Source organism: Perognathus longimembris, chromosome 10 (assembly GCF_023159225.1).
Source record: "Perognathus longimembris pacificus isolate PPM17 chromosome 10, ASM2315922v1, whole genome shotgun sequence".
Classification (NCBI taxonomy): Eukaryota; Metazoa; Chordata; class Mammalia; order Rodentia; family Heteromyidae; genus Perognathus; species Perognathus longimembris.
In genome coordinates this window covers 57,265,948-57,317,312 of record NC_063170.1, presented here as the reverse complement: position 1 = coordinate 57,317,312, position 51,365 = coordinate 57,265,948, and the positions used below count along the sequence as shown (strand labels likewise).

General features: G+C 38.6%; 2 protein-coding genes across 4 annotated transcripts; both read left to right on the top strand.

Annotated features, from left to right (window-relative positions):
• Window positions 1-1,159: 1,159 nt before the first annotated feature.
• Uba3 (ubiquitin like modifier activating enzyme 3) lies at window positions 1,160-18,713 on the top strand. Of its 3 annotated transcripts, XM_048356133.1 has the most exons (18): window positions 1,160-1,246; window positions 1,425-1,466; window positions 3,329-3,449; window positions 5,664-5,744; window positions 7,937-8,019; window positions 10,011-10,091; window positions 10,870-10,913; window positions 12,338-12,402; window positions 12,679-12,834; window positions 14,468-14,570; window positions 14,719-14,832; window positions 15,627-15,680; window positions 16,413-16,449; window positions 16,530-16,611; window positions 16,960-17,060; window positions 17,157-17,220; window positions 17,530-17,584; window positions 17,845-18,713. In XM_048356133.1, exons 1-18 carry the CDS (start codon window positions 1,227-1,229, stop codon window positions 17,931-17,933), a joined length of 1,392 nt encoding a protein of 463 aa, XP_048212090.1. In that variant the 5' UTR covers window positions 1,160-1,226; the 3' UTR covers window positions 17,934-18,713. The 3 variants fall into 3 exon arrangements, with proteins under 3 accessions (XP_048212090.1, XP_048212091.1, XP_048212088.1); XM_048356134.1 differs by lacking the exon at window positions 1,425-1,466 and having other exon boundaries at window positions 1,166-1,246; XM_048356131.1 differs by lacking the exons at window positions 1,160-1,246; window positions 1,425-1,466 and adding an exon at window positions 1,819-2,129.
• A 1,546-nt stretch (window positions 18,714-20,259) lies between these two features.
• Window positions 20,260-45,144, top strand: Tmf1 (TATA element modulatory factor 1). Its single transcript, XM_048356127.1, has 17 exons — window positions 20,260-20,667; window positions 23,318-24,549; window positions 26,124-26,227; window positions 29,016-29,142; window positions 30,548-30,653; window positions 31,579-31,721; window positions 32,202-32,368; window positions 32,610-32,766; window positions 33,988-34,080; window positions 35,302-35,458; window positions 37,828-38,020; window positions 39,067-39,136; window positions 39,365-39,457; window positions 40,130-40,231; window positions 40,389-40,541; window positions 42,847-42,972; window positions 43,844-45,144. The coding sequence occupies exons 1-17, from the start codon at window positions 20,526-20,528 to the stop codon at window positions 43,985-43,987; spliced, it is 3,309 nt and encodes a 1,102-aa protein (XP_048212084.1). The 5' UTR covers window positions 20,260-20,525; the 3' UTR covers window positions 43,988-45,144.
• The last annotated feature ends 6,221 nt before the right edge of the window (window positions 45,145-51,365 follow it).

Below are 51,365 nucleotides of genomic sequence, written 5' to 3'. Positions count from 1 at the left end.
CAAACTATCAAAAAAGCTGGAAGTAGATTTGTGACTCAAATGGTGGAGCGTTAACCCTGAGCAAAAGAAGCTCAGGGACAATGTCTAGGCCCTGAGTTCAAGCCTCAAGACTGAAACACAGACATATGCATGTGCACCCCCACCCCAGAGAAAACAAGCTATAAGAGCTATGTGTGTAGCATATGCACATAATCATAATGATGTTTGTCTATCTAGTTATCCAGACTCACTGATGTGTATACTGTATATAACCCTGGAAGAAAATAGTTGAATTTTTTTTTGGTCATTCTTGGGGCTTGAACTCTGGGCCTGTGTGCTAGTGCTCTATCACTTGAGCCACAGTGCCTCTTCCAGTTTTCTGGTGGTTAATTGGAGGTAAGAGTCTCACGGAGTTTCCTTCCCAGGCTGACTTTGATCTGCCATCCTCAGATCTCAGCCTCCTGAATAGCCAGGATTACAGGCATGAGCCACTGGTGCCTGGCTAGTTGAAAATTTTATCACCATCATCTTCAGGTGATGAGATTTTGGATGCTCTAACATTTTTTAAAATTTTATGCTTCATTACTCTGTGTTTATCGTCTACCAATCATCTGTTCTTATCCCAGAACAAATCTGGTGACAGAAACGTATGACACTAAAACATTAAGGATAATTTTTACCAAAAGAATTTCTCCTCTGTTGACTGGTTTAAAGTTATAAAGTTTTAAAGTTAATAAAGGCAGACTTTTGAAACCCTGACGAAAAATAGAAAGCAGACAGGCTCCTCAACCTTTTATCCCAGGCAAAAGCCCTGGTGTTTTTGTGGGGGGAGGTCCTTCCAACATTTTATGAAATTATTTATTAACCATGTAATTGTATAAACACCCATATTAACATTTTCTTGAGGCATAACAACAGCGTAGGCCCTGCCACAGTTACTTATAATCACAGCGAAATGTTTCAAAAGTCATGGGACTCTGCCCCTCTCCACAGTCCCGCCCCGTGTCTCTCGCTCCCTCCGAGGCCACGCCCCTCCTCGAAAGCCCCGCCCTCCCATGTAGCTAACCCTGGGCCCTGCCCCTCAAAGGCCCCGCCCCGCCTGCAAGCGAAACCCTTGGAGGCCTGGTCTCTTCTCACAAGGCCCCGCCCCTCCACCAAGGCCCCGCCCCAGGCAATCTTACTTCCCCGCCGAGGCCACGCCCCTCCCCGCCTTTCGCGAAGGCACCTGGGAAGAGGCGGAGAACAATATGGCGGATGGCGAGGAGCCGTAAGTACCGGGACTCGGGCCGTGCGCAGGGTGGGGCTGGTTTGTGAGAGAGCGCGGCGGTGGGCGGTCGCCGCCGCCACCCGGGGACCCCCCGCCCCGTCCCCTCGCCCCCCATCCCCTCGCGGCGCCCAGTGTATAGCGCGATGCTGACCCTTCTTTTATTCTCTCTTTCTTTTAGGGAGAAGAAAAGAAGGAGAATAGAGGAGCTGCTGGCTGAGAAGTTAGTGCCACAGGGAGGCCGGGGGTCTTCTCTGGAGACCCCCGGCTTCCCCCCAACCCCAGGCCTAGGGCACCAGCCGCAGCGGGCCCGGGGAGGGGGGGGGCTGGGAGGGGGGGCCCCCGCAGCGCAGGCCGCGCGGCCTCATCCCGACCCCGACCCCCGACCCCCGACCCCCGACCCCCAGCCCCGGCGCGGGCCGAGCGCTCCCGGCCTCAGCCCCGGGTGGGCTTTGGGGCCGGGGTGCACTGCGAGGGCCTCCCTTGTGCTCTCACCCCTGCCGTCCCACATCTTCAGAGCCAGTGTGACCTTGTGACAGGAGAGTCTGATTTAAACCCAGGAAACAGACCCCGGGCTGCCTGGGCCTTTTCCTAAGCACGGAGATGACAGTACCGATTGCAAACTTGTGTTTTTAATTGTGCGCTCTGTCTACATCAGGTATTGTACTAAGAAGCACTTCCATCACGTTTGCAAAAAATAATCGGGTCTTAAAGTGGTTGTCTCCGATTGCTCACCTCCTCCTCTTTCCCATTAACAAACAATCTGTATTTCATTAAGTGCATAGTTGGATATTTTGATGGTGGCGCCACAGATTGGAAACTTCTCACCTGGCCAACCCTTACATAATTTGTCCTCCTTAAATGGAAGGGGAAAAATACTCTTGGGGTGTATATGTGTGTGTGTGTGTGTGTGTGTGTGTGTGTGTGTGTGGAGTTCCTAATTTCTGTATCCCACTAGTGCAGTGGTCTTCAGGTGTTCCCTTCAAATGAATTTTAACCACGGGAGGACTGGAATGACAAGCTTAATCTCACATTCCTTCCACCTTTTAGTTCTCTGTCACTTTCATACACACACAAAAATGACAGTTAAAGTTTGAATGTTTAGTTTGCATCACAATCATCTGTAATTATTTCTTTATCCTCATGCCCCTAAGAAATAACTATAACCAGTAGAGGAGGTTTATAGCAGTTAAGTAACTAATCTGCTCAAGCTACTGAGCCAGATTGGTCATGGAATCGAACCCAGTTTGACACCCGAACTTGGTTTTTATCACTAGGCAATAGTGGTAAAGACTATAACCACAGTCTCTGAATTTCAGTCCCCTAATAGCTGGGATTACAGCCATAAGCCACCCTATCCTGCCTTAAAATATTTTGTGTGGGTGTGTGTAGTGACAGCAAATACCACCTCACAGTGCCAAGACTGGTTTTTGGAAACTGGGAGAAACATGCATGAAAGTTACTCATTAAAGAAGGTCTTGAAATCACCTTTTCAAAACATAAATAGTATTAGATTTGAAGCATCACAATTCTGCATGGATGGCTCCCTTACCCTCCATATGTCTCGCAATTCCTTTCCCAAGTGTGTCGAAAGAACAAACTGGAAGTTAGCAGTCATTTTTTTTTTTGAATATAAAGTATTTCCCAGGGGCTGGGAATTTGGCAGAGTGCTTGCCTAGCATGCATGAATCCCTGGGTTGGATTCCTCAGTGGTGCTGAGGCTCAAGTGGTAGAGTGATAGCCTTGAGCAAAAAGAAGCCAGGGACAGTGCTCAGGTGCTGATTTCAAGCTCCAGGACTGGCAAAAAAAAAAAAAAAAAAAAGTATTTCCCAGTGATAGTACTAAATTTGATCTTTGGTGTACTGATTTGTTGCCTCAAATGGATGAAATACAAATAGAAGACTTCTAATTTTAAGGAGCCTTTTAATAGACAAGAAATCATTGGAAAGTGTAAACAAACCATAGTTCTTTTTCCCTTTTTATCTGATTAGCTCTGGTGTGGTTACCTTTTCTTGTGGGGAGATAGTTGTAGTTGTGGCTTGTTCGTATTGATCTTTGCAGCTGGATTTACTGTGTTCTGTGCAGAATGGCTGTTGATGGTGGGTGTGGGGACACTGGAGACTGGGAAGGTCGCTGGAACCATGTAAAGAAGTTCCTCGAGCGATCTGGACCCTTCACTCACCCTGATTTCGAACCAAGCACTGAAGTGAGAAACATTTATTTTTCAATAACTGCTCTAATAGTTTCATATCTAAAAATAATAAGATGCCTTCTTTTAATTTGCTCTTATAATGCAAATACTAATAAGATTGCATTGTGAAACTAAGTTATTGTGAAGTATTAAATTGAGTATTTACAATTTGATTTTATTTGAATGACTAATATTAGTCATTTTAACATTTTTTGTATAATATATTTTAAATGTTTCACAAGGAAAATAACTTCATAACTTTTAAATTCTATTATGCTTAAAATGCAAGTTGAAAGTGATTTCCTAAGCAGTCCCCTTTGCTATGAGAAAATTACTTTGATAGGAATATAGATGTGCTTGCTTAAATTTTGAAATTCAATTGGAATGAGCATCTTTACTTAGCATTGGATATTGGCTAATTGCATGTTAAAGATATGCATGCTATGTCATAGAACTTTGGACTGTCTGATTAGAAATGCATAATTGGGTACAACTTGCTTTTTATTGCAAATTAGGAAAAAAGTATACTTTTTTTCTCCTTTTGTGTTTACAAAGAGGTATTATTAGCATTGTTTTTATTGCTCTGTGTGTGTGCGTGTGTATGTGTATGTGCGCACATGTGCCAGTACTGTGGCTTTAATTTATGGCATCATACTTTTGCTTCTTTTTTTTCTCAAGGCTCTAACACTTGAGCCACACCTCCACTTCTGGCTTTTTGTGGGCTAGTTGGAGATAAAAGTCATGGACTTTTCTGCCTGGACTGGCTCTGAAGTATGATCCTCAGGTCTCAACCTCCTGAGTAGTAGGATTATGGGTGTGAAACACCAATGCCTAGCTAAGAGATATTATTTTGAAACAAATATTATGCTATTCCTAAACTTGCCCCAATATCTCCTGTGAATAACCTTCCTTCATAAATGTTAGAATTGGTAATATTAATTCTTTCTTTGATATACATTGTATTTTTTGCACTATAATTTAAGATAATCACTTGTTAAATGATAGTCCTAAATTGTATTTGTGGATAGTTTTTTAAAGAGTTTCTTCTGTTTATTTGATTTTCCTGTCATCTCATGTTTTTTTGTTTTGTTTTGTTTTGTTTTTGGCCAGTCCTGGGGCTTGGACTCAGGGTCTGAGCACTGTCCCTGGCTTCTTTTTGCTCAAGGCTAGCACTCTGCCACTTGAGCCACAGCGCCACTTCTGGCCATTTTCTGTATATGTGGTGCTGGGGAATTGAACCCAGGGCCTCATGTATACGAGGCGAGCTCTCTTGCCACGAGGCCATATCCCCAGCCTGGTGTTTTTTGTTTTGCCAGTCCTGGGGCTTGAACTCAGGACCTGAACACTGGCCCTGACTTCATTTTGCTCAGAGCTAGCACTCGGCCACTTGAGCTACAGCGCCACTTCCAGCTTTTTCTGTTTATGTGGTGCTGAGGAAATCGAACCCAGGGTTTCATGTATGGGATGCAAGCACTCTACCACTAGGCCATATTCCCAGCCCCCTGTCATCTCCTGTTTTACAAGGTTCCATTTGCCCTATTCCAAGCAACTGTTACTGTTCTTAATTTTTTTAGACCTTCAAACATTTTAATGCAGGGTTCTCTGTTTATAAGATTTTTAAACTTCTCTTTTTTAGGAAGCTTGTTAGATGACTGAATTTGATGCTTTCCCTATCCTCTCAAACATCAAAGAAAAACAATCATAAAGAATGGGAGAAATAAAATTACAAAGTAAATGATAAAATAACACTTGAAAGGGCTGGGAATATGGCCTAGTGGCAAGAGTGCTTGCTTCGTATACATGAAGCCCTGGGTTCGATTCCCCAGCACCACATATGTAGAAAACGGCCAGAGGTGGTGCTGTGGCTCAAGTGGCAGAGTGCTAGCCTTGAGCAAAGAGAAGCCAGGGACAGTGCTCAGGCCCTGAGTCCAAGGCCCAGGACTGGCCAAAAAAAACATTTGAAAGAAAAAAAAGAAACTTTTTTTTGTGAGAAATAGCTTAATTTCTCACAGTAAGAGTCAGTTTACAAAATCTAAAATTGTAACTGAAATCAGTAGGATTTTAGAAATTCTGGTTCTTTATAAATTGGATGTAACTAATATGCAAAGTGCATTCTTTATCCTCGTGTTTTTCACGGGTACATTAGAAACTATTTTATGGTTTGTTGCTTTACTAATAGTATTTATAGTAATTACTTAGATTTTTAATATTCCTTTCCATTCTTTACAGTCTCTCCAGTTTTTGTTAGATACATGTAAAGTTCTAGTCATTGGAGCTGGCGGCTTAGGATGTGAGCTCCTGAAAAACCTGGTAATATATATGTAAAATAATATTCTCCTTTATGATAAATCATTTTGCTTTTCTATTATACTAGGAAACATTCTTATGATTATTAGCTTTTTCTCCTGTGCTTTTGTAAGCTTAAGTTAAGTTCTAGATGGTGATTAAAATAATGTGACAGCTTTTGAACGTTTTAAAGTCTAATGTCTGTAACTGTCGTTCATAACTATGACATCATTGGTAGCTTTCTCCTGGTCTTCTATTCTTTTTTTGGAGTGAGGGCTGCGGGCCTTGGGATAGAGATCAAACACAGGCCTTGTGCAATCTGCTACTGAGCTATCCTTAGCCTTCTTTACTGCTCTTCAATTGTTGTATTTCTTGCACAGAGCTGACTTTATTTCACTGAAGTTAATAAAAAGTGGTTCATATTTTAATGTGTAATTGCAAATAGCTCACTATTTTGTCTTTCTAATTAACCCAGCTGATGGGTGGGGCATTGAATCACTTGATATAGAGGGAAAATCATCAAGGTTTTGAGAAATTAAATGACCTTCCCTAACTTTTTTGGATTATATGTTGTACATGGAATCTAATCCTGGGCATCAATTCTGAGTCATGTGTTTTTGTCTATTGAAGCATTAGATCATGAAGTTATATAATAAGATAGAAGCTCTTGATGACTGGTGGTTGGCCCATAAAATTTGGGACAGCTAAGCCTTTAGAGAGGCTACTTCCGTACTGGTTAGAAGTTCATAATTGTAATACAATTAATTGGTTTTATTGGTCTCTTATACAATGGCTCTTCCATAGATTAGTGTATATAACAAAAATGAGTAAGGAGAGAATTACTTTAGAAGTATATGTCAGGCTTTTCACTATTGTGTAGAAAAGTTGAAATGCTTTTTAAAAGATGGAGGTTACACCCAGATGGAGGGAGAACCTCCATAGTCCCCCAAGGCAGTTACTGTTTAAGAACACAGCTGCATGCATTTAACTAGCAAATACTAGTGTCACTCCTAGAGAAACTGCAGAAATTTAATTTTGCTGTGGGAATTGTATGTGACCCTGATCTCTGAAGTGAAATTTTGTTGGGAGACAGATTTCACAAAGTAAGTGGTCTATAAGATCTATTCAGTGGTAGAGATAAAAAAAATGTCAGTACCTTATCTCTAAAAGAAAAGAACGTATAGAGCTAAGGCAGTAAGACATTATGTATGTGCAAATCCTTTAAAGCTCAACGGTCCATTTTGAAAGGCATATTATTTGCTAATGTATATATATATATACATATATATATATACTTATATATATATACTTATATATATATACTTATATATATATATATATATAAGTATTTGTTCTTTGGATAGGGTATTGCTGTGCAGCTGAGGCTGGCTTTAAACTAGTAATCCTCCCTCATCCTCCCAAGTGCTGGAATTACAGGTGTAAACCACCACACCAGGCAATGCTAATTTAAATTGTGAAGTAATTGAAGATTAGATCTGGGAATTAGTCACCAGACAGATTTAAGGAGTGGTCTTGTTACTTATTTACTGAATTATGATAACCTTTGTGACTTTGCTTATTAAATCTAGGCACATAAGAGATGCATGTATTTTTTTTTCACTTTTAGTAACTGTAAGTCCTCTAAAGGCTTATTCTGAAACAACAATATATTAATATTGCTGATTGAAAAAACATTTATTACACCTATCAAAAAAGCCAAGTATCATAAGATGTTAAGCTTCAAAATGGAACAGTATAGACAGATATTTGTGTTTGTGGGACTTACATTTTAGTTGTAGAAAAAAGGTAAACTATGCAGTCTGTGAGATGGTAGTACATGCTGTGGGGAGGGAGAGGATATGGGCCAGCGGCCTGGTGGGGAGGGAGAAAGAGCTCTTTGAGTAACAGGGTAAGCAATGTGCCTATCTAGAGGAAAAACGTTCTGGTTCAAGGGAATAGCATGTGTTAATGCAAACAAGCTGAATTTTGTTCCCCAGTGGTTACAGACTATTTTAAACCAAGTACTTACACGGTTTTGACTTTCACAAGAATCACAAGTTTTCTGTACCTTGTAAGACCTTTTTTTATATGAAATACAATTGTATGAAATTTATTACTGAGAGTTTGTGGATGTAGGACTACCTTGAAAACAAAGTTTAAATTGAAAAATTGTATAAGGAAACTTTTGCTTACCTAGATTATTTTTATTTCCACAGGCATTGTCTGGTTTTAGACAGATTCATGTTATAGACATGGACACTATAGATGTTTCCAATCTAAATAGACAGTTTTTATTTAGGTAAGTTTCTGTAAACTCTGATACTTGAACTTACATTGCACTTTCATAACTACTGGCTAACACTGTTTTGTTTTTTTTTTTCTTGAGAACTGCTAGTCAATTTCAGATAAAATTTTGAAAGAAAATTCTGGGCATTTGGGTAACACTAGTTAAGTGTTTCTTTTTGTGTGTGGGTCCTTTCCAGTCTGACGTGTCTTTGGTGTTAATACTCTGAAAAAGGCCACTGAAATGATTGGTTATTGGTACTAGGCTATTCCTTTTAATTTTAATTTGTAGCTAAAATAGTGGAAAATAATAAGAGTTAATATTTATTGTTCATGATGTGTTAGGGTGTTTCTAAACTTCTTAGGGTATATTACCATATTTACTGTCAGAAATCTCAAGGTAGTTACTTGCTTTCATAGGTAAATAATTTTGGCACTATATGTGTGAAATAGGTCACTGTTTTTAAGTGCGCTATTCAGAAATCCCTCCCCCCAGTATCTCCATGGAAACTGGGTGGGAATGTGGTTTGAGATCCTCAGTGAAAGCACATAAAACATATGATTTAGAAAACTCTGGGAAGTCTCCTATTTCCTCTTTACATACATAAAGAACTCCTGTGTATAGAGCAGTTGAATGCAATACTCAAATCAAGGTCTCCAGTTTATAGCAGTCATTTATATGCAACTAAGGCCAAAGTGAGAATAAACTTGATATCAGAATTAGATAAAAAAGAGCACTTCTGTCTTGAAGAAAAGGAAATATTAACCCATCTAAAATGTTTTTTTAATTCCAGTTTTAAATAGAGTATAATTTTTAATGAGCACATTTGTTGTTTTTACTTACCAACTTATTTGTAGTAGGTATGAGGAATACAAAAAGAATATAATTACTTTCTCCAGAGCTTAGTAATTTAAGTCTAGGTATATAGAAAATACATTGTGGAAAAAGTAATAATTAGGCACTTATTGTAAGTACACGGGAAAATGATTTCTGTGGGGAAAAAATCAGGAGGAGGTGTTAAAAATAATGTATGACTGGAAGAGAATTTGTGCGGTTTTTGTTTTTCTTATTTATACCTGATTGTCAAGGATTGACATTTTGAGGATTTATATTAGCTTCTTTTTTTTTTTTTTTTTGGCCAGTCCTGGGCCTTGAACTCAGGGCCTGAGCACTGTCCCTGGCTTCCTTTTGCTCAAGGCTAGCACTCTGCCACTTGAGCCACAGCGCCACTTCTGGCCATTTTCTGTATATGTGGTGCTGGGGAATTGAACCCAGGGCCTCATGTATACGAGGCAAGCTCTCTTGCCACTAGGCCATATCCCCAGCCCCTATATTAGCTTCTTGAAAAGGTTGATACATCTGCATTTGTAGAAAATGCTTTTGAAATTTCCTTCTTTAAAAGCATGGTTCAAGTACCTGTAATTCTAGCACTTTGGAGTTTGGGACCTTGTCTCAAACAAAACAAATAAATCATCTTAAAAAAACAGCATGGTTGTAGAGACCTAAAATTACTACATCATTCAATGCACAGAAAGAAGTGACGACAAAAGGTTCTTGCATTCCTAGAAGGAACCGCATGTGTATTTAAACCAAGACCTTCATAGTAATTATCCTGTTAAGATTATGGGTTTCAGGCTAAATACTTAGAAGGCTTTGAGTCTGGGATAATTTTTATACTGGGAAATGTCATGATGGACATGACTAGGAATCATGCCATTGTGCTTTTACCTGGAAAAAAACCCCTGCTATATTTTCACTCTAAAAAGTCATAATTAGGGAGGTTAATTTGGACCATCAGCAAGGGTGGCATTTAGTAACATGAGTGAAGACAAATGGATAATTATTTAGCCCTAATCTAAAATTATTTCTGGTATAAAATACTCAGGTATAATTTTTTAATATGTTATAAATTAACTCACTGAATTCATAATTGTGTTTAGGAGTAAACATATAGGTCATTTAAGTATATATTATGAATGATAACTTATATATAATTTTTCTTTTAGGCCTAAAGATGTTGGAAGACCTAAGGCTGAAGTTGCTGCAGAATTTCTAAATGACCGAGTTCCTAATTGTAATGTAATTCCGTATCCTTTTGATAGAAAAATTGCTTATTTCTTTAAATTTTTCCATACAAAAGAAGTGCTTAACAGGGAATACATTTGTAGTAAGCAAAATAGCCCATTAGGAAAGTAAGAAGATTTTTCTGTTAAATTGTGTTCTGATAGACTCAATTCCATGATAGATTTTGAATGAAGTTCTTTTTGGAGGCTTGAAGCCCAGGAACTGATAGAGTCTGGTAGGGTTAAGAGAGACTTGAAAACTGAGGCAAATGAGTTAAGGAAATGCATGGTTTGCCATCTCCTCAATCCTGAAGAAAAACCCCACCCACCCCAACAATAATAGCAACTGAGAAAGTTATTGAAGCTTCCTGTAGTTTTTTGAAAGTTAGGTTTCCACTAACACTTAAAATCACAAAGCGAACTAAGAGCTGTAATGTTTGTTTCCTTTGCTAAACAGAGAGTGAATGTCTTTTGGTGCTGATATTTGAAGACATATTTTGTTTTACTGGAATATGAGGTTTTATATAAAAACTAAAGTAGAAAGTACATTTCTGAACAAAGACTTATACAGGAAGATGCAGAGGTTCAGAGATGAGATAGTTAAAGGGAGGAATGGGAGAAAGTTTTTGTCAGAAAGTAGAGTTATGCTCATTTTGTTAGATTTCTTGAATTTTACTGCTGTGAACATTATATACTGGTTTCTAATTTTAGATAGGTGTGTATAGTTTGTTCCTTATATTATGGCTAATTTATTTGGGAAATAAAAAACCTTTGCAGCCTAAGTTCCTTTACTTGTATTCAGACATTTCAACAAGATTCAAGATTTTAATGACACTTTCTATCGACGTAAGTTATTTATTGGAAATTAAATTCTCACTGAATTTTCAAGTTCTTTTTTTGGGGGGGGGTGTCCATTAGAATATTTCTTTAATTTCCTTCCTTAGTGTCGGTTTCTTAGCAAGCTTGTTAAATGAATCGTCATTTTAACAAATTCTTATTTGACGTCACTAGTTACATTTTCCTGGTCATTTGAATAAAAGTTACTGAAGGATTAGGAGAGGAAAGAAGGAGAAAGAAGGAGAGCAGGCAGGAAGAGAGAGGAGGAGAAAATATTTGTTAGAACTGTTAGAAAATGTTTCTTGGAGAAATTGAGTTTTTTGTATAACTGTTTTTAATTGGAATTAGTAAACTTTTTAAAGAGTAGTTTTAGGTCTATAGAAAATGTCAATGGAAAGTAGGGCCCTCTGGAGTTCACTATCCCCCTTACACAAAGAACCTCTTTCACTGTCCACATGTCATACCATGTTGGTATGTTTATTGTAATTGATGAGTCTATGTTCATACATAATTACGGAAGTGCAGTTTCTATCCTAGCAGTACTGGGATTTGAACTTAGAGCCTTGGAATTTCTAGGTAGGATGGACCCATCTTTCTTTTCTTTAGTTATTTTTCTTATTTATTTATTTATTTTTGGCCAGTCCTGGGCCGTGAACTCAGGGCCTGAGCACTGTTCCTGGCTTCTTTTTGCTCAAGGCTAGCACTCTGCCACTTGAGCCACAGCACCACTTCTGGCCGTTTTCTAGATATGTGGTGCTGGAGAATCGAACCCAGGGCCTCATGTATATGAGGCAAGCACTCTTGCCACTAGGCCATATTCCCAGCCCCTTTAGTTATTTTTCTAATAGGGTCTGGACTTTACGTCCAGGCTAGCCTGGACAACAATCCTCCTATTTATATTTTTCCCACAGTTGGAATGACAGGCCTAGACCATCATGCCCATTGTTTTTATTGGTCAAGATGAGATCTTGTGATTTTTTTTTTTTCTTTTCCCCTTATTGGCCTTGAACTGCAACCTTCCTGATCTCTACCTCCTGAATAGTTAAGATTACAGGTTTGAACTAGTGTGCCTGATTTATTTAATTTATTCATTTATTAATTTGTTTATGTAGGTACTAGGGCTGGGACTCGTCACTAAAGCTAAGGCTTTACCACTTAAGCCATGCTTTTGTTTCTGGCTTCTTTGCTTGTTAATTGGACATGAGAGTTTCTTAGATTTGCCTGCTAGAAGTACATTTTGAAAAACTGAACATGAAAATAAAATTAGAAGCTAATACTCATATGTGTGTACATTTCTCTTAATCCTGAAACTCAGAAGACTAAGGCAAGAAGATTGAGAATTTGAGGCAAATTGGGGCTACATAATAAGACCATGACTCTTTAAAAAGAAACAACCCAAATAAAACTTAAACTTTGATTTTTTTTTCTTGTAGAATTTCATATCATTGTGTGTGGATTGGACTCTATCATAGCCAGACGGTGGATAAACGGCATGCTGGTAAAGACTTTAGTGTCATGCTTCTCTCACATTCTTGCCGAAGCTCTTGATACACCACAAACTAGAATTTCATAGCTTAGTTTTGAAAAATCAGCGCTCACCTAATTTTAAATTATGTAGATGCATTTCACTATTCATTGCTAGTTATTATTTTTAAGTTTTTGATTTTGTATATTAGTACTCAGTAGCCCAGCTGATTCATAGGATTTGTTAGAAATGTATTTTTTTTAAAGCTCTTATCATTTCGTTTTTTAAACACTCAAAACCTTTTCCTAGATATCTCTGCTAAATTATGAAGATGGTGTGTTAGATCCAAGCTCCATTGTCCCTTTGATAGATGGGGGGACAGAAGGTTTTAAAGGAAATGCTCGGGTGATTTTGCCTGGGATGACTGCTTGTATTGAGTGTACACTGGAACTCTATCCACCACAGGTAATCAAAAAGTACCTCTTTTTCTTTTACAGTATTTTGTGTTGGAATTATAGCTTATTTCATTTAATCAGCGTTTAAAATATTTTAAACTATTCCTTTTCTTTAATTAAATTTTTATTGTCGAACTGAGGTACAGAGAGGTTACAGTTTCTTACGTTAGGCATTGGATACATTTCTTGTACTGTTTGTTACCTCCTCCCTCATTCCTCCCTCCCCCCACCCCCTTAAACTATTCCTTTTTTTATGTGTGTGTGTTGATATTGGGGCTTGAACTCAGGGTCTCTTGCTCTTGCTTATTAGCTTTTTCATTCTGTCTCGTGGTTAATTGGAGCTAAGAGTCTCCTGGATATGTCTGCCTGGGCTGGTTCCAAACTGATCCTCAGATTTCAGCTTCGTGCAGACCTAAGATTATAGGAATGAGCCACTCCTACCTGTATATAATTATTCTAAGCGTTGGTGTTCACTAGGAAAGCTGCCTACTGAATAGTCGCCTATCACACAAGAGTAGTGATACTGGCAGTTTGGATATGTCAAAGAGAAACTAAATTGTTTGCTTTAAGTGAAAAGGTGAAAATTCTTGACTGAATAAGGAAGGGGAAAAATATTTTCTGAAGTTGTCAAACTCTATAGTACAATGATATTTTGAGAAAAATCAGTTATAGATTTTCACAGTATATTGTTCTTTTCTATTATTTTTGTTACTATCTTATTGTGCCTAATTTGTAAATCCAACTATCTTAGTATAAAGTATAAATAAGAAATAATACAGTATATACAAGGTTGTTATCATCTGCAATTTAATACATCTGTTGGGGTTTTGCAACGTATCTCCCGTAAGGAAGGAAGGACTGGACCTATTTCAGAGAAATAAAAACAGTGAGGAATGAGAATGATGGAGTTCTGTAATGTTTATGTCTTCTTTAAAGGACAGTTTAATTTTTTATTTGTAAACATAAATAATTTTGTATTAATGTGTGCTTACTACTGACTTAATTCTATTAGCCAAACATCTTTATTTTAATTTAATTTTATTTTTTTGCCAGTCCTGGGCTTGGACTCAGGGCCTGAGCACTGTCCCTGGCTTCTTTTTTGCTCAAGGCTAGCACTCTGCCACTTGAGTCACAGCGCCACTTCTGGCCATTTTCTGTATATGTGGTGCTGGGGAATTGAACCCAGGGCCTCATGTATACAAAGCAAGCACTCTTGCCACTAGGCCATATCCCCAGCCCCAAGTGACTTAATTCTAAATATTCCTCAGCACCACATATAGAAGAAAAGTCAGAAGTGGCACTGTGGCTCAAGTGGTAGAGTGCTAGCCTTGAGCAAAAAGAAGCCAGGGACAGTGCTCAGGCACTGAGTTCAAGCCCCAGGAATGGCCAAAAAAAAAAAAAAAAAGTCAAACATAGCTTTACAGGCAAGGCAAGCCATGCTGTGAAATGATTCAGATGGCCTTGTTAGTTTCAGTGGTGTTATTAATGGATTAATGTGTTTTCTTTATGGCTTAGGAGGGCTGTTACAAAGCAGGGCTGAGCTCAGTTATAAGAAACTGATACAAACTGAATCATAACTGAAGTTGCATTTAAAGTTGATCCATTGTTTAAAAATCACTAAAAAAGACCAACTGTGGTTTTAGGTTAATTTCCCCATGTGCACCATTGCATCCATGCCCAGACTACCAGAACATTGTATTGAATATGTAAGGATGTTGCTGTGGCCTAAAGAACAGCCTTTTGGAGGTAATACAACTAATTTAATACATTTAATCATCCACAACTGCATAAAATATATATTTTTCAGTAATTCTCATTTGGGTTATTTCATTAAAAAGAAAATTGCTTTGTTACTACTTATATCTTCCTCTCTTTTTATTTTTCCTCCCAACAGATGGGGTTCCATTAGATGGAGATGATCCTGAGCATATTCAGTGGATTTTCCAAAAATCTCTAGAGAGGGCATCACAATATAATATTAGAGGTGTTACCTATAGACTCACTCAAGGTGAGTTAGTTGTCATGAATTATAGCTTTGCTATCATCCCGTTTAAGTTTTGGGGAGAATCTTTTTTTTTTCTTTTTTGTTGGTCATGGGGCTTGAACTCAGGGCTTGGGCGATGTTCCTGAGCTTTTTCCACTCCATTTTGAGCCACAGTGTTACTTCCGTTTTCTGATGGTTAATTGGACATGAGAGTCTCATGGACTTTCCTGTCTGGCTTGGCTTTGAACCTCAAATCTCAGCCTCTGAGTAGCTAGGTTTATAGGCATGAGGTGTACTGTGAATATTATAAATATTATAGTTTGTCAGACTTTTTGTTCTTATTTTTAAAATTCAAGTAGTATAATAGCATAAGGATGTTGTAAAAATTAACCTCTAATTATCACAATATCTGGAATGTAGTAAACATTAAAGTTCTTGTCATGTTATTGTTTTGCCTTTATGTGAAATGTACTTGAGAATTTACCTGTCTTTTCTAGTGTAGCTTAAAATTCTAAGCATGCTACAAATGCTGGAAATGTGAAAGAACATAGTGTTTGGGTTTTGTTCGGTTTGGTTGTCTTGGTTTTAAGAGGTAGGGTCTTGCTGTGTAGTCAGATTGGACTTGAACTTGTGATTCTCCTCCTAAGCCTCTCAAGTACTAGGATTACAGGCATGCATCATCGTGTTTGAATAAGCTTAATTTTATTACTTGGTTTGAGAGCCTAAATAAATTTCAGGAAATGGTACTTAATAATCATGGTATTTAAGGTAATTTTTTTTAAGAAATGACCATATTTTAATTGATAACTTTTTTTTAGGGGTAGTAAAACGAATAATTCCTGCAGTAGCTTCCACGAATGCAGTCATTGCAGGTAAGGAAGATGGCCACCTCTTTAATTCTTTTCTTTTGGTTTTTGATTCAATGTCTAAATTGACATATCTGTATCTACTACTGATCTAAAATTTGATATCATTGTAAGTTGTGTAACCTACTCCAAAATGAACCAAGTATTACATCCTCTAATATTTTGGTAGTTAGTTCTGAGTTTGAACTCAGGGCCTTGTGCTTTCTGACTTGATGCTACCACTTGGCCTACAGCCTCTATGCTTTTTTGTATTTGTCTTTGATGAACTATTCTGCAGTAAAAGGACATTTTAATAGCAGTCTTTTAAATCATTATAACTGATTCTTTAATCTGATAATGAGTGTAGAAAACATGTATTGCAGGGAGAACTCAAATAGAAAACTTGTTATTTTTACTTCTTAAAATTGCCTCAAATACAACCTCCCATGTATGCTTATGTTTATATCCATGGTTCAGATGATCAATATATAGTATATGCAGGAGTGAATCTCCACGGAGTAAACCTTTCAAAACATTATCAGGAAGCTGAAATGTGAATGTAAGGGGGTGGGAGATGGTTGGGAACAGATACAGCCAGAATACTCAGTGTACACATACGATAAAGGAGGTGGAAATATGAAATGAATCTGAGGGAGGGCAAAGATGGGTTGGAGGGAGAATGGTAGAAGGGGTGACTCTGATCAATTTTCATTGAGTTAATTTTTTTTTTCTCCCCTCTTTATCTTCTCCCCTCTTCAGCTGTGTGTGCCACTGAGGTTTTTAAAATAGCCACAAGGTAATAGTTTACATTTTTGATAAGTAAATCCATGATTTGATCAGGTTCAGTTATATAAACGAACTTTCTTTTCATTTTAGTGCATACATTCCCCTTAATAATTACTTGGTATTCAATGATGTAGACGGGCTATATACATACACGTTTGAAGCAGAGAGAAAGGTTAGTAGTATTAAATTCATGAAAAGGTTTTTGATTATGCATACTTTTAAGATATCAATTATTAGTCAGAATTTGAATAGAATTACCCACATTATAAGCATTTTATTTTTCTAACTTTTTGTATTTGCCTGGTCTGCCTACTTACTAGGTATCTTTTGTTGGATAGCCTAAAATACTGTATAGCAAAATGATTTAGAAGAAATGAACTGTTATGAAAATAGCTTGAAGCATGAAAAAATGTTATAGGAGATAGGCATGATTAGGAAACAATGTGATTTCCACACTTTCTTTATAAAGAGACTAATATTGATTCATGTCCCTCTGTAATTTGTTGTTTTATATATGTAGGAAAACTGTCCAGCTTGTAGCCAGCTTCCTCAAAATATTCAGTTTTCTCCATCAGCCAAACTACAAGAAGTTTTGGATTATCTAACAAATAGTGCTTCTCTGTAAGTATTTTGGATTTTTTGTTATATTGTAAAAACAATTAACTTTAAAAATTATTGACAATATTTGATTGCTTTTTTTCTTTTGATTATATTTAGGCAGATGAAATCTCCAGCTATCACAGCCACATTAGAGGGGAAAAATAGAACTCTTTACTTACAGGTGATCAGTGTTTTTAATGTTTTCAGGAAATCATGAATAGTTTAATTGGGCTGGGAATATGGCCTAGTGGCAAGAGTGCTTGACTCGTATACATGAAGCCCTGGGTTAGATTCCCCGGCACCACATATATAGAAAACGGCCAGAAGTGGCGCTGTGGCTCAAGTGGCAGAGTGCTAGCCTTGAGCAAAAAGAAGCCAGGGACAGTGCTCAGGCCCTGAGTCCAAGGCCCAGGACTGGCAAAAAAAAAAAAAAAAAGAATAGTTTAATTGACTTTAATGTAGCCTTACCTTAAAATAATTTTTTTTCTAGTCAGTGACGTCTATAGAAGAACGAACAAGACCAAATCTTTCCAAGACATTGAAAGGTAACACACACACACACACACACACACACACACACATTTTCTTTTTGGTAAAATAGCAAGTGTTTGTTTAGGTTTGCTTTTAATACATGATCACATATTACTTATTTGTAGAAATCATAATAAAATTAATTGCTCTGGTTAAAAAAAGACCTCCAAGAAATTGTCATGTGGACATAAAACTTCATAATTTGTGTCTATATGTATTATACACTTCATTGAGATATATTTGCTTGGGTTAATTATATTCTTTTCTATTTTAGAATTAGGACTTGTTGATGGACAAGAACTGGCGGTTGCTGATGTTACCACACCACAGACTGTGCTGTTCAAGCTTCATTTTACTTCTTAAGAAACATAAATCTGCACATAATAGAAAACTTATAGAAATAATATTCTTTATGGAAGCTAAAGAATTAAAGGATGGGGAAGGTGGGGTGAAGGGAAGTTCCTCTCAAAATGTAACTGATGTGAATTTTAACAGTTTTGTTGGAATTTAACTTTATCATATACACATACATGTGTATATATGTATATATAAAGTGAGCAACCTTTTTTAAACTTTATAATGTCATTTTGGGACAGAAAGTTGGGGCTGGTGCTTGTAAACATTGTCACTATTGATACCAGAAACATGCCTGTAGAGATTATGAGCAAATGTATTGTTTCTTTTAGAGAAGGAGGTGGATAACCTCTTTTCTATGGATTTTGTTAAGGTCAAAAAACACATTCCTCAGCTTTCATATGAGCACCTTCATGTAAAACAGATATCTATGTCCTGTAATAAAAGTAAGAAATTAGGTTTTCAAATACATTAAATGCTACACCCTGACATCTAGAGTATATCTAACATAGGCTACTTCTTGATTTAATATTCATTTAATTGTGGTTTCCCAAAATGTAACTTAATTATTGCAGAGTTTATCTTATCTGTAATGATTTGTAAACAGTATTATAGCTGAGTACCTGTTCCTGAAACTAGGAAATATTTTCATGTGTTTCTTTGAAGTGCCATAGAGGCCAATATGCACAAATTTAAGCCAAGACATGGCTGTTTAAAAATTTAATATTTAAACAGTTATTGTTGATGCTTTTGCACTATTTATTAATAAAAATCATACATTGTCTACTTTTTCCTACTGAACAGATTTTTTTAAGGTCGGTAGTTCCATGGTAGAAATATTTTTAAGTGATGAGTAAATTTACTATCACCAACTTTATATTGTACCCACATATAGTTCTTTTGCTATGGTGATTTTTCACAGTAAAGATCTATTGGTTTATTTCCTGATGTAACATAATTAATGAGATAGAATATATATTTTTATGTTATGGTCTCTTAACATGACTTTGTTTCTTTGAGAAGACTAAAACCAAAATTAAGCACAGATACTAAAAAACAACCCTGGGTAGTGTTTCAAAGTAGGACCATGTATATGTTTCTGTTTTTTACTTTTTACTTAGGTGACAGGTTTAGGTTTATTAAATTCCTTTTTTGCTTTAAACATGTTTATTGAGATTTGGAGGATTGTGGTTTGAGGCCAGCCTGAGCAGGAAAATTCAGTAGGCTCTATCCAAAACGAACAGCAAAACAAGAGGAGCTGTGGTTCCAGTGAAAGAACACTAGGCTAGCAAGCAGGAGACCTTGAATTTAAGTTAAACTCTAGTACCTGAAAAATTTTTTGTTTGGTGATAATTTTCTATACAAAAGTTTTGTGCTTACATTATTTGCAGTATTCCTTTGGGTGTTTTATTTCTTTCCTTTTTCCTATTGGGAGCCTCCTGAATGCGAGGCAAGAAACGTTTACCCCCAGGCTATGTCCCCAGTCCCATTTATTAGTCTTCCTACCTTGCTATTAAAAATTCATGTTTTATTATAAATTCATGTGGGATATATTTATATGCTTTTCCAACAAAGCTTACATAGTCGGTCTGATTTTTTTGGGAGGGGCAGTAGGGAGAGGTGGCAGTGCAGAAAGTGAAGTGGTTGGTATTGAACCTTCAGTCTTGACCATTGCTAGGCCAGTTCTGGAGCTGGGACAAGATCAAGGCACCAGCAGATTGTCTGGCAAGGGCTTTCTTCCCTTTCACGAATGGCACGGTCTCCAGGCAGGGTACCTACGTGCTGCACGGGGCAAAAGGCATTCTTGGGCAAAGGCATTAATGTCATTTTCGAGGTCTCCACCTCAAGACCTAAAACACTTCCCAATTAGGCCCCCCACGCCTTGGGATTTGGCTAGTAGGGGGCAGGGCGTCGATGGTATGATGGACACCAACCTCACAGGACTAGGTTTCTCTTTCTACTGGGCCGATGACTGTACTGGTTGGTGTTGATAGACTGTGCTCTCTGCAATCAATTTCAGGTTTTGGTCGCAATGCCCTTATCTTTGCAAGCCCAAAGCGGCCCAAATTTGCCTTTGTGTACAATCAGGGCAGCCACGGCGCTGGCTCTCAGCAAATGAGATGATTTCCGGGAAAGAATCCACACGAAACCACATATTCTTCCTGCCGCCGTAGCTTGCTTCCCTCGGGCTGAGAACGGCTCTAAACTCGGAATCTTACCTACAGGAAGCGAACTGCGTTGCTCCGTTACCACGGGCGACGCCGCCTCCCGGATGTGACGTCAGCGTTCCTTCCCTTGTTCTTCCGTGCAGACGGAACTCTGGGCTCCCGGATCTGGTTGTTGTGTACGTGGACGCAGCTGGCGCATGCGCACGCGCGCTGTCCGACCCCGCTGAGGGCCGGGCTGAGGGGGGCGGAAAAATCGTCCTGGTCTCGGGGGAGACCGCCGGGGTCATGACAGCCCGCTGACCAGGCCCGCGGCGTGGAGACGCGAGGCGAGGCCCCATCCGCCTCCCTCTGCTCCGGGCCTCAGGCCGCGAGGCCGGTCCCAGCCCTTCCGGCTCCGGATCACCGCCGCCGCTGAGGCGGCCGAGGAGCGGCGATGAGCTGGTTCAACGCCTCGCAGCTCTCCAGCTTCGCCAAGCAGGCGCTGTCCCAGGCCCAGAAGTCCATCGACCGGGTCCTGGACATCCAGGACGAGGAGCCGGGCGCCTGGGCCGACACCATTCCCTACGGAGAGCCGGGTGAGGCGAGCTCCGGGGCTGCCTGGCTGGGAGGTCGGGGTCCCGCCTCCCCGAGAGTTCCTGGGGGGTGGGGGGGGCGGGGGCAGTCCCTCTGCGGTGGTGCCCCGGCGGGGACCTGCATGGGGGCCGGCCTTACTCGGCCCGGGTTCCGGCTTTGCTCCGGCCCGGGTGCCGGCCTTCTCTCCACTCCGGTGCTAGCCCGCCTTCACTCGGTCCCGGGGCCGGCCCGCACATCTCAGCTGACAAGGGGCTCTGTTTGCCGCTTCTGTCCCCCACCCCTTCTCTGGAGGACCCCAGGCTGGGCCTCTGGGACCCTCTTATTATCGTTTGCACCTTAGGAAGTATGTCAAGTAACCCGAGTAGGAGAAAAACAGCTCACACGGAAGGATCACTCTGTGTTAATAGGACCGAAGTTTATTTTCATAGCAATCAGCACGGCTCCGTGTGTTACCGAATGGCAACGTGACTTGCTCCAGGTCTCATCGCAGGCGAGGGGCAGGATATACTGGAGATATTACCAGTACAACGTGTGGTCCAAGGAATTTAAGTTGTATCACGTTTTATTTCCGCATAGATACGTCTGTCACTTCACTGAAATCCTTCAGGATCTAAAGTTGCTCTTGTCTTTTAAGTGTGAGGAATTACTTGGCATTTTGATGTGTAAAAATTTGCAGATTTGGGGGGGAATGTGCACCGTTGGATGGGAAGAATAAGTTATTGACTGCTTTTCTGGTTTCTCTTTTTAGAGTTCATCGTTGGAAAGTCAGGGCTTTCTCATTTTATGATGCATTGGCTCATGTTTGTATGTCATGATCTTAGTATTTTTCAAAGAAGTTATATGATCTTGCTTGAGTAGCTCAATTTGGCCTTTTCTCTTGGACCCTACATTTTGAATAATTCAACTTCTGATTGTCTTAAATATAAATATAATTGCTTTCTGAAGTCTGGGGCTTGACTGTATTAGTTTACTTTAAAAACTAGGTTATCTGTAAGTCATGTTTACCTATTACTTGTGGTGTCCTAGATTGTAAAAGGGACTGAGGCCAGACAACCCTTGGGTTTGGTTATCCATTAGGATGATGGATCAGTGGATTCATCAGTGGATGAATCAGTGGATTCTGTTTGCTATTTCATTTGCATTTTAACTTTGGCCTTTTGTTTGTGACTTTTCACATGTGGTACCAATGACTGTAAAACTTGCCAAACTGAACTCATATGAAAGCATAGGCTACTTTACAGATGAAAAATTTTGTGACTAGCTCATAGTTACTTGTGTTCTTTGCCCTACTGCTTTTTTTTTTTTGGCCAGTCCTGTGGCTTCAACTCAGGGACTGACTACTTTTTGCTCAAGGCTAGCACTCTACCACTTGAGCCACAGCGCCATTTCCGGCTTTTTCTATATTTGTGGTGCTCAGGAATTGAATCCAGGGGGCTTCATGTATACAAGGCAAGCACTCTGCCCCTAGGGCATATTCCTAGCCCTGCATTACTTCTTAATTGTGCAGGATTTGTGATCATTCTGCCCAGTCACTTTTTGATTTAGAATTACTTTAACATTTTAGTGAACATTACATTTTTTATCATCAGGTTATTATCAGTTGCTGTTTCTATGATTGCTATGACAATTACTTTTTTTTTCTTCTAGAAGATAGTTATTTTCTGCACTTTAAAGAACTCCTAGTGTCAATTACTTTTATAACTATTTATTTATTTAGGCTGGTTCCAGGACATGAACTCAGGGCCTGGCCCTAATATTTTTTGCTCAAGGCTAGCATTCCACCACTTGAGCCACAGCTCTACTTTGCTTCCCAGGCTGGCTTTGAACTATGATCCTCAGATCTCAGCCTCCTGAGTAGCTAGGATTACAGATGTGAGCTACTAGCACCTAGCCCTAGTGTCAACCAGTTTTTATACCAAAAAAGCAGAAGTTCTAAAAATGCACATTGCTGAAATTTATAATGACTTTCTAGCTGGTGGCATAATTTAGAACATGGAAACAAATATAAAAGAACTAAACTTTCTCTTTGAGTAGGTTTTGGAGAGTGGGACTTGAAAATCTAGCTTGTCATTAAGTAGATGCAAATGAATTTGCTCACTAGATCTTAATGTTCCCACCAGTTTAACTTGATCTTTGGAAAAGAACATTTGTTTCTGGTTTCTTGGATACAGGTTTTGAGCATTGCCCCCTGTTTATTTTATGTTTTATTATTTTGTGTTATTAGTAGGAAACTGACCAAACAAGTCACTTTTATGTGAGGACACAAGACCTGTTAGTAAGGATGCTCCCAGTTCTGAGATGAGTCATATGTATCTTGACCTTAACATGGGTTATAAGAAACATACCATTACATTCATAATTTGTTGTGGGAGGAAATAACATACTTGCTTCTGCTAGGCCAGGCAAAGTCCAGCCTTTTACCTGTGTTTTTAGTTCCTCTCAGGTAGGCCTTCAAGGCCCCAAATTAACCTGGGCACTAACTAGTGTTACCATCAGCAAAGCATTTAACAAGTGCAAATTACAGGTTCTGTTCTCTACGTTTTCTCACTTTTGCTAAATATTTATATTGATTCATAACAATGGCTAAACAGTTAATGTATGTGTGTGTATATATTATATGTATATATAATTTTATTTATTTTTTTGTCAAAGGCTTAAGTCCCCCTGCCAGTGGAGGATGGGACACTTCAACCTGGGGATTGAAGTCCAACACTGAACCACAGAGTCCACCAACGGCCTCTCCTAAAGCCATTACAAAGCCTGTGAGAAGGACTGTAGTAGATGAATCTGAAAGTTTCTTCAGTGCCTTTCTCTCTCCAACGGATGTCCAAACTACTCAGAAGACTCCGGTGGTATCAAAGCCTCCAGCGAAATCACAACGACCGGAAGAAGAAGTGAAAAGCACTTTACATGAATCCTTGTTCTCTGGACAATCAGGAGCTGCAGAGACAACTGAGTCAGAAGTGAGAGACCCAGTGTGTGTACCAGGGAAAACTGTGGTGGTAGAGTCTCCATCACCTCAAACTGAAGGCAAACATGAAGAAACTGTTGATAAAGAGTCTGAGATGAAGGTACCTGCTGTATGCTTGAAGGTGTCTGAGAACGTGCTTAATGCAAAAACACCTTCAGAGAGTGTATCTAACATGACTGCACCGTCTCTCACAGCAGAAACAAAGGACATGGCTTTGGAAGCGAAGGAGCAGAAACATGAAGACAGACAGAGCAACACACCCTCTCCTCCTGCTAGTACTTTCTCCTCAGGTACTTCTACCACTAGTGATATTGAAGTTTTAGATCATGAAAGTGTAATAAGTGAGAGCTCGGCAAGTTCAAGACAGGAGACTACAGATGCCAAATCAAGTCTTCACCTGATGCAGACATCTTTTCAGCTTCTCTCTGCATCTGCTTGTCCTGAATATAATCGTTTAGATGATTTCCAGAAGCTCAACGAGAGTTGCTGCTCATCGGATGCTTTTGAAAGAATTGACTCATTTAGTGTACAGTCGTTAGATAGCCGAAGTGTCAGTGAAATCAATTCAGATGATGAGCTGTCAGGCAAGGGATATGCTTTAGTGCCCATTATAGTTAACTCTTCAACTCCAAAGACTAAAATAGTTGACTCTGTTGAGGGAAAAACTGAAGAAGAAGTTAATGATGAAACATTAGTTATACCGACTGAGGAAGCAGAAATGGAGGAAAGTGGACGCAGTGCCACACCTGTTAACTGTGAACAGCCAGATACACCGGTTGAACAGCCAGATACTCTGGTGGCTTCTGTGCCCACAAGTGAAGGATGTGATCCTGGCTTAGAAGAGGGATCTGAGCAGTGTGAAGTGGCAGAAAGTCAGCCAGAAGCTCTTTCTGAGAAGGAGGATGTTTGCAAGGTAACTGTACAGAGTAGAAAAGGACTTTGGGTGTTGGATTGAGAGATAAAATAATTTCTTTGAAAAATGTTTTCATCAATGCTTAGTGATTTGTCCTGACTTAAAAAGGACTGGGTGTGTGACTCAAGTAGTAGAACACTTGACCAGCAAGTATGAACTATGGGTTCAAACGTTAGTACTGGCCAGAATAAAAGAGAGGAAGAAAAGATAGGTCTTTTGCCATTTCAATGTAGCAGTATTTAATGGTAGCAGAGTACCAGTTAATTATTAATTAACTACTGAATTATTTGAAATTTCTCAGAGCTAACTATGGCAGATAAGTTGAGTTTTATAACCATAAATGTTTCCATTTTACATCTTTATTCTTGATTCTTATCCTTTTTAAAAAAGATCTGGTTCTGTTATCTAAATTAAATATTCACAAAACACTATGCAGTATTAATCCAATTGGTAATTAGCAACATGATAAAAAAAGTACAGAGTGGCAGTTTGATTTCCTAAAAACCAACTTTAATTATTATCAGTACTTAAGTGATTTCTCAACAGCATATCACTGCTTCATTAGGATCTAAAGAATAAGATATTGTTAGAACAACTTTTTGTTTAACTTGTACTGGTATATTCTGGGGAAAATTTAAAATTACATACCTGCAGGTTTTCTCAAATTTTACTTTTGAATGTGGTATATTAAAATTACATATTGTGGGGCTGGGAAAATGGCCTAGTGGCAAGAGTGCTTGCCTCGTATACATGAAGCCCCAGGTTCGAGTCCCAAGGACCACATATATAGAAAATGGCCAGAAGTGGCGCTGTGGCTCAAGTGGCAGAGTGCTAGCCTTGAGCAAAAAGAAGCCAGGGACAGTGCTCAGGCCCCGAGGCCAAGCCCCAGGACTGGCCAAAAAAACCAAAATACATATTGAGGTAAGGAATAATATGGATTATAGGTACATGCATTTTCTACCATCCAGCTAAGACACTGAACATAATCAGAGGCTCAAGCCTCTCTTTGCCTTGTCTTGATTATATCTATCTTCCTCCTCTTTTGGTGGATGTACAGACCATTCCAGATTTTGCTATTAAAAACAGCAAAGCTGGTGCGCGTGTTTTTTTAAATTTATTTATTAATTAAACAATTTTTTTGATAAGGTGTTGTGCAAAAAGGGTACAGTTACATAGTAGGGCAGTGTGTACATTTCTTGTGCTATCTTACACCCTGTTTTTGGTGCGAGTGTTTTTACACATGCTACCTGTTGTGTTTATCAAGAAGTTTTTCCTTCAGTGTGTACCTAGAACTAGAGTTTTCTCCATCACAGGGTATGTAGATGATCAACTTGATCTGCCCCTTTCTCTTCCAGAGCAACTGTCATCACATGCTGGTTCCCATCTGTTCTTTCCTACTGTGTTAGGCCACTTGCTGCTTTGTGAGCATCATGTTCCTGTATTGCTTTTTGTTGTTCCATGAGATAATGTTTTATTTATTCCCTTGATTGGGTTACTTTGCACATCATCACCTGCATGTACAAATTGTCTTTCTTGAAACAAACATTTTGACTTTTTGTGTTTTCTTCATCCAGACCATTGAATTTCTGAATGAGAAACTGGAAAAAAGGGAGGCTCAGTTATTATCTCTTAGTAAAGAAAAAGCACTTTTAGAAGAAGCTTATGATAATTTGAAAGAGTAAGTATTCTGCCGATGTGAATAATGTTATGCATAATGGGGAGGTGCATGTATAATTTGTGGTTTTTAAGATTTTTGTTTTGTTTTGTTTTTTGCCAGTCCTGGGGCTTGGGACTCAGGGCCTGAGCTCTGTCCCTGCCTTCTTTTTGCTCAAGGCTTAGCACTCTACCTCTTGAGCCACAGCGCCACTTCCAGCCTTTTCTGTTTATGTGGTGCTGAGGAATAGAACCCAGGGCTTCATGCATACTAGGCAAGCACTCTACCACTAAACCACATTTCCAGCCCTTTAAGAATGTTTTTGAGTGGGCTGGGGATATAGCCTAGTGGCAAGAGTGCCTGCCTCGGATACATGAGGCCCTAGGTTCGATTCCCCAGCACCACATATACAGAAAACGGCCAGAAGCGGCGCTGTGGCTCAAGTGGCAGAGTGCTAGCCTTGAGCGGGAAGAAGCCAGGGACAGTGCTCAGGCCCTGAGTCCAAGGCCCAGGACTGGCCAAAAAAAAAAAGAATGTTTTTGAGGTGCTCATGGAACATGCCTGTATTCTTGCTACTCAGGAGGCTGGGACCAGGAGAATCCTGTTCATAGCCTGGACAGAAAAGTTTGCTATACTATATCTCCAAAATAACCAGCAAAAAGCCAGGCTAGATGTGCGGCTCAAGTGGTAGAGTGCTAGCTGAGTAAGGGTGAGACCCTGAATTCAAATCCTAGTACCAGTTAAAGGAAAGAAAAGGAATGTGTTTTGAGCCAACACCTTTAAATCTAGCTCTTAAATAGTCTCAGATTGGGAGAATTGTGGATCGAGGCCAGCCTCAGCAGAAACTTTGTGAGACCTCATCTCACCAGAAAATGCTAGGTGCTGGTGGTGGTGTACAGCTGTCATGCTTGTTACTGGAGGTAAGCATAAATAGGAAGACTGTAGTATAGGTCAGCAAAAAGCAAAATCTTCTATCAAAGATAACTGAAACAGGGGCTGGGAATATGGCCTAGTGGTAAAAGTGCTCATCTTGTATACATGAAGCCCTGGGTTTGATTCCTCAGCACCACATAGAAAAAGACAGAAGTAGCGCTGTGACTCAAGTAGCAGAATGCTAGCCTTGAGCAAAGAGAAGCCAGGGACAGTGCTCAGGCTCTGAGTTCATGCCCAGGCCTGGAAACAAACAAACAAAACAAAACAAAAAAATAACTGAAACATAAAGGGCTGGAGTGTGGCTTGAAAGACAGAGAACCTGCCTAGCAAGAGAGGTCCTGAGTTAAGAATACACTACCATAAAAGTTTTCGAAATTCAAATGTTACGCAATTTAACTTCTTTATGATAACTGAAAACCAAATATTATTTCAGGTATAAAGTTACTTAAAGATTACTTCTGTTCTCAAATTAGCTTTACCATTTTACCTTTGGCATTGAATACACTTGCTCTTATTATGTTTTTTTTTTTTTTCCTCTTTGTTTAACTGTACTGGAGTTTGAAATTGCTAGGTAAGGCTATACCACTTTAGCCATTTCCTTACCCCTACTTTTGAGAATGAAGACAGTTGTTTTTAAAAACAGAAAGCTCTTTCCAATTATTGCCAATAATCTTTTAGTAGTAGAGGTATAAAATGTTGTGTCAAGAAAACTAATAGTTAAAAACATACTAGTTCTTGTTTGTATTCAGGATAGATTAGGGAAGTGTGACACAAGATTCAAAATTGAAGTATTTACCTTTTTCTTAGTTTTGCGCATCAAGTATTGCTGACACTTTCCCTGTCTAGTGAGTTTTATTTGAGATTTTTAAATTTAAGAGGGCTGGGTATGTGGCTCAATAGTAGAGCATTTATTTGTATAGGATGTGTCAACTCTGGGATCAATAAATGAATGAGTGAATAAATAAGTTACTCAAGTAAATACATACATAAATAATTCAAAAGATAAGTTTTCATCTAAAAGTTAATAGGCTGGCTGTGTGTAGTGATTTACACCTATTACCTCAGCACGAGAGGCATAAGAATCATTAATGCAAGGCCAGCCTCACCTATATAGTGAGACTCTCTCAAAGGAAAAATAAAACTGGGTACAGTGACTCATGCCTATAATCCTAGCTGCTCAGACGGCTGAGATCAAAGAGGATCATAGTTCTAAACCAGGTTGGACACAAAGTTCATGAGAACAGAAAAAGTTGGGCACTGTCATATACATGTCAACTAAGGCAGGAAGCATAATTCCAGGCAAAATGAAAGATCCTATCTCAAAATAACCAAGGCAAAAAGGGTTTGCAGATATGACTAAAGTGACAAGGGGCCTGCCTGGCATATGCAAAATCGTGAGTTCAAGCCCTAATACTACCACCATTAGCACCACCACGTCAAACATTGTAGCTACTAGTTACTAGCTACTTGGGAAGCTAAAATATGGAGATCACTGTTTGAGGCCAGCTTGGCCAGAGGAAAGTTCTCAATACCCTGTTGGTGTGAGTCTGGGGTTTTCTACCTACCAGGAAGCCTGATATAAGTGGATTGTACCCTTGTACTTGTCTGGGCAGGAAGTAAAATCCTGTCTCAAAAATAACAAGCAAAAATCAGAACTGGAGGCATAGCTCAGCTGTAAGAGGAGGTGTTTAGCCTGGTTCAAAACCCTAGTACCAAAAAAGTCCCCAACAACACAGAAAAGTTAATAAACCTAAAATTAACATGTTTTAGTATGGTATATACTGAAGAAAATGTTACTTCATTTTGAGAATTGAACTTACCTTGGTACCCTTAGAATGCATATAAACAATATATCTTCATTCTCAAATAACTTCTATAGTGAAATGTTCAGAGTCAAAGAAGAGAGCAGCAGCATTTCTTCCTTGAAAGATGAGTTTACTCAGAGGATTGCAGAAGCAGAAAAGAAAGTGCAACTAGCCTGCAAAGAGAGAGACGCTGCTAGAAAGGTAATTATTCAAATAACATTAAATTCCACAGAGAAAATAGTTTGCTGAATGCACCCATTGGATTTTGATAATAAAAAGATTAAAAATATTTGTATTATTGAGTAGGTTTTAGGTTTTTGACATATTTAAATGGATAGTTGGTACTTAAAATCTGAACATGTTAATTTATGTAATTTACACATGAATCATTGCAGGATGTAAACAAAGCACTAGGATAACTTTTACAAACGGTAAGTCTACCTGGTTTAGGTAGGTGGCTTACACCTAATCTTAGTTATTCCAGAGGTTGTAATCTGAGGATTGTGGTTTGAAGCCATGAGACTCTTATTCCCTGTTAACCACCCAAATAGCCAGAAGTAGAGCTGTAGCTCAAGTGGTAGTGTGTTAGCCCTTCAGTAGGAAGGCTCAGGGACATCAGGCCCTGAGTTCAAGCCACAGTATCAACACCAAAAGCCCCAACAAAAAACGCTAACTACATCTAAGTAAATAACACTTAATTTAAATAGTACATTATACATTTAAACAATTATCATAAAGTGATAAGGTAATCACATATATACAATAATTGGTGTCAATGCAACTTTAAAATACAAATTTTTAATAATGATTTTCTTTTTGGAAGCATAATGTTGACTAAATCTAATGTAGAGTTTCTCTGTGCTCTGACACTTTGGGATAGATAATTCTGTAGTGGTGGGGCTGTTCTTTGTGTGTATTGTAGAATGTTTAACAACATCCCTGGCCCCCTCCCATTACATTCCAGTAGTACCTTCTCCCACCTCAGCTGCCAGATACTGTAAAATGTCATCATCGGAGCAAAGTCATTCCTGGTTGCAATCTGTTGTTTTAATGTTGTTAATTTGGAATAGTTACCTATTTTAGAAATCGCTCATAACTAAGTGTAGTAACTATAGCTAAGTCCCAATGGTTCCTAATAGCTTTGCCTCTGCATTTGGCCTTTGACCTTTTTCTTGGTCAAAGTGAATAGTAATTTATAGTTTTCCCTTGTGGATTTCTACAGAAAGGAGTATAAATTAAAGCTTGATTTAATAACCCATTTCTGACTAACAATAATGTGAAACTATTACCTAATCAACAGACCTATCTGTCTTTATGTACTATTGTTCTAAATATTAATGCATAACCTTATGGAACATATACATACTAAAGGTATCAAAAGTTAAAACTTTCATTTCCGTTTCCATATTAAGACCCATTGATACATCTGAATTTATGTTTTATGTGCAATATCTAAAGCTATTTTTGTAGTGTTAGTAACCAAAGCAGTAGGTCAACAGAGCATTATTTACAGATTTATTATGAGTATGTGAGTTAGGAAGAAAATGGTAACATACTTTCTTCATGGTAGTCACTGGTTATATTTTATTTTTTAATTTTAAATTAGGAAATAAAAAATATGAAAGAAGAACTTGCTACTAGATTAAATAGTAGTGAAACTGCAGACCTTTTGAAAGAGAAAGATGAACAGATTCAAGGCTTAATGGAAGAAGGTATGTATTCTGTTGATTATTATAAAACATTATCAGAATTGGAGAGCTACCTGGCACATGACAAGCAAATGCTTTTTCTTTTTGGTTATGGGACTTGAACTCAAGGCCTGGTGGCTATCCCTGAGCTCTTTAGCTCAAGGCTAGTGTTCTACTACTTGGAGCCACAGCTCCACTTACGGTTCTCTGGGGGTTAATTGGAGACAAAAGACTTATGGACTTTCCTACCTAGGCTGGTGTTGAATAATGATCCTCAGATCTCAGCCTCCTGATGAACTAGGATTATAGGCATGAGCCACCAGCACTCAACTAAAGATGCTTTTTTATTAAAAAAAAATATTGAGCTGCATGTGGTAGTGGGTTTTTGTAGTTCTAGCTAGCTACTCAGCAGGCTGAGGCAGAAAAGTCTCTTGAGCCCCTGTGCTCAAGAACAGCCTGAAAAATGCATCAGGATGCATTAACTTCTTTTATTTTGTAAAAGGTTTATAGTTAATAAGGTTGTTGAAATTAAAGGTCTGTCATGTGATAGAGCATTTTAAATGGACACTGAATTAATTTTTTAATGAACTTTTCTAGGAAAAAAAAGATGTTAGATAAAATCATCACGACAGTTACCCTCATATGCTTGATTCATATACATGAAGCCCTAGGTTCGATTCCCCAGCACCACGTATACGGAAAACGGCCAGAAGGGGCGCTGTGGCTCAAGTGGCAGAGTGCTAGTCTTGAGCAAAGAGAAGCCAGGGACAGTGCTCAGGCCCTGAGTCCAAGGCCCAGGACTGGCAAAAAGAAAAAAAAAAGAAAAAGGAAATAATTATATGTAGCTTATTGGCAAAGAGCTTGCGTAGTAAGTGCAACATCTTAGGTTTGATCCCTAGTACCAAAAGTAAGATTATTATTTTGATTTATAATTTTTTATTATTACTAGGAGAAAAACTTTCAAAGCAACAGCTACATAATTCTAATATTATTAAGAAATTAAGAATTAAAGACAAAGAAAGTGAAACTACTATTGTAAAGCTGAACAAAAAAGCTAAAGAGCAAGAAGAAGAATTGCAGCATTTAAAACAGGTGAGCAGAAATTATATTCTCATCCTCTATATATGCATATATATGGATATTTACATATAAATTTTGTTATATTTTTTACTTTTTATATGAACAGTTGAACATAGTTTATAGAGTGTTTGTAATAGCTTAAAAATATATTTGTGCAATAATGTTTTCAAGGCTAGGAATGTGGCTTAGTGGTAGAGTGCTACTCAGTACTATATAAACAGAAAAAACTGGAAGTGGTACTGTGGCTCAAGTGATAGAATGCTAGCCTTGAGCAAAAGAAGCTCAGGGACAGTGCCTTGGCCCTGAGTTCATGCCTCAAAGCTGGTAAAAATTAAAAAAGAAAAAAAAATTTCAAACAGCTTACTAAATGAATGCTAAGATTTTTTTTTCTGTATTATGACATTTGTTGAGATTGCTGAAATAGAATTAGTTATCTACTGTGGTGTTATAGGTTGGAAAAACTTCTGTCTTTTTTTTTTTTTTTTTACATAGGTCCTTGATGGCAAAGAAGAAGTTGAGAAACAACATAGAGAAAACATTAAGAAACTAAATTCTGTGGTAGAACGCCAAGAGAAAGATCTTGGCCGCCTTCAAGTAAACATGGATGAACTTGAAGAAAAGAACCGCAGTATTCAGGCTGCCCTGGATAGTGCATACAAGTAAGGAAATGATCGCGCGTGTGTCCTGTTTCGAATCGGTGACCAGAGTAGAGTGGTGAAGGAACCCTAAATTTACTACTATGTGATCCTGAGCAAGAGCTTGTTGGTAGTGAGGAGGTTATTACTCAAAGGGAGTTTAGCGGAATCTTTAGGATAGTGGTTTTCTTAAGTGGTGCACTTGTGTATGTAGTTCTTCACTGTATATTGCTTTAAATAAAAGTTATTAATCTGAATTTTTAAGAGAACTTACAGATCTTCACAAAGCCAATGCTGCAAAGGATAGTGAGGCACAGGAAGCTGCTCTGAGTCGTGAAATGAAAGCTAAAGAAGAACTTTCTGCAGCCCTAGATAAGGTTCAAGAGGAAGCCCGTCAGCAACAAGAAACATTAGCAATTCAAGTAAGTCCTGGATGATTAAATCCTTATGTAGTGATACAAGTATTAGATTTCTGTTATTATCTTGGATGGTGGAGTGCTGGTCTAGCAAGCACAAGACCTTGATTTAAAATCTGAGTACTGCAAAAAAAGAGCTAGATTGAGTAAAGTTATGTGTGCAGTTTTAAACTAGCTGTTAAAATGATATGTACATTGTGGAAGTATTGAGCAGTTTGTTTTTTTGTATTTCATACTTAATGTTATGGATGCTTATAGCTGGGAAGTAGACTCTAATGCCTACTACGCTCGAGGTCCTGTGTTCTTTTCTATCCCTACTGAAAAATCAAGAACCAATGGAAACTGGGCATCCTGTTTTCAGAGAAATGCACATACACGCATCATTGTTGTATGCAATTTCAAGAGAATAAATTTAACTCCTGAACTCACTCATAGCTTTGTGACAGTTTATGAACCTCAGGTGAAAGAAGGAAAACAAAATTTGTTTTTTTTTCCCCCAATAAAACCATCAGTTGTTGGACATTTGAGTTATTTATACTATTCCCATTAAGCTGTTGTGAGCCAGGTACCCGTGGCTCATGCCTGTAGCTACTCAGGAGACTGAGGTCTGAGGATTGTAGTTTGAAGCCATTGCAGGCAGAAAAGCTTGAGAGATTCTGTCTTCAGTTAACCAGCAAAATGCTAGGCTAGAAGTGTGGCTTGGATAGTAGACTTTCAGCCATGAGTGAAAATACCAAATGTGAATGAGGTCCTGAGTTCCCTGGTAATGGCACAGTAATACTGCTATAAATACACATGTACACATTTTTATGTGAACATGCATTTTCTATATCATTTTTCATTCTCATCAGAAGTAGATGAGGCTGGCTGCTGGTGGCTCATGCCTATAATCCCAGCTACTCAGGCTGCTGAGCTCTAAAGATCTCTGTTCAAAGCCACCCCGGGCATAAAGGCCTTGTGACATACTTATATCCCATTAATTAGTTTAAAAGAAGCCAGAAGTGGAGCTGTGGCTCAAGTGATAGTGCTAGCACTCTAAGCAAATACTCACTGTACATTCAGTTGTGGAATTGCTTAAATGGGACAAGTGTTAATAAAAGCTCATTGGACAGTATAACGAAGTGTATCTGTCAACACAACTGAAATATGGTGTATTTAGAGGAAGTACCAGAGGATGCTTTGACGTAGATGCACCGTTACGATGGTGTATTGTTTCTCATCCTACAGGTGGGGGACCTGAGACTGGCACTGCAACGTGCAGAGCAAGCAGCTGCTAGAAAAGAGGATTATTTACGCCATGACATCAGTGAGCTTCAGCAGGTATCGTCACAGCTGCACAAACACAAGCTAAAAGGACACATTTTCTCAGGAATAAAAAAGTGACTTCCAAGGATAGTTTCATGGAATTAATTGAAAGGTTTGCTGCCATAGCCATCACTTGCTATTTTTGTGGCTTTATGTGACCCACAGTGGGTACTTCCAAAAGATGTTCAAGAACATTCTCAATTTTGTTTGAAAGGAAGTCATTTTATTACAGTAGGTTTACTGTGTATTTATTGTTGTGTTTGCTTTTATCTTTGTGTTTGTGTTGGGGGGGAGGGGAGAGTGGTGTTGGCAATCAAAACAGGCCTTGACTTGTCTCTGAGTGACATTCACAGCCTTTTAGTATTGTTTTTGATTTGTAATAGGTTAGCCAACTTTGGTTACTGTGAGGCAGATACTCTGTACATGGTTTCTTTGCTTATACTCTTATTTTTTTATTCGGTGACCATGCATAGGAAAAGGAAGAGGAAATACAGCTTATCTTAATCTTTCTGTTTTTATAAATACTTAAGCATATTGGGATGAAGAGTTAATTACTGAGTAATTTGAATGAACTTTTTTTTAGCATTAGATAACCAGTGACTATCTTAGAAATATTTTGGAAAGATACTGCAACAATTTTGTTTTTTTTGTTTGTTTGGAACAAGGTCTTAATATGTAATGCACGCTGGCCTTGAACTTGCTGTCTTCCTGCTTTAATGTCCTGAGTGCTGACAGGTGTCCATTATCACACCTGATTCTATGAACTCCTTTTTTTTTTTTTTTGGCCAGACCTAGGCCGTGAACTCAGGGTCTGAGCACGGTCCCTGGCTTCTTTTTTGCTCAAGGCTAGCACTCAGCCACTTGAGCCACAGTGCCACTTCTGGCCATTTTCTGTATATGTGGTGCTGAGGAATCGAACCCAGGGCCTCATGTATACGTGGCAAGCACTCTTGCCACTAGGCCATATTCCCAGCCCCTCTATTAACTTCTTTAACTAAAGGGTTAACCCTAAAAAAATGTGTGTGTGTGTGTGTGTGTGTGTGTGTGTGTGTATAATGTACTATGTAATAAATAAAATAGGATAAAATCATACAATAAAAAAGGAAATAATTTCTCTTACAAAAGAATTTTCTCTTTCAAAATTTTCTGGAAATTTTGAATAAAGTTTTGGGTTGCCAGTGCTTTTGGCATTTTTCTTTATATCAGTGGTAATAACTTGATAATTCCTTCATTCAGAGACTCCAGGAAGCAGAGAATCGAAACCAAGAACTGAGTCAAAGTGTTTCATCAACAACAAGGCCACTTCTTCGTCAAATAGAAAATTTGCAAGCTACCTTAGGGTCCCAGACATCATCGTGGGAGAAGGTGGAGAAGAATCTTTCTGACAGGCTTGGTAACTGCTTTAGTATTTCATGCTTGCTGCAGAAGCCCTTCCATCTTGTGGAATGAGGATAATGGTAGGGATTGGAATTCACTTGGTCTCATGATTATATTTTGTGTCTCACAGGTAGATATTTACCTCTTCCCCTTTTTCATGTTTTTTTTTTTAGTATTGTAATTGTGACTTTTTCAAACCATTTTTTCCTTTACACTGTGTATCAGATCCTGGCTAAAATACCACCTGTTATACTTTAATTTTTATAGGCAGCTGTAGTCTAGTTTTTCCTTGTCTGTTGCTACATGTGACCTGTTTTAGTTTGTCTTCAATAGTAAGGGAAGAATGGATCAGATGTGATTCTTGTTAGTGGTAGATTTCCATAACATATGTAGATCTGAGGAGGAGCAAGATCAAATCATAGAAGAGCTATACTCTATGGTCCTGAAATTCCACGTTCTGTTTCTTTATAGACATGTTGCTGGTTGCCTTTCTATACTCTTAATAAAAAGAAAATTATTTTTCCAAGTTCTTTCCCTTTAATCACCGGGAGATAGTATGTGAATATACTTGATATTTCAGAGACCGAAAAATTCATTATGTGTCTTTACCTAATAAATTATCTGTAATTTGAGAGATCATGTGGCATTGAGTAGGCTCAGGAGAGGTAGACTTGATGCTTTGTTTGGTTTTGAATAATCCAGTCAGTCTGGAGCAAGTTACCTACTTCAGACTTTCTCTGAGCTATTCTTTGTGAATCAGGAGTAGTGAATTAGACTTGGGGCATTCAAATGACATTTCGTGAATGTCTGGATGCCTTTAGGGCAGCTGATTTTGTGAGAGGGAAGCTCAGAAAATATGGTACTGGGCTCTTCCAGACTGCTTTATTGTTGTGTTAGGCCTCCTTTGTATACCTTTTTTGTTGTTTGTTTCCAGAATTCCTTATAAGATTTGGCCCAGAACATGATTCATTTATTTAAAAAAGGAACAAACACTGAACTTGATCTTTATATGTTTTTAAATTTATAGGTATAAACTTTAGGTGTATTATTTATACACATTTTTGAGACCAATGGGGTATGAAGTATGCCATGTGAAATTGACACTTTTTTTGTGTGGTGGTGGGACTCAAATTCATACATGTTAGGTAAGCACTGAGCTATACCTCCAACCCATGAAAGTGGATATTTAGTTACCAGTAAATTAAAGTTAGAAGCTGGTACTTTCGTGGATTTTAGATTGGTGCTTGGGCTTGTGTGTTAGAATACAGGCAAAGGCACAAGGTAAACATAGAATAAAATGCCCTTAAAAGGCACATAGAAATGATGTGCAAAGAATGTAAATGTAAAAGAAGTTTTATTAGGTCTACTGTGGTGGGGGAAGAATATGAGAATTGTTGCTATGGTTAACTCTTAAAACGTTAACTGCTGTTTCTTTTGCCTTCATTAAAATTTTGTTTTGAGATGATTAAAGATTCAAAAACAGTTATAAGAAATAATACAGGTAGGTTCCTTGCATACTTAGGCCAGTTTGCCCAAATGTTAATTAACATTTTGAAAATTTAATATGTAATATCACACACATTGACTTTGGTTGTCTGCCATTTATTTTAGAATTTTCTAGTTTTATGAGTCTTCTTGTGTATGTGTGTGTTCTTTTTTTTTGGGCCAGTCCTGGGCCTTGGACTCAGGGCCTGAGCACTGTCCCTGGCTTCCTTTTGCTCAAGGCTAGCACTCTGCCACTTGAGCCACAGTGCCACTTCTGGCCGTTTTCTGTATATGTGGTGCTGGGGAATCGAACCCAGGGCCTCATGTATAGGAGGCAAGCACTCTTGCCACTAGGCCATATCTCCAGCCCCTTGTATGTGTGTGTTCTATAAAATCTTCTGCTTGTGTAAATTCATAATCCACTGTAGTCCTCAGCATGCTGAACAGCCCCAATCCCACAAAGCTGCTTCACATTGCTCTTTTACAAACATACCTAAAACTCTTCCAACCCTACTTTCCCTGTTTATTGCCCTAGAAATCACTAATTTGTCCTTCATTTTTATGGGCTTATATATTTTAAGCCTACAAACAATCTTGAGCTAATTTTCTGAAGGTAATGTTTAGGTTGAGACTCTGTTTTGTTATTGCCTATGGCTGTTCTGTGGTTCAAGGCCCATTTGATGATCATTTACACTTTTATTGCATGACTACATTTCAAAGTAAAAATGTTTTGTAAAAGAATGATCAAACCGATACAAATTAAAATTGGGTCATTTGTCTTCATAGGCAGTCTTACTTTATATAAAAAAGTAATTGTTAAGTATGACTCCTTGAAGCCAGAATTAGCTTGGTATTTTGGTCTCTCTGCATATGTGGTTTTTCTTCCTGTCTTATCATCAGGTGAATCCCAAACCTTGTTGGCGGCAGCAGTTGAAAGAGAGCGTGCAGCTACCGAAGAACTCCTTGCCAACAAAATTCAGATGTCTGCAGTGGAATCACAGAATGCTCTCTTAAGACAGGAAAACAGTAGATTTCAAGCCCAACTGGAATCAGAGAAAAGTAAGCTAAGAAAACTAGAGGATGAAAATAATCGGTGAGCATGTTTTTGTGTGTGGGATTTTGGGGCGTTAATGACACTTTAAAGTAGATTTTATAAATATGTGGTTTGCTTTTAGCTTGATTGTATAGAGAACTGAAAAAGAATGTTTTCATTGTTGAAAGTCAGGGTCACTATTGACAAGATTCTGGGATTCGCTGCATCTCATGGAGGGTCTTGAAATTGTGTGGTTTTGTATTTGTGTTTTTCCAGGTAAAGGATTCATACCTTAAATGTAGCTTTTAAAGGAGTCTGTCTGTAACACTACCTAGTGGTTTAGAGACTGTATACAGAAATTATTTTACGTTACAAGGGTTATTTATAGCAATGTTCCAGTCTTTCTAAATAAAATTTTGGGTTCTTTGAAAACTCAAGCTGTAATATATATGTCAGATTATCTTAAGGTTGTTACTAGTATGTTTTTTTACCATTGATTTCTCAGGAAATTTTACATTAAGAAAAATTCAAACTAGATGTCTGTGGCTTATGTCTATAATTCTGTAAGTTACTCAGGAGGCTGAGATCTGAGGATCTCAATCAAAATCAACCTGGGCAGACAGATCCTCAAAATTTGAGTATTATAGATGGTGATATTCAACATTACTTTTTAGAAGTCTCTTTAAATAAAATCTTAGGTCATCAATGAACAAAATGCACAAAAATAGACCTTCTTGAGCTGGGAATGTGGCTTAGCAGTAGAGTGCTTGTTTAGCATGCATGAAGCCCTGGGTTGAATTCCTTAGTACCACATAAACAGAAAAAGTGGGAAGTGGTGTTGTGGCTCAGGAGGTAGAGTGCTAGCCTTAAGCAAAAAGAAGCCCCAGGAACAGTGTGCAGGCCCTGAGTCCAGCCTCCAGGACTGGGGGGAAAAAAGACCTCATTTGCATAACTTCTGAGTGGAACACAAGTGATTCAGTTGGAAAATCACTGATATTAAACTGGTAGTAAAATGACTACTACATATGTAACTGGAGTTTAAAAAGTAGTGAGTTTTAATAGTCTGTTATCTTTTTTGTTTTGTTTAATTCCCTCTGGTTTACTAGGTACCAGGTTGAATTAGAAAACCTAAAAGATGAATATGTAAGAACACTGGAAGAGACAAGGAGAGAAAAGGTATTTCTCTTAGTGTTTGCTCCCTTCAGGGCATATTGTAGAGAACGGATGGGGATGGTAGCAAACCAAGGAGGACAAATGAAATGGGTGATGTCATGAGTTTTTGAACTTGGTCTTTGACAATATAAAAATACATTTATACCTTATGCTCCAAACTTTGCAGTAGATTTATTGTGATGCTATGAATTAGCCTGACAGAGATGATCTAACTGTGTCTCTCTCCACTAGACGCTGTTGAATAGTCAGTTAGAAATGGAAAAACTGAAAGTTGAACAAGAAAGGAAGAAAGCCATTTTCACCCAGGAAGCAATGAAAGAGAAGGTATGGAATTTTCTAGATCTTGTTTTGATTTTGATGTAGCCATTTAGGATCTGTTGTGATGAACACTGATTGCTTGAGTATATACAAAGAAGTTTCTCCGTTTTGAAATACAGAAAGGCTTACTCTTTTTAAAATAATTTTTGTGATTTCTCACTGAAACTAATGAAGTCATTGGCCGATAGGCACCTTTAGTGCAGAGCTGGTTTCTTCACTAACTTTCTGGATAATGAAAGGTATAAGTGAGTTTCTACTTTAAATGGTTCGGAGATACTAGGAATTAGCATAATATATTAAAAATAAATGTGTATAATGGATTACCTTTTTGGTTTATTTGGAACTTTTAATACACTAAAGTAAACAAAAAGTTGTGGTTTGTTAAGTCATTCTTAACACTATTTTAAAGAAAAAAATTTCATTGATATATGAGAAGTAATTTCTACAGTTAGTTCAACAAAAACATTCCTATTCCATTAAAATCTACCCAATTATTTTGTAATATAAACAAGTTGTGGCATGTTTTTAATTGCTGAATATTCTTGATACTTTGGAAATTTCTGACTTTCTTCAGAAACCATACGTTTTGTGAGGAAAGTGAAGTCAGCCTTTGTTTTCATTAAAGTTGGAAAGTTTTCTTGTTTTCCACCTGACAGACTTTGTTTTTCGCTCTCTAAGGAACAAAAGCTATTTTCCGTTTCCAGCACTCCCACCATGTCACGCTCAAGTTCAATAAGTGGAGTTGATATGGCAGGGCTACAGACATCTTTTCTGTCTCAGGTAGTGTTTTATTTCTTTCACGCGCTTGCTTTATAAACTGAATTATAATGAGGAGAATATGCGATTGGCATACTGGCCACCATGCAGACCTATTATTTGACCCTGCTAGTGGAATACAATCTGTGATAACTGGCTGAGTTTTCTTCAATTAACATAGGATGAGTCTCATGATCATTCATTTGGACCAATGGTTACATCAGCCAGTGGAAGCAACCTTTATGATGCTGTGAGGATGGGAGCTGGATCGAGTATTATTGAAAGTCTGCAGTCTCAGCTGAAGCTACGCGAAGGAGAAATTACCCATTTACAGGTATTGAAAAAGCCAAGTGTGCTATAGAAATTAATGACATACTGGAATTCAGTAACATTCTTCATTTCCACCTGGATTGTGAGCAGATGCTGAAAAATAAGCTGAAGTGGTAGACAACTTAGAGTGAGTTAAGCTGTTGATTGCTAGAATTAGGCAGTGTTAATCTCCTCCCATAAGAAATGCTGGACTGGTTGGAAAGGGGAGTGCATGGCAGAGATCTCAGGAACCCATTTTGAAGCCATCCCAGAGAGGAAAGGCTGTGAGTCTCTTACCTCCAATTAACCACCAAAAAGCCAAGCGCAAAGCAGTGGCTCAAGTGGTAGAGCACTGGGCTTGAGTAAAAAAGCTTAAGAGAGAGTGCCCCGACCCTGAGTTAAAGTCCCATACTACACAAAATTAAAAACAAAAGAGAAAAAAGAAGAAATGCTAGACTGGAGTAAGCCTCCCATTTAGAAGCAGAGAATACCTCTTCCTCTCAGGCAGCATTTCCCATTATGACAAAAAGAAGTGCTGGGTAAGCTCATTTTATTCTTCCCTGTTAAAACATCTAGGGAAGTTCTAATTCCCTTATCAAGGAGTCAAGGTGAAGGAGGTTAGAACTGTAATCTCATATGGAAGGAAAGTACAGGGAGGAAGGACCTTTGCTTTGTTTTTTGTTTGGTTTTTTGCCAGTCCTGGGCCTGGGACTCAGGACCTGAGCACTGTCCCTGGCTTCCTTTTGCTTAAGGCTAGTACTCTACCACTTGAGCCACAGCGCCACTCCTGGCTGTTTTCTATACATGTGGTGGGGAATCGAACCCAGGGCTTCATGTGTAAGAGGCAAGCACTCTTGCCACTAGGCCATGTTCCCAGCCCCTGCTTTGCTTTTTAAAACCTTTTGGTAGAGGTTGGGAACGTGGCTTAGTGGTAGAGTGCTTGCCTAGCATGCATGAAACTCTGGATTCGATTCCTCAGTACCATGTACACAGAAAAAGCCAGAAGTGGAGCTGTGACTCAATTGGTAACAGGCTAGCTTTGAGCAAAAGAAGCTCAGGGACAGTGCCCAGGTCTTGAGTTCAAGCTCCAGGACTGGCAAAAACAAAACAAAAAAACACCTTTTGGAAGTGAGAAATACTAAAATATGTCAACTTAAGTGTTTTTGTGTTGAACTTGATACACTCAGAAGTAAAACATTTTTCTGTTCTCATTATATGCTGTTCTATGAAAAGATTAGTCTGTTAAAAAAAGAACATGAATTGGTAAAAAAAAAAAATAAGTCAGAATAGGGGCTGGGGATATGGCCTAGTGGCAAGAGTGCCTGCCTCATATACATGAGGCCCTGGGTTCGATTCCCCAGCACCACATATACAGAAAATGGCCAGAAGTGGCGCTGTGGCTCAAGTGGCAGAGTGCTAGCCTTGAGCAAAAAGAAGCCAGGGACAGTGCTCAGGCCCAGAGTCCAAGCCCCAGGAATGGCCAAAAAAAAAAAAAAGTCAGAATAGTCTTACTACTCAATATGTTGGTCTAGCCCAAATATACTATGCTTAAGAGCCCTCAGGATTATGAAAGTGTATCATTTCTTTAGAGGAATATATAAGGTTTTATTTTTCAAACAAATGGTTGGTTGGATTTTCTTTAGTTCCTTGTCTTTCAGAGTAGACCTTGTGACTAGTGTACCATTGATGAAAGTTGGAACCCTTTTTCTGCTGTTTTTATTTCAAAAAGAGCTAGCTGGAGCTGGGTAAGGGTGGGTGGCTCATGCCTTGTGCAGGAGCCTGAGATGTGAGAATCGCTGATCAGAGCTAGCCTGCTTAGGAAAATCCATGAGACTATTACCTCCAATTAGACATACAAAGCTGGAAGTGGAGCTGTGGCTCAAGTGGTAGAGTGCTAGCCTTGAGCAGAAAAAGAACATCAGGGATAACGCCCAAGCCTGAGTTCAAGCCTCAGTGCTGGCAAAGAAAAAAAGAGCTAGCTTGGGGTTTTATGTTGACTTTCTTTAAAAAATAATACACTAAATATTTTTTTACTGTCAAAATAATGCTTAAGGTAGTGAATACATATACATTTCTTGTCATACTTGTTGCCCCCTCTCTTCTTCCCTCCCCCAACCCCTCAACCCACCCTCCCTTGCTGTCTCCATTTTTTCCCAGAAAAAAATCTTACCCTTGATGTACATTGTCAATCCAGTCTACAATGCTTATGACCTCTATGATTATTAACTGTAAAACAGTTCCTTCCAGATAGGGTGATATATACATGTGCATCTGGTATTTTGATATTAGATATTCAATAAGAAACGTTTTAACTATTTTATGTCACTCAGATGGAAATTGGCAATCTAGAAAAAACTCGATCAATTATGGCAGAAGAGTTAGTTAAATTAACAAATCAAAATGATGAACTTGAGGAGAAAGTAAAGGAGATACCCAAACTTCGTACTCAGTTAAGAGTAAGTATTCTTCCTTAAGTATGAATCTAACATATCTGTATTAAATTATAGTTAATCTCCAGTTTTTGGTGTATATAAAATACATATGTATTTGTTAGTGATTTTTTTTTTCATACTAAAGACAATGTTATTTGAGTAAAGAACTTTGAAGGTTTTACGTGTGACATTATACTTTCAAGGTATTTTTATAAAACTGTTTGGTCCTAGTGTAGGAATAGAACTAGGTTTTGTTTGGCCATGGTTTATAGTAAACATGGCACTCTCTTATACCTTTTGTAGGGTTTTGGTTTTCATGTTGAATGTTTCTTCACAGTTATGAATTTTAGGAGATGCTGCTTAGCAGCATGTGAGAATAGTGTTCTTTTGACTTATTCTGTGAGCTAAATTTCATCAAGTGTGCTTAAATTAACAGGATAGGGGAGATTGAGTCATAGATGAGGAGAATTACAGATTTAGTAGAGAGATGAGGTTAAGATTACAACAACCAGGGCTGGGAATATGGCCTAGTGTCAAGAGTGCTCGCCTCATATACATGAAGCCCTGGGTTTGATTCCTTAGCACCACATATATAGAAAATGGCCAGAAGTGGCGCTATGGCTCAAGTGGCAGAATGCTAGCCTTGAGCAAAAATAAGCCAGGGACAGTGCTCACGCCCTGAGTTCAAGGCCCAGGACTGGCCAAAAAAAAAAAAAAGATTACAACAACCTAGTGTTTCTTTTTTGTAATTTATTCTAACCTAGATTGTGTGTGTTTAATTTTAAAAGCGATGGGAATATACTTTTAGTTAAATTATGGTGTATTTCCTATTGACTTGTTTGTGAGCTAAAGATGTTCTATATAGATATTTTTAAAATCATAAATATATTTTTAGGATTTGGATCAAAGATACAACACTATTCTGCAGATGTATGGAGAGAAAGCAGAAGAAGCAGAAGAACTTCGTTTAGATCTTGAAGATGTAAAAAATATGTACAAAACTCAAATAGATGAACTTTTGAGACAAAGACTGAGTTAACTTCTGAAAATGGAATTCCTACCAACCTGAATGTCAACATCTAATATCTAAATGCAGACTTCCAATAAATTGTTTTATAGCATTAGAAAATAAGATTTACTGGAGAGAGCAAAGTTTTTTATACCTGTTTTACAGTATGTAGTTATATTTGCAGTTAAATTATTTTGTGCAATATTTGAACATTATTTTTAAAGCTATTCTTTAAAGATTTATTTTTTAAAGCATCCAATTTCTTTTGCCTTGAGTAGCACAGAGACTTGTTACTTTACTCACTAATGACTATGGCTAGCGGGAGAGAGTGGTGTTCATATATAATTGTACATATATAATTAGTTGTATCTATAATTTATACATGTTTATTGTATATATTGAGAATGTTTAAAGGCAATATTAACATATTAAAACTTTAAAGTCTTTCACACTTAAATCTTCATATATCTGGTAAAAACATTTTTTAACTATTCAAGTAAAAAACTATTGAACCTGTGGTTGTTAAATTTAAACATTTTTCTCTTAAAAGTTGAAGTTACACTGATGCTATCTGAAGTTTAAAGAGTGAAAAATTTAAATTAAAACAAAATTTTTTTACTTGAGATTTTACATCATTGAGGTTCCATAATTAAATGTGAACTAAGTATGGTACCTTTTGGTGCCAAAGAAAGCTACACACTCAAAATTACCAAGGCATAATTGGATAGTGGAAAATTACTTAAGTTGTGATGCCATCACTAACACATAAGTAATTTTGAGAAAGTTATTCACTCATTATAAAATGAACCAAAACTAATAAAATTATTATAATTTATTCCTTAAAACTACTTGTATACATTTTATAAAGTCATATTTTTGGCACATGAATAATGAATTGCTTTACTATTATGGAATATTTACCACAAAATAGAAAAATTATTGAAACTTAATTCTGAGATTTCACAATTTTGTGTAATTTCTCATTTTTTTTCCTTGAAGCTTTAATAATACTATTTAAAAAAGAGTGTGAACTAGCTTTAGAAAGTAGTTATATCCTTTCCCAAATGTTATTTTGTTTGAAAGTTACCTGGGTTGAATTTTACACCTGCAAAAAATGTTTTTTTAATACTGCTTTTGTAGTCTGTCCTTATCTGTGGTGTCAGCCCACAGGAACTACAACCCCAAAACAATTGTTTTTAATACTGCTTTTGTAGTCTGTCCTTATCTGTGGTGTCAGCCCACAGGAACTACAACCCCAAAACAATTGGGAATCATAAGTTTCAATTCATTCCTGCACCCTTGGTTAGTCATTTAGTGACCTCAGAGCGCTGCAATACTGTATCCAGGAACCCTTACTTTACTTCATGGCTCCAAAGCAGGCTCTGAAGAGAAGCCAGGAAGTACTGCCATCCAGCAAAGGAGGAAGTTACTGTGGACCATGAGCACGCTGGTCCTCTACATGTTTTTACTGAGGATCTGGGAACACACTCGCCATTGGTAAGGCGGAACTTGCTCTAAAATCTCTCATTTTTTATTTTAAATTTAAAACATTTGTAATCCAGAATACAGCCATGAGTAAGCCCTCTTGAAGAAGTTGGAGAGCTTCTCAGGGGGATTCAAGTGATCCTGTTTTTGTTCTTTTTGTATTCCAGACAGCATTTCTGTCCTTGGATCTCTGATTTATAGCACTAAGGAATATCAAAGAAAGTCACATGCATAAAATTAGTTTTCCTACACTTTAGTGGTTTGGAAGCAGTATGGATTTTTGTCAGGTGTTTTTTTTTTCTTTTCAATATTCAGGGGCAGAATAAGACTAATAGCAATAAGAATTGTAGAGTTAGAAAATATAGGAAACTTAAGTTTCAGAATTCTGGTCAAGTTTAAAACTCGGTGTTTAGGAATTATAAATTAGTCCTTTAAAACATCAGTTAGTTTAAAAATAAGCTGGTTGCAGAGAAAAGATGTCTGAATTAAATTCTTTCCTATACCTATCAATTTTATTGTATTAAGTATTTTTCCTTAATCCTTATTAAAATCAATAAAATTGTTTCACTTAAAATTTTATAGTGTTTTTTTAAATTTAATTTGGGAATGACAAACAGGAACTTAAGCCTCTTGTTGGTTGCATATTACTCTTTAGTATGCATTACGTACAAATTATAGCTTATAGCTGATGTTCACGTAGATCTTATTTTGATTGTTGTATACTTAGATCTGTTAATACATTTCTAAATTGAAAAGATATACGGAATCAATTCCTTGTAAAACTCCAATGAAATGGCAGAATATGTATTCAATATTGGTTGCTGTGTTTTATTACTTGTCATGAAAACATCTCTATTCATATCGTAGTAAAATAATACTCATTTTAATGGGTTAAAAATAGTTTGCAGTTAGATGTTTTGTCATAAGGTCTCACTTCTCCCTCTCAGGTTGGCTGGACGTCAGCCCTCCTGTTTATATTTCCTACTGTAGCTAGGGTGACAGTCATGTACCATCATTTTCAGCTTTTTCTGGTGAGAGGGGTCTAAACAAACTTTGCCTGGGCTGGCCTCAAAACCATGACCCTCCCAAGCTCATGCTCCTGAGTAGCAAGTGCTACAGGCAAGAACCTACCGTGCCCAGTGTTAGATTATTTTTTAAAAGAGTAAAAGCAGCATAGTGATAGCACAAATTGAAGAGTCTTCCATCTTCTGGAAAACTAAACCGACACTGCCATTTCTTAGCCCCCTTTTTCAAGACTTTTAGCACCTAATGTTTAGTGTATAGAATGTACCAAATGTACTCATACTGTGATTTACGATATTCTAAATATAGATAATTTTTGATGTAGGAAAACAAGATTTTGCAGACAAGTGAATAAAGATTGTTCAGGAAAGCTTTTACCTCATGATCCCTTGGCGTTTTTATTTGAATGCTTATTAATAAGCATATGGTTTGTACTATTTAGAAAACACCCACCAGAAAAAGAAGAAATTGACTATAAGTGCTTTATCTTGATTGACTGTTTGGTTGGCACTGTAGGTATGTTCTGCTCTTTTCATTTCCACAAAAAAGCTGATTCAGTGTCCCTTATTATAGATCAGTTGAAAACTATAAAAACTATGTATTTTGTAAAGGGCTAAAAGAATGATTTCAATTACAGATTAATATTTTAATTCTGAATGAAAGCTCTTGTAAATAAGCATGAGTCTGATTTGAATAAAGAGTTGAAAATAATAGTCATGCATTTCATTTTGACACAATGTAGAGGGTGAAGAATATTGTTGGCAGAGGCACTGTTGGCTCATGCCTGTAATCCTAAGGACTTAGGAAGCTGAGATCCAGGACCATGGTTCAAAGCTAGCCTGAGCAGCATAGTACCTGAGGTTCGAATCTCTTAAGAAAACACCAAAGATCCATAAATGAAGCTGTGGCTCCGGTGGCAGAGAGCCAGCCTTGAGCAAAAACGCTAAGAGCATCCAATTCCTGAGTTCAAGTCCCCAGTACTGGAGTTCAAGTGCACGCACCATCCTCCCACAAAAAGTATTGTTATGTGAAAGTCATATAATTTCTATAACCTTGGAATTTATAGTTTTTTGTTGTTTGCTTGTTTTTGCCAGTCCTGGAACTTGGACTTAGGGCTTGAGCACTGTCCTTGGCTTCTTTTTGCTCCAGGCTAGCACTCTGCCACTTGAGCTACAGCGCCACTCCTGGCCATTTTCTGCATATGTGGTGCTGGGGAGTCTGAACCCAGGGCTTCATGTATACGAGGCAAGCACTCTTGCCACTAGGCCATATCCCCAGCCCTGGAACTTATAGTTTTAAGAAAATGAAGATGAGACCTAATTTTTTTTTTATTTAATTCATTTATTAATTGAACACAAATTTTTTTGACAAGGTGTTGTGCAAAAAAGGTACAGTTACATAGTAGGGCAGTGTGTACATTTCTTGTGATATCTTACACCCTGTGAGACCAAATTTTTTGAGTTACTAAGAGTACTATTAGGATTAGGCCTCATTTTTCTAATGAACATAGGCTCTTGGGAAACCTAGTTCTAAGAATTTCCTTACTTTACTGGTAATTACTGTGTAGATCATGTGTCTTTCATCCTCCCAGCCTGTTGTGTTCAAAGGATAACATACCACTTGCCCTCTCTTCCTGAGTTCATATTGTGTATATTAAGCTCTCTAATTTTGACCCTTTAAGTTACATTAAGCTCTTGCCTTTATATGCAGGAATGCCCGTAAGCAAATCAAGATCTTCTCACAAAACAGAATTTTTAAAAAAGTTTTCCTTTAAACAACTTGAAATGGCAGAGTTTACTCTGTTTTGCCATCTGGAATGTCCCACTCCCAACTATGCTAAACTTAGTATTTAAGGCTTAAGTAATACTGAGGTAATGAGAAGCTTTTCTGTGATGGGCAGAGTGCAGAAGATAGACTTATTCCTTTCAGCCTGTATGTTGTGCACAATGGTCTATTCAAAATTACAATCTAAATTTTTGAAGATAATGCGCAGAAGTCTGTGGTCACATCAATAATATAAACCTTACTTGTCCCGGACACTGCAGGGAATTCAGGATCATAATCCCTTTTTCCATGGTTCTTAAAACCATATGTTTTCCTCTTTGCTGTCATGTCCACTTAGATGGTAGTGCCTGATCTGCATGGAGTTGAGGCTGTCTGTGTGTCTTTACTTACTCAGGGTACATACCCATGCATTTTGCTTCAGAAATACTGTGTGAGATGATGGAGTTGTGACCTAGGATTCAGGAAAGATGTTAGGTAACAAATGGATGTGTGTCCTTATTCTATTAAAAAGAATTCAGGGTTTGGGGATGTGGATCAGTGGTAGAGCACTTGCCTTGAGTGCACAAAAAGCAAAATCGCAAGGATTGGTAGAAAAGGAACGGTATACTTCTACTTTAACGTTTTAAAGTTGATCCTTTGGGGGCGGGGGTGTTACTGAGGTTTGAACTCATTGCTCAGCTGGCTTGACACCACTTGAGTTGTGCCTCTAGCCCTGCTTTCTTTTACTAGTTACTTGGGAAGTGAAATCTAGCAAACTGTTTTTCCCTGGCTTGCTTTCAACTGGATCTTCCTGATCTCAGCCTCTTGAGTAGCTCAAATTGATTATACATGAGCCACTGGCACCTGGCCTGTTTTTAAAAGAATTAAAAAGTTTCAAACATGTAAGGAGAGAGGAACACTTATGAATGTATGCATATTCATTCATCTTCATTAATGTTCAGTAGTCTGGACTAATAATGTCTTAATTTGTACCTTACTTGTGTGTTTCCTTCCTTGATTGAACTCAGCACCAACCATTGGCACAGCAACAATCCAGATGAAAGGAAACTTCTTTTCCTTCCCTTAGTAATTTTCTTCTCTCCCCTTCCTTTTTTTTCTTTCTTCTTTGGTGCCTAACCTGGGTCTTGAACTCGGGGCCTGGGTGCTGTCCCTGAGCTAGTGCTCTATGGTGTTGAGCCATGCTCCACTTCTGCCTTTTTTATGCTTATTTGGAGATAAAACTCTCATAGACTTTCCAACCTGGGCTGGCTTTGAACCTTGATTCTCAGACTTCAGCTTCTTGAGTAGATAGGACTGAGACCACCACCAGGCTCAACCTTTTCTTCTAAGTGGATTCTCTCAGGTATTTGTTACTGTAAAAGCTGACTAACACACCATGATTTATTCATGGTGTCTACACCATGGTAGACAATCGAGTATATGTTGCTGTCAACTTGAAGACAGTTATAATTAAATAGCATATTTTGGTGGAAATTTGGGGTTAAGAATGGCTATTGTAGGGGCTGGGAATATGGCTTACTTAAAGTGCTTGCCTGGTATACATGAAGCCCTGGGTTTGATTCCTCAGCACCACATATATAGAAAAAGCCAGAAGTGGTGCTGTGGCTCAAGTGGCAGAGTGCTAGCCTTGAGCAAAAAGAAGCCAGGGACAGTGCTCAGGCCCTGAGTCCAAGCCCCAGGACTGGCAACCCCCCCCCCCCAAAAAAAAAAAACCCCAACCCCCAAGTGGCTGTTGTAGTAATATAGAACTCAGTGTCATGTTCTTAAAATCCCATTATTTTGTTTCCTGCCTCAGTGACCACCCAAAATGTAGAGTTAAAATAGCACTGTATAGCAGTCACACCATTTTGATTGGTTTGATTGGTCTTTGCAATTAGGCCAATCTATTTTTAGATACCTTTCTCACTGTATCTTTACAGTGGGGAAACCAGCTTGCTTAAAATTTTTTTTTTTTTTTTTTTTTGGCCAGTCCTGGGCCTTGGACTCAGGGCCGGAGCACCGTCCCTGGCTTCTTCCCGCTCAAGGCTAGCACTCTGCCACTTGAGCCACAGCGCCGCTTCTGGCCGTTTTCTGTATATGTGGTGCTGGGGAATCGAACCTAGGGCCTCGTGTATCCGAGGCAGGCACTCTTGCCACTAGGCTATATCCCCAGCCCCTTGCTTAAAAATTTAAAGGACTACAGTAGTTGATTTTAAATTAACAGGAAAACTGCATTTCCTGTACAAGACGAAAATAAGACAAGCCATGTAAGTACTTTTTGAAATTGCTCTTCTGGGCTAGGGGTGGAGCCCACTAGTATTGTTCTCAAGGCCCTGGGTTCAATCCTCCGTGCTAAAACAAAATTACCTATGCTTATTAGTGTGGGATAGACAATGTATAATAATAGAGCAATAATAACAGGCCAGTCTCTAAAGAATAAATGGGTTAACGCTATTATATATAATATGTATATAGTATTATATCTATATATTATATATTACTATATACTTATTATGTATACACACCCTATATGTGCATACACATGTATGCATAGACTAGACCGATCGATTAATTGATCGAGAGTGTAAACTGTATCCAGCCTCGATCTTTGCAACCTAAGGCTGCAACTTCTCCCCCAAATGAAACCGAAAACAGGGTTCCGGCTGTGTGCCGGGCGGGACGGAGGGGACGGTTTTTCTACCCTGGGGTCCCGGTGGCTTTCTCCTGGACACCGGGTGCGGGCCGAGGTAGCCGTGTCCGCCCTGGCGGGGTCTCACCGAGCTCGCGGCCCCGCGCCGCACGAACCGAGTCTCGGCCCTTGTGGGCTCGCACCGCTCGGAGCCCGCGGCTAAGGTGTCCCGGCTGCTCCCTGGCGCCCCCTGGGCCGGCTGGCGCCCGAGGTTTCCGGTGAGCTCCCGTAGCCGGTTGTGACGACTCCAGCTTGGGAGCCGCCGCTGTCTCCTCCTCCTCCTCCTCCTCCTCCTCCTCTTCTTCTTCGGCAGCCAGGCTCCAGGTGGGCCTCGCCCCGCGCTCCCCTTCCCGCCCCGCGCTCCCCTTCCCGCCCCGCGCTCCCCTTCCCGCGCCCCCCGAGCCCGGTTCTCTGCGGCCCGCTCAGCTCCGGGTCTCCGCGCGCGCG

What these genes read in the sequence shown, in the direction of transcription:
- Uba3 (XM_048356131.1), top strand. Translation starts at nt 2,041, where the DNA reads ATGGTGGCGCCACAGATTGGAAACTTCTCACCTGGCCAACCCTTACAT. An exon ending in TAATGACACTTTCTATCGAC is followed by an intron (nt 10,914 to 12,337) that starts GTAAGTTATTTA and finishes TTTTTCTTGTAG; the next exon opens with AATTTCATATCATTGTGTGT. An exon ending in TGGAACTCTATCCACCACAG is followed by an intron (nt 12,835 to 14,467) that starts GTAATCAAAAAG and finishes CTGTGGTTTTAG; the next exon opens with GTTAATTTCCCCATGTGCAC.
- Tmf1 (XM_048356127.1), top strand. Translation starts at nt 20,526, where the DNA reads ATGAGCTGGTTCAACGCCTCGCAGCTCTCCAGCTTCGCCAAGCAGGCG. An exon ending in AATTGCAGCATTTAAAACAG is followed by an intron (nt 31,722 to 32,201) that starts GTGAGCAGAAAT and finishes TTTTTTACATAG; the next exon opens with GTCCTTGATGGCAAAGAAGA. An exon ending in GAGAAATTACCCATTTACAG is followed by an intron (nt 40,542 to 42,846) that starts GTATTGAAAAAG and finishes TATGTCACTCAG; the next exon opens with ATGGAAATTGGCAATCTAGA.